This window comes from Mercenaria mercenaria, chromosome 6 (genome assembly GCF_021730395.1).
Source record: "Mercenaria mercenaria strain notata chromosome 6, MADL_Memer_1, whole genome shotgun sequence".
NCBI lineage: Eukaryota > Metazoa > Mollusca > Bivalvia > Venerida > Veneridae > Mercenaria > Mercenaria mercenaria.
In genome coordinates, this window is record NC_069366.1 from 68,869,925 (window position 1) to 68,942,013 (window position 72,089).

Genomic DNA, 72,089 nt, shown 5'->3' on the forward strand with positions numbered 1-72,089 from the left:
TATTTCTACATATTATATGATTTTTCTGACATTTTTGCGAGTAAAACAAGTCAATGAAAGTACAGAAAAAGATAAATGAATATGCTTAAAAATATTGAATTAATAGTCTTTTGAATAAACATCTCTGTTATGAATTATCTCCAATAAATTTTTTGTTAACATTTAGTTACGACCTTGTTGCACTAAGTTTTTGACAAAATTTCCACACATTTCAGCGCAACATGGTCGTAACTGGAAAACTTCCAAATAACTCCTCAGTGAACATTTTTTTTGACATTTTTTCCCATAGTATTGTAGTTATTATTGTTATTTGATAGAAATAATATAGATTGTATTGTTTTTCATTACATCATTTGAATACAAAAATATTTTTTGCTTCTCCTGTAAAGTTTTCAAAAAATGAGTTACGACCGTGTTGCACTAACCCATCGAATTGTTGTTGGACTTATATTTGTTCAATTCACATGTTATTATATCCTACAATGCATTCATTAAAAGCTACTTACAGTCCGTGTCTGATAACTTCGGAGTGACGTCACGTTTATTTATGTTTTCTGGACTTATAAAACTAATGATATAGGGTATATTTTATTGCAACATGTCTGTCAGTCCCGGTAGCTCAGTGGTAAGCACTGATGTTTGAAATGTCGAATTTTGCAGGCCGTAGGTTCGAATCCAGGGAAGTGTTTTGGTTATAACACACTAAATAGTTGTTGTTCTTTATTTTATATAAAACTGATCTAATTCCAATGACCCCAAAACACATCAGGACCCATTTTAACTGTCTGTAACCCACATTTTCTTGAAGAATATTGTCAGTAACTAACTAAAAATCAAAAGAAAAGTGGGGGGTCATGTTTGATGCAAGAAAAATAATTTCAGTCAAACACACAAACTGCAAAATCAGCTAAAAAATGAGACCCCAAATTATACTGGTGGTATATGATCTAAGTTTCCATGAAAAATTTTGTAATGTTGTTATTTCATTATGAAAATGCTACCTACATGTCAAGCATAGATCTGTCATTGATTTTAGCAAAAAAAAAAATGCATAGAAAATAAGGAAAATAGCTCCACAGAGCAAAAAAACTGAGCACTATTTGTATCCGCCATTATGCGACTACCATTTTTTTTCGCGCCATTTTTCTTTTTAGTGTCTGTATGCCTTTTTTCTAGTTTCTCTTTCAAGGTAACCCTATAGTCATTCAGTTTTTCCTGGAATATATTAATATATTTAGATAGAGATATTATTAAATTAATTCCTGTTTAAAGGTGACCAGCCATCAGCTCTGCGTAAACACATCGTATTATGAATGCATAGTCACGAAAACACTAGGAAATTTCGTGCAGGTTAAATTCCTCTCTGGTATATTGTCATTATTAGTGCAGTCAACATGTCCGAGGTGTCCACGTCTGTTGGAAAGAGAAATATTGTTCAGTATAAGAATGATGTTAAATGCATACTACAAAATGTTCTGAAGGTTATTTCAAGCATCATCATTTTTCCATATTTCAGTTCCTTATTGTATACCGTAGTGCTGTATTACTGCATTTTGAATCTGTTCAATTGTCTTTGAAAAAAATGTAATTAAAACATAAATAAAAACAAAGGTTTAAAACAAGTATAAATCACGGTGGGATTCGAACCAACGCAACAATGGAAATAAAAAAATCTTCGGCCGGTACTAATCTTCTACTTCAAGGTAAGCGTTCCAGTTAGTAGTATAATATAAAAGTATGTACTTAAATAATGATAATTATCGATTACCCTCCTGACTTGGACTCGTCCAAATAGTCACCCCGAAGTTATCAGACACAGACTGTAACAGCAGTTACTGGTAATTTAATTTATTGTTTTCATACGCTCTCATTCTCACGACGTCCGGTCATGCGGGGAAATACCTCCTGCTTGGTATCAAAAACGCAGAAATTTCACTTCCTTTTATGTGAAAACGCAGAAATTAAACATGCAGAAATTACTTTCACAATTTTTGGGACCAAAACGCAGAATTTTTTTACCGCAGAAATAACCCGCTATACGGTAAACCATTTGAATGGGATAAAAACTATTTTATATTTGATATTCACATATTTTTAACAACTTTTATTGGTTTTACTACACTTTGCAATTGAGTTTGCCCTTTACAGATATAATGTCTCATCAAAAAGCCAATAGTCAGTTACTGTACTCGCCTTATCTCGACTGAAATTCTGACTCCGCCCTTCAGTTAAACAGCCAAGATTTAGTGACGAAACGCACTGAGATACGTTATAGAGCCATTTATGTAATCATGCCGCGAGGTAAAAATTACAGCAATGATGTTAGTCAAATAATTGTGAATAAGATTAAAGATAATGTCAAAGTAATTTTGACGCGATCCTAGGAAATATTGAGATAATATTTTCATATGGGCAATATCCCCACTCACTTCAAAAACTCGAAAGACCAAAATAGTTGAAGCAATCTCCCATGAAATTTTTATCGCTGCCGACGCTTACATGCTATAGGTATAAATATATTCAAGAATTGCCCACAAATAAAACTTGTATCGAAAGGGCATTCAATTCTTCATTGATTTATGTAAAATTTATCAAATAATATCTCTAATTACGATTTTTTTCTGGGGATTTAAACCTATGTATGTACTGTACATGCACGATTAAAATTTACCGTGTGTACTCGCCAATCTGCGCAAGCGATAAAACCAATAACTTTACATGACTGTGTACTGTGATTTATCTTGCATTATTTTGGTACTTCAAAGTTTTGACATTTAGATTGCCTGTCACAAATATAAAACAAGCTGAACATCGAATTATTTTGACTAGCGCCAAGATTAACATGATCTTTCAATGGACCAATCGAATTCATTGTGGAAGATGGCCTCGGCTATTTTTGTCAACATACACCTGTCAAGTCCCAGTATAATATCGATTTGAATTATTCGGAAAGGGCAAACTCAATTGAAAAGCGTAGTATAATTATATCTATTCCTAGCTATTGCTGGATTTAGCTATATAGCTAATTTGTTACCTTTCTGGGACCTGTTTATCAGTATTGCATAAAAATTTTTACTGCATAGCTTGAAAGATAAAAGTTCAAGGATTCAGGAAATTCAAAATGAGGAATTGGCACAGGAGGGCTTTGTTATGTTTTATGATAGCTGAAACAAGTTATGAAAGTATAAGCAATAACTCAAATGGGTTATAAACTGTGATAACTTGAAACAGTTACACCCCTGACTTCTGGTGTGGCAAAATAAACTAGAGCTATCACTAAAGGTGATGAATGTACCCCCCGCATGCACTGACACAGTACATTGCAATTTGACGCACACAAGATTGCATAATTATGTAGACTGTATGTATACAGTATAGTAACAAAAAACAAAGTCCCATAACTATGCAGAATATTTATCTAAAAGAATGTAACATGCACCATGCACAACTAGGGTTTGTACTGATCACTTGTGTGAAGTTTCATTAAATTGTGTGCAAGGGTTTGGTAGATTAGGCACGCACAAGATTGCATATGCAGACTGTATGTACATAGTATGTTAGCAAGAAACAAAGTCCCATAACTCTGCAATATTTGTCGCTGAAAGAACCTAACATGCCCCATGCACAACTACTGTTGTTACTGATCACTTGTGTGAAGTTTCATTAAATTGTGTCAAGGGGATGAGGAGAGATGGTGCGCACAAGATTGTGTCTATGTATATAGTATAGTAACAAATAACAAAGTCCCATAACTCTGCAAATTTTTTTTTCTGAAAGAACCTAACATGCCCCATGCACAACTACTGTTGTTACTGATCACTTGTGTGAAGTTTCATTAAATTGTGTCAAGGGGATGAGGAGAGATGGTGCGCACAAGATTGTGTCTATGTATATAGTATAGTAACAAAAAAACAAAGTCCCATAACTCTGCAAATTTTTTTTCTAAAAGAACCTAACATGCCCCATGCACAACTACTGTTGGTACTGATCACTTGTGTGAAGTTTCATTAAATTGTGTGCAAGGGGATGAGGAAAGATTGTGCGCACAAGATTGTGTCTATGTATATAGTATAGTAACAAAAAAACAAAGTCCCATAACTCTGCAAATTTTTTTTTCTAAAAGAACCTAACATGCCCCATGCACAACTACTGTTGGTACTGATCACTTGTGTGAAGTTTCATTAAATTGTGTCAAGGGGATGAGGAGAGATGGTGCGCACAAGATTGTGTCTATGTATATAGTATAGTAACAAAAAAAACAAAGTCCCATAACTCTGCAAATTTTTTTTCTAAAAGAACCTAACATGCCCCATGCACGACTACTGTTGGTACTGATCACTTGTGTGAAGTTTCATTAAATTGTGTCAAGGGGATAAGGAGAGATGGTGCGCACAAGATTGCGTCTACGGACAGACGGACAGACAGACAGACAGACAGACAACCTGAAACCAGTATACCCCCCCTTACAACTTTGTTGTCGGGGGTACAACAAGAGCTGTCTCCGTAGGATGACACATGCCCCCAATGGCACTTTGAATGAATAGTTATGGCCGATGTTCGAGTTTTGGACCTTTGACCTTTGCGCGCGACACATCGTCTTACTGTGTCACACATTCATGCATAGTTATTTTAAAATCCATGCATGAATGACAAAGATATGGACCGGACATGCCCATCAATGCACTATCATGAAAAATGATCTTTAACGTCTAAGTGTGACCTTGACCTTTGAGCTACAGACCTGGGTCTTGCGTGTGACACGTCATCTTACTGTGGTACACATTCATGCCAAGTTATTTGAAAATCCATCCATCGATGACAAAGATATGGACCGGACACGCCCATCAATGCACTATCCTTTAACGTCTAAGTGTGACCTTGACCTTTGAGCTACGGACCTGGGTCTTGCGCACTGCACGTCGTCTTACTGTGGTACACATTCATGCCAAGTTATTTGAAAATCCATCCATCGATGTCAAAGATATGGACCGGACACGCCCATCAATGCACTATCCTTTAACGTCTAAGTGTGACCTTGACCTTTGAGCTACGGACCTGGGTCTTGCGCACTGCACGTCGTCTTACTGTGGTACACATTCATGCCAAGTTATTTGAAAATCCATCCATCGATGACAAAGATATGGACCGGACACGCCCATCAATGCACTATCCTTTAACGTCTAAGTGTGACCTTGACCTTTGAGCTACGGACCTGGGTCTTGCGCACTGCACGTCGTCTTACTGTGGTACACATTCATGCCAAGTTATTTGAAAATCCATCCATCGATGACAAAGATATGGACCGGACACGAAAATTGCGGACAGACGGACAGACTGACAGACCGACAGACGGTTCAAAAACTATATGCCTCCCTTCGGGGGCATAAAAATACTCTGGAGAGGAAAAAACATTTCAAAGTAGTCTGTTATGCTGTAGTTTCGATCCCCTTAACACTTCCTTCTGCACATGCGCATTAACACTGACATGTGTGAGGGTCAAAATTAGATCAAAGTATATTTTGGGCATTCCTCCAAAGATATAAATAGCTTAAAACACAAAGAAATATAAAATATGTAAATTATGCATACATAAAACCAACCATGTCATCGGTCTGGATCACTAAAAAACTTTCTTGTTAATTCGCACCCTCTGAATGCATATGTGTAGAAAGTCTTGTTTAATGTGAAAAATTAGTAATTACAGCACAGTTCACTTTATTCATTCCACCCTGAAGCCACTTGTATGTAGAATTGTAAAATAACGATGTACAAACTGGATAGTGTAACTTTTTAAAAACACGTCAACTGGATGATTAGTTTCTGGACGAAGAAATTAGTTTTAGGCACTGCGGCCTTATTTCGTTTGACCCTCTATAAGACACCAATTAGTTGGTTGAAAAATCAAAAATACTGGCATTATGCAACAAAATGTATTATTAAAGAAGACTCAAAGCAAAATCAAGAAATTTAGAGTCAAAAGAGCAGGTGTGCGGACAATTGCATGACCCAACAACCCGCGAAAATGTCGGCCGCTTGCCTCATTTTGCATTAAAAATGGCGGACCAGTAAGTATGAACTTAACGGTAAAATACGGGGTTTTTGGAAGGGAAGCAACTACCGGCAGAAAAAATTAATACACGCCTGCAAGAGTCTGGTTGCGTGGAAGAAAGTTTAGCGAAAATTAAATGGAAACTACAACGATTTAATGGCAAATAATCGGGAATTTAGATGAAATTAAGGTCAAATATATACTGTGGCAACCATTTGTTTGTTGTCGAATTGACAAGAAGTAGACATACTCTGCATCATGCTAATTTAATCCATATATTAGTGACTGACAAGAGCATAATATGAAATTGTTTGAACTACCGGCAGAAAAAATCAATACACGCCTGCAAGAGTCTGGTTGCGTGGAAGAAAGTTTAGCGAAAATTAAATGGAAACTACAACGATTTAATGGCAAATAATCGGGAATTTAGATGAAATTAAGGTCAAATATATACTGTGGCAACCATTTGTTTGTTGTCGAATTGACAAGAAGTAGACATACTCTGCATCATGCTAATTTAATCCATATATTAGTGACTGACAGAGCATAATATGAAATTGTTTGAAATGACTGCACAAGTTTCTAAGTTCCTATACACACATATTGAAAGCAAAGAATCTCATCAAGATAAATGTCACATATCAATAATCTTGCATGACACTTCATGAAAAAGTAAACTTTAGTTTAATTCTTCCATCACTTAATATTCATGTCAGAAGGTTCAGGTTCACGTGATAGATGTCACGCGACACTCAGAGCCCATGTATTCACTGGATAGAAAATCATTGTTTCTTCCATTTAATCATCACAGATGAAAGCACAAATTAAAACTTTGGGTACTCTAATCTCACAGTATACAGATGTAACATAATCTATTTTCTGCATAATTACAGGTCAGTCTCTCCACTGATTTCCACACTGCATATTGCAACACTTGTAAAATGTTGTCATGGGTTCATCTGCTGATCTAGTCTGAATTTGCATAAAGAACGCCCTGTTGTGTGCACACTTTGGACATGTCTCTTCAGTAGAATCAACATTTTCCCATGCAGCTGCACCGCCAAGAACATCATCCACTTCTTTTAATTTTGGATATTTTCTGTTCGTTATTTTTCTAGAAACGTTTTGAACATAAGGGCATGTCTGGCAGGCAAATCTATAGCACTGTGTCCCTTCTTCAACTACCAAAACATTCGCACAAGTAGGACAAAACAGCAACATTTTACTCAATCAAAACGTGCAAAATTAAAGGAATATTCTGAAATTTCATCACACTGTCAACCATATTATTTCCGGTTTGGGATTAGTCGTTAAATTTTATTCTTATCTTTAAGAGAAGTGATATTTTGTTTGTTATTTACTTTACAAAAAAATAAAATAAAATAAATAATTTTTCAAAAAAAATGTCTGATTCATGTGTCTTTTTCACAGAGATTTATCACCTCGATACAACAGGAAAGTCTCAAACTTATCCCTGATGTTTTCCAAACTGAAGAGCGACAGGAAATGATATTCTGCTTGTAAAAAATAATGTTGCTCGTCTATTAAAACTGATGTTTTGCCATGAATGTGCGTTTGATATTGTTCTTTCCTGTGACAATATGTTTGTGGTAAGAAGTTCTTGATTATTTGATCAAAGATTAGATCTATCCTAGAGTCATTAGTTTTGACGCCCTAAGCAGTCACTTGTATTTCATTAGTAATATCAAAGAGCTATAAAAATAAATAGATTGGCAACTTGAAAGGCATATAGAGCAAATCTCGCCAACCTCCCGTGACAAAAAAACGAGATCTCGTTTACCGGAAGTGGCGCTTTCTCCACGCGCCATTTTGTATGTGAAAGCATTTATTCATCGGTAAAATAATTATCACCGTATGTCCACGCTTCTTTTGATGGCAAAAAAAACCGTGTATTTCGTGTCTTAAGACCATTTCAAATTAAACTTATTTTGTTTTAGAAGCTAACATGTATTTTAAATGTATTTTTCAAGGTACAAATTGTAACTCCATCCTCGCCGATGTTTGTTTTTGTAAGATAACGCCGAATCACGCTCTGACACGAGCTCACGCGAGATTACAGCCAGTTGCCATTCTGTGTATTTTATACTTCTTTGGTAATATAGATAAATTAAACAAATAAATAGTGTTGTTATAAACTATGGCATGTCTCCCTTTATTTTATTCCTGTTTTGTGAATTTTGTGGGCAAAAAGGTGTCAATATTTGTATTACTGCTGACTGACCATCGAGGCATCCATATTTTTAAGGCTCATGAGAAATGACGCCTTTTGATTGGCTGGCTCTCTTAACCAAAACTTCACTTTTCTGGAGCCTATATGGCCAAAATCATATTTGGCTGGTATAATTCTATGTGAATGCAGTTGAGACCTGAAACTTAAAAGGAAAATAAACAAATTAATATTAATCTTTTTAAGTGACTTTTTTTACTTTTTCTTTGTAAAATGTGATCTTTTTTATTCACTTTACATATTGTTAATAGCAGTCATTCATTATCAAAACAGTGAGGACACAAAAATATATAACCCTTTCTAACAGCTCTAACTTTGGTACTTTCAGTGAAAACCTATTAGAAACATGACCTTCTTTACCCATACACATTTAACCCTTTGTCATGTGTTTGCAGAATATATTTTGAATATTTGTTTTCTCAGAAACTATATTCCAAGTGATTGCAAAGTATTTGCACCAGACTTTCGCAAACAGTCTGCAAAACATATCACAGTGAAGCAAAGGGTTTGCAAATAAACACTTAGATAAATTACAGACTGCAAAGGTTTTGCAAACAGACAGCAAAGCATCTGCAAACTAACACTTAGCTCATTTAGTTAGCAAAGGTATTGCAAATAAACACTTTGTACACAAAAGAAAGAGCAAAGCATTTGCAAATAGTTAACATAGATGAATTTGCTTTCCTGGTAGACTCTAGGTACAGGAAGTAATTAACCATTCTGTCTCCTGATTGGTCTATATTCAAATGACAGGAATTTTGAAAATATTGTGAGGAAATGTTTACACATCAAGTAGTAGAAATATTTTGGTGATGCAAACTTGTTTTAAACAGATCATTATATTCTAATTATTTTTTCTGGATATAAACTTTGTTGAATATGGATAATTACAATGCAATACCAAGTTATTAAGCAATAAGACTTCCAAGAACCAGAGGATATTGCAGCATGTGGAAAGGTAATTAATGTTAATGAATGATAGTTATTTAAAACACTTTTTACTGAAGCAGTTGTTGAAACTTACATTATTACATAATTTTAGTTATTGTTACTGAATGATCACTGCAATGATTGACATTTAATAGATATTTAAACTGCAAATGGTTTTGTGACTTTACTTACGTTTTTCAGATATTAAGTCCTTTCCTTTGAACCTCAGAAATTCATTTTTTGCTATTTGTTACGTATTTGCAAATACTTTGCATATTATTTGCATGTAAGTTGCAAATACTTTGCTATCACTTTGCGATTACTTTGCTATCACTTTGCGATTACTTTGCTATCACTTTGCAATGTGTTTGCCAAAGTTTCAGCTGTGAATTGTAAATTATTTGCGAAGTATTTGCATTCTGTGTGCGTAGTGTATATTTGCAAAAGCTTTGCAGAATAGTTGCACGTTTCGTTCCATTTCTACTCGTCTGTGGAATATATTCAGCAATCATTTGCTGCAACTGTTCTGCAAAGGTTATGGCAAATATTTGGCAAAGATAAAAAATATATTCTGCAAAGGCCCTGTTTTTGCATGGGTATTTACAACAAGATTTGACAAAAAGCAGCAAAACCATATTCAATTAAATTAATTTAATGTTTTCAAATGATACAAGGTGTATAGCCTACAGGAGAGTGAAAAATCTAAAATTTATTCAAAATTTCAGTCAAAGAACTGTCTTGTGACTTTGAAAAATAGCTAAGGGGAAGAGAAAACCAAGATCTGAATTCCTGACCAGTTGCTCCTGTAAGAATTAGGTCTTTAAAGGATTGGAGATTTTTGCATTATTAAAAAGACATAAAAATACACCAAAGTATGAAAAAATAATATAATCTTACTGTAAATCTGTTGAATGCATTAATGTTTTATTTGAGCAAGGTAAAGTATTGCCTGCTTCGCAAACGTGTGTAATTTGGCATCATAAAAGGTCACTTATACCTATTTGACAGCAAAATAAATAAGGGCGTCAAAACTCATGAGCGTCAAAACAGATGATCGAAGGATACAGGCAATATCAGGGAATCTTCCCCGCTATCTGTTTAGGCTGATCACTACCAAATAGAAGGTAAGCCTCCGCTGGTCTAGTCAAAGTAATTCAAACACAATTAGTACTAATCTGTTTTCCGTTCCTAATGCATTTTCTTAAAAGCAACGTGCTTACTTTACCCTACCGCGTTTCAGTATGTATCAGAACACAGCGTGTAATCGTTGATGGGGCATCATCCGAGCCGGCACCCGTTACTAGCGGCGTACCTCAGGGAAGTGTTCTCAGCCCCATTCTCTTTCTTGCTTTCATCAACGACTTACCCCTACATGTGTTATCCAAGTCACGACTCTTCACCGATAACTGTGTGGTATACCGCGAGATCAACACCGAAGCCGATTGTGAAATACTACAGCAAGACCTACATAACCTTGCGGACTGGGAGAAGCAATGGGGCATGTCATTCCACCCCGAAAAATGCAGTGTCCTACAAGTACACCGGAAGAGGTCCCCAGTCAAGTTTGACTACACTGGTAAGGGCCATACACTCAATTCTGGGGCATGCACCAAGTACCTGGGAGTACACTTGACACAGAACCTCGCCTGGAACACCCACATTGATAAGATCACCAAGAAGGGGAACAGTACCTTGGGTTTTCTTCATCGGAACCTCAGGATTAGCAATGAGGAAGACAAGACCACAGCTTACATCTTGCTTGTGCGTCCAAACCTAGAGTACTGTTCTACTGTAATACGTGTATGGAACCCCTACACTAAGGACCAGACTAAAAAGTTGGAGATGGTGCAGAGGTGGGAGCACGCTATGTCACTAATAGGCACCACAACACCAGTAGCGTCGCCACGATGCTGGACCACTTACAATGGGATACGCTGGAGTCCAGAAGAACTAATTTAGCCCAGCTTACCATGCTATACAGGATTGTCAACAACCTGGTAGACATCCCAGCTCAACAGCATCTTACTTCAGCTTCAAGCTGCACTAGATCTACAAACAGTAGAAAGTACAGGCAGCCATCATCATCTACATCATACTACAGGAACTCCTTCTTTCCCCGGACCATCACCATTATGTAACAGCCTACCGTCGGCGACCGCTGACGCCCCTGATTTGGTATCCTCCAAGCAGGGGCTATCATCACTAAAGTTCTATGTAGGACCGTCCCAGCTACAAGTACCTCCTGATGATTCCTGGAGCTGTGCCAGCCGCGGCCACCGTAACTAGAGAGGCTTGGGTTAAAGGGGTGAAAACGTAGCTGGGTAACACTTTTTTTACTTCTCTCTTTTACCTATCCCACTTTTTTATGACTATCCTTTCCATCTTTTCTCTTGACCAAACCACCTGTCGCGTGATGATCAAGTGTGACTGAGTCGACGTATGATGTAGATGTAGATGTAGATCACTTTGCATTCTATTGAAATCCAGGCATGTTCCTATCGCATGCTGGTAAAAATGGCATCGTAAGAATTTAATGTCCCGAAAAGAAAAGCTGAAAGAAGCGAAAAGTAGTAAATTCAGCGGGTTGTATTTAACTAACTGTAGTTTTCTTATATAAAAGTTAACACCCCATTTTCTTTTTGTTTTTCTGAAGTAGAGATCTAGTAGAGTTCTTTATGGGAATATAAGTCTCTGAAAACCTGATATGCTAGAAAATGTTGAAAACCCATTAAGAAGTAAGTGGATTTTATATGAAATAAAGAACAGCTGGATTTAGTGATGTTCAGCCTTTACGGAATGAACAAAAAGGAAGTGTCTATCGGCATGACTGTTGTGCCAATTATTTTTCTTATCCGCACGATGGTTGTGCCGATTAGTGTTCTTATCCGCACGACGGGTGTTTTGGTAGCATGTCTATTTTTTGTGAAGGTATATCTTAGTTAAAAATACTAGCTGTAACAGCATCATGTTCATTGTTTGAGATATCAAATAAATAGACTTTGATTGGATATTAAAACAACCATTATTAGTAAAATTAATTGAATAATTCATCCATTGAAAATAAATCAAAAGAATGCAAAGAATACATATTCTTGCATAATTAATAATAGTTAGCATAACTTCATGCCATTATTTTATTTTTCATATATATGAATGTTTTTAATTCAATAAATCGTGTGTAAGGTAAAGGTAACTTTCTTAAAAGGGAAATTTTATTTACCGTCGCTTTGTGAAACAGTTAACATCAGCTCTGTAGAGCTTTTAAGCGACCCTATTTTAAGAACAGTTAAAACCAATTATACCTTACCCCCAGCAATTTCACAGTGCAGAAACAGTGAACAACCCAAACGGAAATAGTGATGTGATTATACGACATACACAGTATCTGGGTTTACACGCCGCTGCTATTTTCATTTATTTTTACACTATAGTGGAGTTTAGGCGTCTTTATCTGTAAGTAGTCAATAGATTATACATTGAAGAGATAATTCGTCTTAGATTTCATCAGTACGTGTGTTAAGTACCGTCGTTATGTTGCCGTAATCAAAAGTAATCACCGATTTCTGTTGAAACTTCAGAAAGTGTCACACGAATAAACAAAGTTTTCCCTTCTAGTTGATAATGGACATGTATAAGATTCATATTAAAGAAGTCCTGCATTGTCAATAAATTGTTCTTAAACTCATGCGTTACAAGGTATTTATCATTTGCGTAGAAATATACCGATTTCTGTAGTCAATGTGTCATTTTCATATTGAACGATTTATTGAAAACTGTCCAGAATGATGTGAACGATTTGTTGCGATTTTATTGAAAATTTATAGCGATTAACTGGGAGTAATTATAGTAATTCTTGTTCATTTAACTGTTGAAACTGGCGAGATTTTGTAGACAGTACCAGTGGTATTGGACCTGAAAGAACTTAAAACACTTATCATGCAGTTTTAGCAAATACAAATGTACATACAATAACTAATTTGTGCAATATGTGTTTGGAACTTGGCAGCTGTTTGGTTTGAGTGACAATTATTCATGACTATGTTGGGTATAGTTTAGATATAGTTATTGTTTACTAAATATGTAAGAAAAAAATCTCAATTAGATTTTTCGGCCGTCTAGTTCACTTTATTTTGTTGTTCATTACAATCTTACCGTTAATAACAATTCTATCAACAGGCGACTGACTACCTTCTGAGTTTTGAAATGTTTAAACTGCGGAAACATTTCTGTGCTTTAAGTCCATTGCCTTCCACAATTTTTGTTATGAGACAGCATTTTGTGTGTTTGTCATCAGGCTATTTGTTTTGGGATGAGGGCTTTGTGGCTTTCTTTTTCTTCCCGTGTTAATCTTTTTAACACATGTTTTAGGTTGAGGGCTATAAATAAGTGGCATTCTTTCTCTTGCTAGGTTAATATTTTTGTCAGATGACGAAAACACGCAATGTAAACGCTGGCACTACCTCATTCTCGTGTAATATAGCCTTCATTATGAGTGGTATTACAACATATACATCATGTGTAGCATTTTAAAAATCTAAGAAATTTTAAAACACTTCCTCACCTTTTTTCCCTTTTCTCATGTTATTCTGACTAAGCAGCTTTTTTTCGAGTGTTGTTAATTTAGACTGCATATCTTGCCTATGCGGGGCCTCCGTGGCAGAGTGGTTAAGGTCGCTGACTTCAAATCACTTGCCCCTCATCGATGTGTGTTCGAGCCTCACTTGGGACGTTGGATTCTTTATGTGAGGAAGCCATCCAACTGGCTTACGGAGGGTTGGTGATTCTAACCAGGTACCCGCTCGTGATGAAATAATGCACAGAGGGGCACCTGGGGTCTTCCTCCACTATCAAAGCTGGAAAGTCGCCATATGACCTATCATGTGTCGGTGCGACGTTAAATCCAAAACAAAACTTGCCTAAGCCTCTCATTTTTCACATATTTTATTCCCAGTAATACATGTACAGATTAAGTACAAACATTGTAGTTTGAACAAGATAATTAGGAAAGGATAAGAATGAAACACACAATCTTACAGAATTCTTCTCCTTAATGTTTTTTTTTTTTTTTTTTTTTTGAAATCTTTTGTGAATAAAACGTTTTTATTTTCAATGTTGTCGTGTGTTTCGATTTTAATTTGTATGTTTTCGTAAGTTTTGAATAAAGTTGTGTTTAATTATGTTTTCAAAGTCTGATGTCGTTTCATTGCAATAATAACACTAATATTGCTTTATTGTACCTAAAACAGACAGAAATCAGAATTTAATCGTAATTTGTAATGATAATCTGCCATTCAATATGGACAAAATCGTATCAAAATATTTGCAGTAAGTAGTATAATCGGAAGCAAGACTTTTTGACCCCTTGACACCTTGACCCCTACCAAAATAAGATGACACCTTGACCCCTAGACACTTTGTCCCCTATTTTCATTTTTTTTTCATAGTGACACTTTGACCCCTTATTTATTTTTTATTTATTTGCTTGGTTTTTGTGAAAAATTTACATGTTATATATGTCTATGTGGCACAGTGCATATTTATAGTTAGTATGTAGCGTTTTTGTTGAATATTGACAGATAAATTATGATATAATGGTAAGTATAAATGCTGTATTAAAATATAGAATTACTTTGAATCAAAGAAATCATTGATTTCAATTTGTATGTAAAAGGGCAAATTTGCAATTAGTAAGAGGAAGTAACAGAGAATCAGGATGGTATCTCCTGTGACGAGTGTGAAAATAGACTCGTAGAACATGTCAGTCAGGTAAGAGTAAAAAGTTGGCTATATATAACTATATAACTATGGTTATACTAATATTTAACTTAAGTCAAATTGATATCGTATTTTGTAAATCAATTTGTGTACCTGGACTGCATTGTCTAATTAACGTTTTTTCATAATAAATTGAATCTGACTTATTTATTTGAGTAGTGTCGAAATTACACATATTAATTTTGGCTATGTTTGATATGATGTTGGAATGAATGCATTTATTTTCCACTGAGCTATAAATATTGTAAGATTTTTGGGAAAACTCAAGGACATATATTTTATGACACAAATTTTACATTATAACATGTTTTGTTGCATTAAAAGATGTCAATGATTTTATAAAATTTACTAAGTGTAATAGTACTGTAGTTATTGCAATCAGAACAGATGGAATATCAAGAATGTGTTTGTTGATTTATTAATGTAAATATACATTTGTTGAGGATAAAATTTCACTAATAAGATATGTAATAGTTATAGTATGTGTGAGAGTGTGTTACCAGGATATATCAGAGCTAGGGGTACATCGAGGGTATTTTTCTCTGCACATATCGTCGAGGCCGGTAGGCCGAGACAGATATGTGAAGAGAAAAATAACGAGATGTACCCCTAGCTCTGATATATCCTGGTAACACACGAGCACTACATATTATAACTGTTTTATCGCATAGTTTATCATTAAAATTTATATATTATTTTCATTTAAATTTGTTTATTATTATTTTTACTATTTTGATTCCCTTTCTGCGCCTCGCTGACTGAAACACTAAAACTTCTGTTTTAGAAAATGTGTTCCCCAGATAAAAGTACCCAACAAATTTCTGCATTGGTTTTAAATCTTTGCATTTCATTGGCCAGACATATTGTAAAACTTGTTGTTTTGTTTGTAAAAAAAATCTAAGAAAAAGAAACATTTGAGAAATCTCAGAATTTCATATATTTCATGTATTTCTGAATTTGGCAATAACTATCAAGGAGAAATATTCTAGTTTATTTATTCTTTTACTTTATAAATGTAGGTGTTTGTGACAATTCTTTCTCTGTGAACTGTAAATTGGAGCTAAAATCATCTTTTCTTTGAGAGGAAAAAATTATACTCCCTTGATAGGACCTCAATAGAGAAAAAGTGTTCCGATATATATCGGAACAGTTTTACTCTGCTGATATATATCGGAACACTTTTTTTCTTATGAAACTCCATAGAGATTTCCGTGTTGATATATATCGCAACAGTTTTGTAAGATATCAGCACAGTTTTGTAGTAATAGTGTGTGTTACTATGTATAACATGCTGCAAAGATCAAAGGAAAATTGCCGCACTATGCGATAAGAACAATTAAAGTCTATGAATGAATAACATTATATTAGCATTTCATTTTCTGTTTATCAATTTTTCAATGTATTTTCATAAAAATGATATTTCAATATTGAATTAATTTCAAATATAAAATTTTTCAAAAATAACAATTACAATTATTCTTCAAACACATTATCAAATTTATCTATCATTTAATTTATTGTTTAAAGGCATACTTGAACTCCATCAATAGGGTGATGATTGGATTACACAACAACAACAACATTTATTCAGCAATTAAGCATTTTTATAAATGCTTCTAGCCTAAACAGAGTTGACATGTAGAGAGACATATTTAACATTTAATATAATAATACAGATACTGAGAGAAGCTTTGCAAGATTATTATTATTACATCCAGAACATTCTAACATACAATAACTATGTTAGATGGAAAAATGGTGTTGCTTCTAAAATGAAACTAACTTTCAATATCTTGTCTTAGTTTATTCGCAAAATAAATAAATTTTGAGAGATTTAGTAATTCCTTTCTATTTTCCGTAGACATCAAATTATCAAATTTATTTAGAGTGATTGGATTACACACTTATTGAGGGGTGATAATTGGATTACACTACACTGTAAACTGACATGTGCCCCTAATTACTCTAATCTAGGTACAATACAATAAACATGTGTCCTTTAAGTGTTACCTAATGGGGTCTCACCTTCACAACATATAATTAGTAGGTATATTAATTGAAATATATGGTGTTAAAGGAAATCAGGCTAATATTTTATGAAAATATCTTAATATCAAAATATTTTATTTTTATCTTAGTTGAATTTTAATTAAAAGTTGGATAGTGAATTAATTTTACAGAAAATGTGAGCAAAACATCAAAGTGATTTAATTAATCATAATAATTCAATAATCTTACACACATTTATATACTGATGCAACTTCTTTGATGCAGCACAAGTGCACCCTATTTCCTTTCGTAAAAGTGGTACCTTAATCAAAAAATTTCAGTTTAAAATATGTTGATGAAATGAATAAACGGCTTAATTTATAAATATGGTATTTAATATGTCTTAATTAAGATAGAGATTTTCTTGAAAGTTTATAAAGCTCCAATTACCACTATGTTGATCATAACCTATAGCAATGATGTTTAATGATTTAAAGGTAGGCGACTATGTCACCAAATCTTGGCAAAATCTTTTAAACACTTTAAATGCATTTTTATGTTCACATACGAGGGTGAGATCAAAAGTAATGCAACCAGTGGTGTTAAATGATAACTAAAGGTTGGATTAAGAAAATCTTTATTTCAGACCTTCAAAGTAATCTCCTTTGACAGATACACAACGTCTCAATCTTTTAATCCAATCCTTAAAAGCTTCCTGATAGTCTTTTTCAGGTATATCACTAACTTAAAGGAGGTTAAATATGGCGGCCCCCAACTTTTGGCAGGATGTATATTTTCTGCCTGCAAGCTTTTTTTTGAGATGAGGGGAAAGGAAAAAGTCACAGGGGGCTAGATCCGGAGAATAGGGTGGGTGTTCTAGAACATAGAACAGCCTTGTGACTCGAGGCGTTGTCATGTAACAAATGGATGACTCGGATACACCAATGCAATGCAAGGCCTTCTGGCATTTTTGGTGAGCTATACTTGGTTACTAATTTTTCCATGTAGTTTGGAGAAATGTATCCAAGACTCATCACCGGTTACTACATTCATAAATGTCTTTTGATCCTGAAGAGTGAAAGAAAAAATGAATGAAGAGAAAAACATTTAGTTTTAGCGTTACTTGTATTTATTTATAAAAATGTACATTTATGAATAAAGAAGTATACTAATAAATGTGAAGTTTCAAACAGACAGTTATTTTATTATTTCAATTAGTAAATGAAGTTATTTATATCTAATTACTAACAAGTAATTTCATCTAATTAATTTCTTAGATAATTGCAAACGCGTGTGAAAAATCATTGTTAATAATACCAACGTGAATAAACCAACACCCATAGAACATATACTTTGTCACCTACTCATAGTCTAGAACTTGGAGAAGTCCATCAATATAGCTTTTATCAATTACTTACATGCACATTAAGAAATTAAACTGCAGAAAATATGCCCCTAGCCACAAAAAATCTAAGGGGTCAAAGTGTCAAATAAAAAAAAAGTAGGGGTCAAGGTGTCACTCAAGATAGGGGTCAAAGTGTCACTAAGGGGTCAAGGTGTCATCTTTGGTGAAAAATTTTAAGGGGTCAAGATATCAAGGGGACAAACCGTCTAACATTCGTACAATCTTGTGTGTAAAATCGTAATAAGTCGTTCACTATCATTTCAATAAGGCGTACAATACAATACAATACAAAGTACCGCAAACTTGTGTTTAAAATGAAATAACGGATGAATTAAGGTTGAAATCATTATCAATGAAAAAGAAAATACACTAAATTCTTGTAATGTGACATGCATTCAGAAAATTTGCTTTAATTTTGATAAAACTCATTCAATGTTGGTATGCATCACCTAAACATTCAACGTGTAATCAACTGATATCACCTTACCTACCGCTCATATAAGTCATTCTGGACTTATATTGACTGGGAAAGTCTTGAAACATGCCTTTCGAAACACATCTCAAGGAATAAACATACTTTTATTTGACAATTATCCAAATATCAATCGAAAAAGTTAGACCACGTTTATCATATTTCAACAAATGATTGAAATCACATCGCTATTTCCGTTTTGGTTGTTCAATCGATTCTACACTGTGAATTTGTAGGTGATTAAACATAATGCGAGTACCGTATTTTCCCGTATTAAGGCCCCCCCTCTAATTAACGCCCCCCACCCGTTTTGGAGGCAAAAAAAGTCAACAAGGACGAAAAAAAAAATCACCTACCTCATTTTTATAAGTCAACATAATAAGTAATTTACAGTATGTATCCAATGTATTAAGAAATAAACACATTTTTAAACAGTCCATGTACCGTAAATCCAAAACGTTTATACTAAGTACGGTACGTATCCAATCATGAAATAGAAAATTAAATGGTAAATCCATTTTTGATTTGTTTTTGCACCACCCGCGCACAAGCTTCCTGTCGACTTTAAACAAATTTGCGACAAAGTGTTAACCTTTTCTTCGGCAGTTTTAATAACTTTTGGCTGGCACATAAGCAGCGTGTCAAACCACTGGCATTGTGTATTGCTACCGGCTAAGGAAAATATTATCGGAGTACACAGCTGTTTGGGTATGATGACGTAATGTGTAATGTCGCGAGCGTGTCACGGAATACATGAGGTACCGTATTTAAATGCATAATTTTAAGACACACTGCATTAAATTGGATGCCAAATAATTACGTTTTGGGGGAATTAAACAACACAGAAACACTTTACAGTTGGTTTGAACGATGTTTTTAAGTTTTGTGAAAATTTTCATTTTTTATTTTTTTACCTCAAATGAACTCTTTGGAAAATGTAACGCCCCCGGGGGCGTATATTCGGGAAAATACGGTAGGTGCATGCTAAAATTGTACTTTATGGAGATCTGATAAGGCTTTTGAAAAATTGTTTCTGGTAACATGCTCAAAAAAAAAGAAGGTATGTAGATCTGAGATTGGATTTTTTTTTAAGTGAGACTTTTCGGAAATTATTTATTGGACAAAAAATGAATACAAATAAGGGGGTTATGTCTTTCGAGCATCAGTAACTTGATTTCTAACATCACTGACCGTGTTTAAAGCATAAAAAGTGCAGTTTTGCAACTTTTTGTTAAAAAGTTAAAAAAAAAAAACTCCAAGGAAAAAAGGGAAAACTTCAGAAAAGATTAATTGAATTTCACATATGTATACTGGTTTCGAAGCAGTTCCCGTCGGCTAGTAGTATCCGTCAACGCGTTATTTTACGTTTCATGACGTTCTTCACAATGAAGTCGAGATTGTTTCCATAACGCTACCCTGCAATCCAGAGCTCTGTCAAATTTCAGCAACAAAGGGTAAAAACTTTCCAAGAAAACTCAAATTGTTCATTCCATAATTGTTTTGTTTACATTCCGCACATGGGGGATTTCACGTGCAACTAATGCGCATGCGCAAAGAATAACTCCGTAATCCCCAATAAAGTTGAAAGTTCCTCCTTTTTGCAGTCGAAACCAGATGATTTACCAAAAATACATAATAAAGATAAAAATGAGTCATTTTTGTGCATCGGCAATAATATTTTTACAATTAAGAGCAAAAACCAATATGAAATATAGATGATTAGATTTTCTTATCCAAGGGGGGTAACTGGTCACATACTATGTGCTATACAAAGTGACGGTTGTATCCCTTATGTAGTATATGTGTATATAACATATATAAATTGTCTCTATGACGCCAACTGGCCGATTAGGTCATCGGCTTCACAATTTGCAAGCATGAGATCGCGAGTTCAAGTCTCAGGTTTTGCTTCTTTTTTTTTTACCTCCTATTTTCAACAACCCTAATTTAACACCTGAACCTTCAAACTTTTTAAAATTGTATTAATTAATTTCACCAGAAAGATTAGAAAACACGGATGGTGCTTTTTTAGTCGTTTTCACTGTAAAAATGTACATAAATATTAAAACAAAAATTGATGACGGAAACTGCTTCTGTAGTCAACCGATTCAGCTCTATTCACCCCTTTTGGAGCCCCTCTGTGTGTTATCGCGAGGGCTAGACACTATTGATATTTATGTTTTCGTAAAGCAGAAGAGCTAAGGTGTTCTCTTTGGGAGCATTTTACGGAACTGAAACGTTCAAGAAAAAAGATATTTTAAAAACCTTCATTTTATGACGGAAACTGCTTCGAAACCAGTACAGTATTTTTAGTTGTATTAGTAACAAAAATAATCGACATGACTTTCCAGTCATGTCAGCAGATCGTCATGTGAATAACGAAAATAATCGGCACGACCGCCTTGCGGATATGGAAAATTATCGGCACGACAGTCGTGAGGATAGCCTCAGCCGAACAAAAATAATAAAGGGAGGTAAAAAGTACGTTGATTTAGAAACCTTTCTGAATGTCATAATTCAATATCTATAAGTTTAAGACACTCTTAGGGGTGGTAGTTGGGGATTGAGGTAGATATAATATACTTCATTCCGTAGAGGGGAAGATAACCGGATATTGCCGATCTACACTTACTAGGAATTGATGACTGTCCTTTCGAGAGATTATCTAGCCTTATTTTGAAGTACGCCATTTACAGTTTTAGCATCTACAACATACTGTGGTAATTCATTCCATGGTTTGATAACACGACGAGTGAAGTGTCAGTGCTAGCGCCACACATGGCCTTCAATGTGCTGGTAGGTAATGAAGTAGGCACTTTCTATGATTGTTCAATACAGTGAAAAGAACGAAGCCCGACTTGTAAGACGTGCATGGGGATGCATAGCTGTCTATTTTTTGCATCAACATTTTTTAATGCCCCAGGCTCCAACCATACCCGTCCCTGTATCTGTTCTTATTTACATATATATACCAGTAAGTTTTATTCATTAAGAGGGAAGTAACTCCAGCAGGTTGTTTTTGCATTCAATTTGACATTTTTTAATGCCCCTTGCTCCGACCATACCTGTCCCTATTTCTGTTCTTATTTACATATATATACCAGTAAGTTTTATTCATTAAGAGGGAAGGAACTCCAGCAGGTTGTTTTTGCATTTAGTTTGACATTTTTTAATGCCCCTGGCTCCGACCATATCTTTCCCTATTTCTGTTCTTATTTACATATATATACCAGTAAGTTTTATTCATTAAGAGGGAAGTAACTCCAGCAGGTTGTTTTTGCATTCAATTTGACATTTTTTAATGCCCCTGGCTCCGACCATACCCGTCCCTATTTCTGTTCTTATTTACATATATATACCAGTAAGTTTTATTCATTAAGAGGGAAGTAACTCCAGCAGGTTGTTTTTGCATTCAATTTGACATTTTTTAATGCCCCTGGCTCCGACCATACCCGTCCCTATTTCTGTTCTTATTTACATATATATACCAGTAAGTTTTATTCATTAAGAGGGAAGTAACTCCAGCAGGTTGTTTTTTGCATTCAATTTGAGAGTTTTTATTGCCCCTGGCTTCGACCATACCTGTCCCTATTTCTGTTCTTATTTCCTAATATATACCAGTAAGTTTTATTCATTAAGAGGGAAGTAACTCCAGCAGGTTGTTTTTGCATTCAATTTGACATTTTTTAATGCCCCTGGCTCCGACCATACCCGTCCCTATTTCTGTTCTTGTTTACATATATATACCGGTAAGTTTTATTCATTAATATTCATTAAGAGGGAAGTAACACCAGCAGGTTGTTTTTGCATTCAATTTGACATTTTTTAATGCCCCTGGCTCCGACCATACCCGTCTCTATTTCTGTTCTTATTTACATATATATACCAGTAAGTTTTATTCATTAAGAGGGAAGTAACTCCAGCAGGTTGTTTTTGCATTCAATTTGACATTTTTTATGCCCCTGGCTCCGACCATATCCGTCCCTATTTCTGTTCTTATTTACATAAATATAAGTTTTATTTATTAAGAGGGAAGTAGCTCCAGCAGGTTGTTTCTGCATTGATTTTTAGCTTGACTTTTCGAAGAAAAAGTAGAGCTATTGTGCTCGCCCCATCGTCGGAGTCGCTGTTGGTTAAAGTTTTTGATAAAGTCAAATATCTCTGTTACTATCAAAGCTATTGACTTGAAACTAGAGTTATTTACTATCAAAGTCTACACCAGGAGAAACAATCCCCATAACTCTGCTTTGAATTTTGACAGAATTATGCCACATTTTAGCTCTATACGAAGTATAAGGAGAGCTATCCTACTCGCCCCGGCGTCGGCGTCTTTCCGCGTCCCCACCTTGGTTAAAGTTTTGGTGCACTTGCTCTTTTTTCAACTTACCTCTGTACTAACTTGATGGATTTGATTCAAACTTGAAATACTTATTCCTCATCATCATCCACATCATCTGACATAAGGGCCATAACTCTGGCACGAATATTTCATGAATTATCCCCCCTTTTCACTTAGATTTTCAGGTTAAAGTTTTGATGCACTTTCACTCTATCTCTGTTATTACTGAATGGATTTGATTCAAACTTAAAATAGTTGTTCAACATCATCACCCACATCATATGACACTAGGTGCATAACTCTGGCACCATTTTTTCATGAATTATTCCCCCTTTTTACTTAGAATTTCAGGTTAAAGTTTTGATGCACTTTCACTCTGTCTCTGTTATTACTGAATGGATTTGATTCAAACTTAAAATAGTTGTTCAGCATCATCACCCACATCATATGACACAAGGTGCATAACTCTGGCACCACTTTTTTCATGAATTATTCCCCCTTTTTACTTAGAATTTCAGGTTAAAGTTTTGGTGCACTTTCACTCTACCTCTGTTATTACTGAATGGATTTGATTCAAACTTAAAATAGTTGTTCAGCATCATCACCCACATCATATGACACAAGATGCATAAATCTGGCACAATTTTTCATGAATTATTCCCCTTTTTACTTAGAATTTTAGGTTAAAGTTTTATGCACTTTCACTCTATCTCTGTTATTACTGAATGGATCTGATTCAAACTTAAACAATTGTTCAACATCATTACCCTTATCATATGACACAAGGTGCATAACTCTGGCACCAATTTTTCATGAATTATTTCCCCTTTTTACATAGAATTTTATGTTATAAAAGTTTTGATGCACTTTCACTCTGTCTCTGTTATTACTGAATGGATTTGATTCAAACTTAAAATAGTTGTTCAACATCATCACCCACACCATATGATGCAAGGTGCATAAATCTAGCACCAGTTTTTCATTAATTATTCCCCCTTTTTACTTAGAATTTCAGGTTAAAGTTTTGATGCACTTTCACTCTGTCTCTGTTATTACTGAATGGATTTGATTCAAACTTAAAATAGTTGTTCAACATCATCACCCACACTGTATGACACAAGCTGCATAACTCTGGCACCAATATTTAATGAATTATGCCCCTTTTTGCTTAGGATATACTTATATAGTGTTTTTATATTTTATCTTTACCTCTCTTATTACTTTAAGTTGATATTTTTGACATAGACTCAGGCTATTGTGCAATATCTTCATCCACAATTGGAGTCATTAAACACTCCAGTGACAGCTCTAGTTTCCTCAGATGTACCCAGTTTCACTATCCAGCATCGAAATAGTAAAGCACGCTGTCTCCTGTGACAGCTGTTGTTAACTTAGAAATTTTGGTTAAAGTTTTTGATAAAGTCAAACATCTCTGTTACTATCAAAGCTATTGACTTGAAACTTAAAATAGTTATTTACAATCAAAGTCTACATCAGGAGAAACAATCCCCATAACTCTGTTTGAATTTTGACAGAATTATGCCCCTTTATAACTTGAATTTTTAAAAAAAGAATTGATAAAGTGAAATATCTCTGTTACTATCAAAGCTATTGACTTGAAACTTAAAATACTTATTTACCATCACAGTCTACACCAGGAGAAACAATCCCCATAACTCTGATTTGAATTTTGACAGAATTATGCCCCTTTTTAGCTTAGAATTTTTTTGTAAAAGTCAAATAGTTCTGTTGCTATTAAAGCTTTTGACTTGGAACTCTAAATAGTTATTTACTTTCAAAGTCTACACCAGGAGACACAATTCCCATAACTCTGATTATAATTTTGACAGAGTTATGTCCCTTTTTAACTTGGAATTTTTTTACTGGCAAAGTTCTAATTCAGAGACAAGCACTGAGAAAAGTCGAGCGCGCTGTCTTACGGACAGCTCTTGTTTTTATTGTCCTGGCTCTGAACATAGGACCTTCCAATAGGAGGAAACAAACATCCGTGACAGAAGAACCATCATACACAATAGATAAAATAAATAGAACTTGGACAGTAGATGCTGTTAGATACACCGCTTACCTTTTTTATAGGTATTTTGTACATGTAGAAATGCCTGAAGATGGTATGTATGTGGTTTGTGACAAGTGCAAAATATGGTACCATAAATGACAAAAAGACTATAATACTGTTTGGTGATGTCCCCTACTATTGAAAAAAGTTCACAAACTCTCAAAAGAAAAATACCAAAAGCACAGAAAGAAAACAATTGTATATTTAAAGAGCTATCTAAATGTCCATAAAAATGTCAGTTATGTATCCCGATTTTTTGGTTAATTTCTAACCAAATATATAAAGAAATAAGTCACCGGAAACATTCTGTAGATCACTGAATCCTCTCTGACTTGTTATATGGAACGTTCTGTAGTTTGCCAAATATGTTCCTATTTCTAAAAATCTAAATATATTTATATATAATTAATTAATTGATTAATATATATGATATTCAAGATTTTCACAAATTTTCGGTGATCCCTTTTTTCTCAGGGTTAATGGATTATAAATATTTTTGTTAACCACCACTTGCAATGTATTGAAAAACAGGAAGAAACAATCTTGAGCAAACTTTTGAAGTCATCACATGTTTTTGCTAGATAAATGAAAGTTCCCTCTCTGCAAATACCACTCAAGTATTCACATTGATTTCTGGACCTCTAGACACCCCTACCCCAAGCCACTCCCTAAAAAAAGTGCAATGTTCTGAGAAATTCAGGTTAAAATATGTGGAATTAACTTCAAAATCCTGTTTGCCAAATAATCCCATGTATTTACATATTCAGTGTCTGTAAATAAAAAATTGCTCTCTGTATCAAAATACTTTGGCAAATAAAAGTAAATAAGAGCCATAGTACTCACAAAATGTGTATAAAATGTTTGTAACATATTTATATGTATATATATATTAAATGAAGCTATAGCAAGACATCAATCTGACTAAAGTGCTTGATCTTCTAAACGAAGATCTGAGAACGACCCATTCACATTCGTCTTCTGTATATTTTGGATTTCCATTATTGCTATTTTTATGTTATCCAATCAGACGACTTGTTCGATTGTCAAAGAGTAAGAAAAATATGCAGTTGTTCCAGGACTCGAACCAGGGACCCCTCGCTTACGAAGCAAGTGGCCTACCGACTGAGCTAACCGGCTATCTGATACCTTACGACATAAGAATTGTAAATATCAAAAGTCAATGCTACAGGTAGATTTGCAAGATGTTGTAAGCTAGGCTCTGATTGGCTAGTGAAAGGGCCGTCAGAACGAGGCAATGAATAGGTCGTTTTCAGATCCTATGCGTAGCGTAATAGGAGATGTACTTTAGTCAGATTGAGCAAGACATTTAATTTTACTGAAAAACATCTACAACAAGTTTTTAAGTCACATTTTGGTTACTGGTATCTTGAAGTAAAATACTTGGTCCCTAATAATTGGAATATGAGGTACCATATTAAAGCTGTATACTGCAGAGAAACCAAAAGATACCTGTTTTCTTCTCTGTGTATTAAAGTTTATATGTAAGGAAAACTAAGAATATTTAAAATGTGTGGAGATCATGTGTAAGAATATCTCATTCTGACATATATTTCACAGCATTTTAAGGTCAGACCTGAGAGTTTAAAATAAATAGCACTGCTATAAATTCATGCCTCAGTCTGTGGTTGTTTCTAATTGTTCTTTTAGTTGTTGCTGACCATTTGTTCTATTAGTGGCTGCTGACCACTCGTTCAATTAGTGGTTGCTTACCACTTGCAGAATACCTATCAACTGATATTTATGAGCTTCACAAAAATCAATATATGACAGCATCTTTTTATTTCTTTTGTAAACTTGTTAATTTATGCAAAAAGAATTCATAACAATATTGATAATCATATTCTTCCTCTGCCATAAGTAAGTTCACTATTATTATAATATAAAAGAACAGTGAACAGCCTCTGAATAGAAAATTGTTGATGTATTGGGCAGGCCATTGTATTATGCTGTATATAATGTAATCTGCTTTCTCATGTATTACATTACATTCATAAGAATTAAACATCTGCTGAAGAAAATAAAGTAAAAAGGTGTATGTGATCAATAGAAACCTTTTTCTTTTTCATATTTGTAAACAAGTTCTTGGTTTTGATACTGTTTTTCTCTATTCATGTAAAAATTTGTTAATATTCCTATTAGAATTATAGTGCAGTCTACTTGAGTATTGACGGAATCAGTTTAGAATACAGCTCACCCTGTAATGTTTTACTGCTGACAACAAATACGTTGGCAAATATTAGAAAATTGTCCGAAATATCAGAACTCATGGAGGTTGGGGAAAATTAAATATTTGGCAAAGTATGTAATGCTTCATATTATCAGATAATGTCTTTTTATTAGCAATATATTAATCTATTCATGAATATATATATGAGTTTGTGCATGAAGAAGCATTAGATCTAGTCCCATTAAATTTTTTGAAAACTGATTTGGAATACCCAAGCTGATTGTACTTGAATTATGAACAAAACATGATTCATGATGTAAATGAAAAGTTAAAGAAATGATAACGTGTCAGTACAAATGACTTTATCAACGACGATGATGATGATAATGAGTGTCTCCCACCTACATAAAAGGCCTGTACTGGTTCTTCTCAGGAAAGACGGCTTTATGTGTATCAGTGCTATACACTGGGCACGTTAAAGAACCAGACTGTCTATTCGCAAAGAGCTAGGCTAAGTTAGTCGGACATGCCTGTATCTAAAAAGGTTTTCTCTCTAGCTGTTCTGGGGGCTTTATTTCACTCAGTCCATCTGGTCTGATCGCTCTTTGTCTGTACTAGTAGAGGATGAATTCTGCGCCCTTTGTAGCTGCATTTGCTATGATGTAAAGTTCATCATGAAAAAGGGGCTATATAAATCTGGTACATGTATGATAATAATGATAATAATGTTACTGATATTGTTATGGTTACAAGTTAATGATGATGATGCTATGTTATGTCATGTTGACACAAATCTGAAAAGTAGATTATTAAATGGTAAAAATTATGTTGATGTTAATGATAATGAAAATATTAGATTTCAGCCTTGTGCATGTAAATAAGAAAGATTTTCTTCATCAAAGAGCATATATTTGAAATTTACTTCTTTATCATTAAATTTGTACTTACCAGCTATCGGCAAGCCAATAAAAATGCTGTTAAAGTCAATCATGAATGTTTGATTTGTTACCTGTAGGTCTGTCACTGCTGGTGGATAATGAACGCATGACAACTTACTTGATTATGTCTCAACTGTAAAGAAAAATATTTATTTTTCAGTTAAATCATAGCTGAAATGTTTTTATTATTTATTTTTTGTGTTTGTTTCAGTGAAGTGGTCAGTGTAACAAGTGATTTGACAGGAGGGCATTACAGATTATTCGGGACTGAATCATCGGATGATATATTAGGATACCCGTATAAAGTTGATGGTATCAAACGTGTGAAAAGAAACTGTAAACATTACGCATATGGACACAAAGTGAGTAACACGTTCCCTGCCCACGGGAATGACAAAGGAGGAAAATCAGATATTCTGACACTTCCTATTGTAGATTCTCACCATACCAGATATAGCATTGGAAACAGAGATGTGTTGTTGCATATTGCACACGTGCATAATCCAGTGAAAACTGTTTCTGTGTACGAGCCTTTACATGAAGGGACCTGTAAATTCAGGAATAAAACATTAGCCAAGGTGAAAACTACTGCTGAACCAAAACATTGTCTTCTAGCAACCAATGCTGGATTGTTTAATACACATAACGGAGCTTGTTACGGTTTGTAAAATACTGTATTCATTGTATTATAGTGAATAGGATGAAATTCAATTAAAATAATGTCGCAAAACCTATATCAAACAAGCAAAACCATAACCTGCAAAAGCCTTGTTTGTGATACTGTATGACCTCTGTGAATGACCTCTTTTAATCAGCATAGCAAAATATATTTTGCCTACTTGATAAAAGTAATAGTAAATGAAGACTCCAGGGTAAAATTAATGCTGTTTACATGAACAAGTCATACATAAGTCTTCCCAGTGGTGTTTACTCTAGAAAGGTTGGACTGTATTTAAAACATCTAATTACAGGTAACATTGTAAGTGATGGTAGACTAGTGCAGGATACTGAGGGAATACAGAATGCTCACTTTGGTATCACAAAGTCAGGACAGATTTTTACAGGGTAAGCTGCCTCTTTACTTTGTTAAATGGTACATACTGTAAAATCAGTTTTTTGTGATGGACTTGTTTTGTCATGGATTTTGTGGTTTTATCAATACTCCAAATTTTATCACACTAAGAAATAAAATTTCTATTTATTTTACTCCCAGAATTTTAATGCAATATATTGTGTATGTCCCCACCAACAACAAAAAATTGCTGTTTTGGCAGCTACCATGAAATGTCATGCCATTGAAACTAAATGATTTTACAGCAGTTCAGTCATTTTACATTTCAATCTTCAGGTAGAATGATTGATTTTGGCAAAAGACTAATTTTCAAGTATTTTGGGGTTGTATTAATCCATAAATTTTAATCTCCAGGAACAATTAAAGTCCCCATTCATTTTATGTTTAAAATTTGAAATTAACAAACTTTGCATATCCCCATGAAATAGATTTTTTTTGGTCAAAAACCACACATTTTCATTCCCATGTGGCATTGCATTTTCTTTATAGTTTGAATTGTTCAATTCATTTAAACAGTTCAAAGGCCATATACCTATTAAACACAATTCTTTATATAACTTTGTTATACATGTATTAAAGTTATAATATAATATGATATGATACATGATACTTTGCCCCTCTGGGGTAGACATTAATTAACCTCTTTCAAGGAAGTGATTTTCCTCTTAAATGAACTTGCCTTGACCGTAAGTATTTTGTAGTAAAATGAAATTTAAATTTCTTGAAGTAAGTGGCCATGATAGACGTATTGAAAGTAAAGAAGTAATATACATTTTGTAATAGTTTACTTTTCACTTTGATGCAGTTGTTATTTAGAAAATTCTTAGCATAAAGATATATGATACAAGGTATATGACATTTTTGCAAATAGAAAAAAAACAAATTTTTTTTTTTGTTTTAATTAAGAAATAATGTATAGAAAAACCGTGTTTTAACGTTATTTGTACATGGAAAGAGGTTATACATCTATGGAATAATTTCATGAGGGCGTAGCCCGAGTGAATTATTCTTGCGATGTATAACTGATTTTGAGTGTATTAATTTAAGTAAAATACAATTTTGCTATACATGTACATTATTTCAGTTCTAATTTCCTCCATCCTTTTTACACACACATCTATTTCAGCTGGATTTTTACATGAAAAATGCCCATAATTCCACTTAAATAGATGCATTAAAAGATATAGTCAATATGAACTTGTAATGCCACTAAAAATTGGAAGTTTTTTTTTAATTATATTTGATATTTGATTGTGAAAGAGTTTATATATTTAGCTGAGTATGTATATTTTATAAAACAGGATGTTCTTTTTGAAATTTAAATCAGTATCAAATAATGAAATATTGAATTAAATGGGATCATAGCACATCTTTAAAAAAAAATCTTCTGGTCACACCAAACATGCCACTTTTCTGTAACTTTTAACTGATCAGATATAATTGAAACATTCTAAGAGAACTGGTATTTCACTCTCAATATATATATTTATTTTTTTTAAATTCATAATTTTACAAAACCAGGTTTTTAAGATTTGAACTTGTATACAAAAATAAAAGATAAAATTACTTTGTTTGGAATGCAAATTTAATAAAAAGTTATTTCAAAAGTATCTAAGGAATGAATCTCTGACTCATTTGCTTTGAACATATGGTATGCATGGTTCCATGTAAAATCATTAACTGAAGAAAATGAAAAATGTTCATTAATATATGGCAATTATTTCAACTTGTAATTTCTTTGCACATAATTTGAGCCGTGCCATGAGAAAACCAACATAGTGGGTATGTGACCAGCGGATGCGCAGGCTGGTCTGGATCCATGCTGGTCGCATACCCACTATGTTGGTTTTCTCATGGCACGGCTCATTTGTTGTTAATTTGTGATTATTCATTAAATCTGATGTGCAGTATGTAATACAGCAGTTTCTTCATCTTGTGCTGCTTGAAACAATGTGAAACAGGGCTGTTGTTACCTGGAGCTTTTGCTAAAATTCATGTTGTACAAAATTCAGTTATTTAAGTTGATTGTGGAACAAGTTTATCAACTTAATAATTATATTAAAACACTCTACACCTCATTCCTGATGGAATCCCTCACCATGACTCCATGAGGCTATGAAGAAATAAGCCATTTTCCTTTTAAATGCTAATGGAGCTTTTAGTATAATTTTCACCTCTTTGGTACGAGTCAGCCAGGGATTAAACCCACACTCTCCCACACTTGAAGCGGACATACATTTACAGAATCAACTGCTATTTTATGCTGAAGTTGATGGCAACTCACCAGACAGCCATTTATTTCAAAACTGCCTTTCTGAAATTGAGCATTCTGTTTATTAAAATCCTTACCAGTCTGTAACTTTGCCACTTTGACCTTGAGATTGTTTGTGTTCTAACTTGAGAATACCCTGGGCTGTCAAACTCAGTAGCATATTACAAATGTAGCTTTGGTCATTAGATAACTCCTATGGTTTTTGAGTCAAATTGCCAGGTCACATTGACCTTGAGAATGGTGTCAAAGCAATAAGAGAGTGCTTTGTCCATGACCATTTGACTTTACTTTAGGGTTGCTTGTTGTCAGTTGATGACCATTACTGGTTTTTTGGCTCTTTAGATCAAAGTTCAAGGTTAATGTGGCTTTAGAGTTGAAAAAGTGTTTCGGATCAGTAATCTCCAGAGTCAAACTTCATAATGATTTCTTATGGTCTGTAGGTAACCCATTTCCCATTATATATGCCCTATATAAAGTTTTGTCATTGGAAAGGTAGATTCAAATTTAGATAGTTTTAGTACTTAGAGATTTAAAGATAATCTTTTTATAATTACAGATATCTGTCTGAAATAGACCTGGTAAAAGATGACTTCTTACAGTTAGTGGGTGGGGCAATCTGGGTACTAAAGGACGGTAAAGTTCATGTTGATGAAAGTATTGCCAGTGAGTGTAGGGATACAGAAGAGACAGGCACTCTGCAGCGGTTTTCATCAGTTGTTTCAGCAAGGACTTTGGTAGGGCATGATGAACAAGGCAGGGTAATGATTATGCAGGTTGAAGGAAAGACAGGGAGAAATGGGTAGGTACTTTTAGTCTGTAGAAAAAGTAAACAAAGAAAAAAATCCTTTGCATTCTTTTTGAATTTTGAGATTTTTTTCTTCCTCAAAAGCTTCCAAAATCAAGTTTGTCATGTTGGTCAGAACTGAGGCTTTAAGATCTTTAAGATTATGTTCAAATCTGAAACTCTTATAAAAAAGTATAAAGGAGCAAAATGGCTATATGTCATAATAAATAAATGACATATTCTTTAATTAATGTAGTTTCATGTTTGATACACTGGAAGTTATTATGTAGCATCATGTATCAGATAACATAGGATAGAACTTGGACTTTGCATACAGAAAGGAAAACCATCCTACGTAAAAATGTCATCTTGTGTAGATTAAGCTTATTAAGGTGTAACATGTTCTGACAAGACTGTTGGTTTTTAGCTCACCTGTCACAAAGTGACAAGGTGAGCTTTTGTGATCGCGCGGTGTCCGTCGTCCGTCGTCCGTCCGTGCGTGCGTCACTCCGTAAACTTTTGCTTGTGACCACTCTAGAGGTCACATTTTTCATTGGATCTTTATGAAAGTTGGTCAGAATGTTCAACTTGATGATATCTAGGTCAAGTTCGAAACTGGGTCACGTGCCGTCAAAAACTAGGTCAGTAGGTCTAAAAATAGAAAAACCTTGTGACCTCTCTAGAGGCCCATATATTTCACAAGATCTTCATGAAAATTGGTCAGAACGTTCACCTTGATGATATCTAGGTCAAGTTCGAAACTGGGTCACGTGCCATCAAAAACTAGGTCAGTAGGTCAAATAATAGAAAAACCTTGTGACCTCCTCTAAAGGCCATATTTTTCATGGGATCTGTATGAAAGTTGGTCTGAATGTTCATCTTGATGATATCTAGGTCAAGTTCGAAACTGGGTCACGTGCGGTTAAAAACTAGGTCAGTAGGTCTAAAAATAGAAAAACCTTGTGACCTCTCTAGAGGCCATATATTTCATGAGATCTTCATGAAAATTGGTCAGAATGTTCACCTTGATGATATCTAGGTCAAGTTCGAAAGTGGGTCACGTGCCGTCAAAAACTAGGTCAGTAGGTCAAATAATAGAAAAACCTTGTGACCTCTCTAGAGGCCATATTTTTCATGGGATCTGTATGAAAGTTGGTCTGAATGTTCATCTTGATGATATCTAGGTCAAGTTAGAAAGTGGGTCACGTGCCATCAAAAACTAGGTCAGTAGGTCAAATAATAGAAAAACCTTGTGACCTCTCTAAAGGCCATATTTTTCATGGGATCTGTATGAAAGTTGGTCTGAATGTTCATCTTGATGATATCTAGGTCAAGTTCGAAACTGGGTCACGTGCGGTCAAAAACTAGGTCAGTAGGTCTAAAAATAGAAAAACCTTGTGACCTCTCTAGAGGCCATATATATCATGAGATCTTCATGAATATTGGTCAGAATGTTCACCTTGATGATATGTAGGTCAAGTTTGAAAGTGGGTCACGTGCCATCAAAAACTAGGTCAGTAGGTCAAATAATAGAAAAACCTTGTGACCTCTCTAAAGGCCATATTTTTCATTGGATCTGTATGAAAGTTGGTCTGAATGTTCATCTTGATGACATCTAGGTCAAGTTCGAAAGTGGGTCACGTGCGGTCAAAAACTAGGTCAGTAGGTCAAATAATATAAAAACCTTGTGACCTCTCTAAAGGCCATATTTTTCATGGGATCTATATGAAAGTTGGTCTGAATGTTCATCTTGATGATATCTAGGTCAAGTTCGAAACAGGGTCATGTGCGGTCAAAAACTAGGTCAGTAGGTCTAAAAATAGAAAAACCTTGTGACCTCTCTAGAGGCCATACTTATGAATGGATCTCCATAAAAATTGGTCAGAATGTTCATCTTGATGATATCTAAGTCAAGTTCGAAAGTGGGTCACGTGCCATCAAAAAGTAGGTCAGTAGGTCAAATAATGAAAAAACGTTGTGACCTCTCTAGAGGCCATATTTTTCATGGGATCTGTATGAAAGTTGGTCTGAATGTTTATCTTGATGATATATAGGTCAAGTTTGAAACATGGTCAACTGCGATCAAAAACTAGGTCAGTAGGTCTTGAAATAGAAAAACCTTGTGACCTCTCTAGAGGACATACCCTTGAATGGATCTTCATGAAAATTGGTCAGAATGTTCACCTTGATGATATCTAGGTCAAGTTTGAAACTGGGTCACGTGCCATAAAAAACTAGGTCAGTAGGTCAAATAATAAAAAAACCTTGTGACCTCTCTAGAGGCCATACCTTTCATGGGATCTGTATGAAAGTTGGTCTGAATGTTCATCTTGATGATATCTAGGTCAGGTTTGAAACTGGGTCAACTGCGGTCAAAAGTAGGTCAGTAGGTCTAAAATTAGAAAAATCTTTTGACCTCTCTAGAGGCCATATTTTTAGCTCACCTGTCACATAGTGACAAGGTGAGCTTTTGTGATCACGCAGCGTCCGTCGTCCGTCGTCCGTCCGTCCGTCCGTCCGTAAACTTTTGCTTGTGACCACTCTAGAGGTCACATTTTTTTTTGGGATCTTTATGAAAGTTGGTCAGAATGTTCATCTTGATGATATCTAGGTCAAGTTCGAAACTGGGTCACATGCCTTCAAAAACTAGGTCAGTAGGTCTAAAAATAGAAAAACCTTGTGACCTCTCTAGAGGCCATATATTTCATAAGATCTTCATGAAAATTGGTCAGAACGTTCACCTTGATCATATCTAGGTCAAGTTCGAAACTGGGTCACATGGGGTCAAAAACTAGGTCAGTAGGTCTAAAAATAGAAAAACCTTGTGACCTCTCTAGAGGCCATATTTTTCATGAGATCTTCATGAATATTGGTCAGAATGTTCACCTTGATGATATCTAGGTCAAGTTCGAAACTGGGTCACGTGGGGTCAAAAACTAGGTCATTAGGTCTAAAATAGAAAAACCTTGTGACCACTCTATAGGCCATATTTCTCAATGGATCTTCATGAAAATTGGTCAGAATGTTCATCTTGATGATATCTAGGTCAGGTTTGAAACTGGGTCACGTGGGATATAAAACTAGGTCAGTAGATCTAAAAATAGAAAAACCTTGTGACTTCTCTAGAGGCCATATTTTTCATGAGATCTTCATGAATGTTGGTCAGAATGTTCACCTTGATGATATCTAGGTCAAGTTTGAAACTGGGTCATGTGGGGTCAAAAACTAGGTCAGTAGGTCTAAAAATAGAAAAACCTTGTGACCTCTCTAGAGGCCATATTTCTCAATAGATCTTCATGAAAATTGATCAGAATGTTCACCTTGATGATATCTAGGTCAAGTTCGAAACTAGGTCACGTGCGGTCAAAAACTAGGTCAGTAGGTCTAAAAATAGAAAAACCTTGTGACGTCTCTAGAGGCCATATTTTTCAATGGATCTTCATGAAAATTGGTCAGAATGTTTACCTTGATGATATCTAGGTCATGTTTAAAACTGGGTCACGTGCGGTCAAAAACAAGGTCAGTAGGTCTAAAAATAGAAAAACCTTGTGACCTCTCTAGAGGCCATATTTTTCATGAGATCTTCATGAATATTGGTCAGAATGTTTACCTTGATGATATCTAGGTCATGTTTAAAACTGGGTCACGTGCGGTCAAAAACTAGGTCAGTAGGTCTAAAAATAGAAAAACCTTGTGACCTCTCTAGAGGCCATATTTTTCATGAGATCTTCATGAATATTGGTCAGAATGTTCACCTTGATGATATCTAGGTCAAGTTTGAAACTGGGTCACGTGGGGTCAAAACGTAGGTCAGTAGGTCTAAAAATAGAAAACCTTGTGACCTCTCTAGAGGCCATATTTCTCAATGGATCTTCATGAAAATTGGTGAGAATGTTCAACCTTGATGATATCTAGGGGAAGTTCGTAACTGGGTCATGTGCGGTCAAAAACTAGGTCAGTAGGTCGAAAAATAGAAAAATCTTGTGACCTCTCTAGAGGCCATATTTTTCATGAGATCTTCATGAAAATTGGTGAGAATGTTCACCTTGATGATATCTAGGTCAAGTTTATAAGTGGGTCACGTGCCTTCAAAAACGAGGTCATTAGGTCAAATAATAGAAAAGCCTTGTGACCTCTCTAGAGGCCATATTTTTGAATGGATCTTCATGAAAATTGGTCAGAATTTTTTATCTTGATGATATCTAGGTCACATGTGCTCAAAAACTAGGTCACTATGTCAAATAATAGAAATAACGACGTCATACTCAGTTCAGCACTGGGTCATGTGGGGATAGGTGAGCGATTCAGGACCATCATGGTCCTCTTGTTCAATGGATCTTCATGAAAATTGATCTGAATGTTCACCTTGATGATATCTAGGTCAGTTTCGAAACTAGGTCACGTGCGGTCAAAAACTAGGCCAGTAGGTATAAAAATAGAAAAACCTTGTGACCTCTCTAGAGGCCATATTTTTCATGAGATCTTCATGAAAATTAGTGATAATGTTCACCTTGATATCTAGGTAAAGTTCAAAACAGGGTCACGTACCTTTGAAAACTAGGTCAATAGGTCAAATAATAGAAAAACCTTGTGACCTCTCTAGAGACCATATTTTTCAATGGATCTTCATGAAAATTGGTCAGAATTTTTATCTTGATAATATCTAGGTCAGGTTCAAAACTGGGTCACATGAGCTCAAAAACTAGGTCACTATGTCAAATAATAGAAAAAACGACGTCATACTCAAAACTGGGTCATTTGGGAAGAGGTGAGCGATTCAGGACCATCATGGTCCTCTTGTTTAACTTACATAATCATGATCATTTTAACTGTCATTTAGTTTATGAACTGTGTGTAAAAAAGCCTCACGTGTATTACTCAAGATGATCTTTCTTTTTCTAAAAACAAATAAAATTTACTAAAAGTACATAAATGGAGACCAGAGTGGTGATAATTGTAGGCAAAAGCTACTGATATATTATTACAGATTTTTTATCAAATACATTTTAAATGTATTGCTGTTAACAATGATATGCAGTGGTTATCTTAGGTGTCTCATGTTTTAGCTGTGCTGATGCAGTTATTATTAGATTTTGATTTCAGGGTGAATCTGTACGAGGCAGCAGATATAATGAAGGAGTTTGGTGCTATCAACGCTATAAATCTAGATGGTGGGGGATCTTCCACACTTGTTATCAATAATACTCTAGTCAATGTGCCCTCAGATAGATGGTATGTACGGTAACCTCTTTAGTCATACACTTAGATTACATGCAAAAAAATGTAATTTAATTTCACCTTTATTTGTATCCGAAGTGCACCATAAATGTGATCAAGGTGCCCCATTAGTGCATCCAAAGTACATCTTTATTTCATCCAAAGTGCACAGTTATATAATTTATCCAAAGTGATCATATAGTGAGTTTTAAAGTGCACATTTCATGCATATAATGTGTACATACAATGAATCTAAAAAAAACATATAAAGTGCAACTTTAATGAATTAAGAGCATTATTTAATGCTTGGAAGGTGAATCTTTAATGAATCCAAAGTACACTTAAAATGCATTGAAATTACACCTTTCCTTGCACTTAGAAATCAAAGATGAGATGTTGATATAACAAGTTGCTTGCAATGCAGTCTTGTTTATAGTCATTTGTAAAATGTCTAGCTAAAGATAACTTGTTATTTAAACTCTGCTAAAAAAATTTTTTATTATCCCCCGCCAATGAAATCGGGAGGGGGGTATTAAAATGGCATTGTCCATCCGTGCAAGCGTGCGTCTGTCTGTTCACAGCCATTTCTCAATAACTAGCAGGTAGAATTCCATAAAACTTGAAATAAACATGAACCAACATACTGCACTGATGCCCGTCAAGTGTTTTTTGGATTGGTCAGTTTCCCTTAGAGTTATTTCCCAGATTTAATGAAAAATCCACGTCTGCAGCCATTTCTCAGTAACAATTTCATGAAACTTGAAATAAATATGAACCAACATACTTCGATGATGCCCGTCATTTTTTTTTTTTAATCGGTCAATTTTCCTTAGAGTTTAAATTGCCCTTTAATTGTTTAAAAATCCACAGATTTGTACATAACAAACCAACCAATTGGTAGAATTTCATTAAACTCCTTTCATTTTCTTCCATGAACATTTATTATAAACATGTGAAGTTGTGTACCCACACCTGGTCACCACTTTGCCTTGGTCACACCCACTCCCCCTCCCAACCCCCTCCCCCGCCCAAAATAATTTTAGCAGCATATTAGTTTTCAACTGTCCGTCCGTTCGTTAGTTCGTTCGTTAGTTTGTCACAACGTTAACTTTTTGCATGAAGGCACTTTACTCGCGGACCACTGCACCCAGGACCTTCAAACTTCACTTGCCGATAGTACTTACTGAGTACACGAACCCCATTGACTTTGGGGTCACCAGGTCAAAGGTCACCAGGTCAAATGTCAAGGCGCTGCGGGGGCATTTGTCACCATTAATGACAGCTCTTGTTTCATTCCATTTTTAAATTTTTTTTCAAACCTTCCATGAATATATATCAACATGCAAAGTTGTACTGTTCCCCCACCTCACTCCTCCACACCCAGTCATGCATCCCCCTGCCTTTTTTTTTTTTTTTTTTTTTTTAATTTTTAATTTTCCATCAATATTTATAATCAACATGTGAAGTTTTGTACCCTCACTCAGTCACCACTGCTGCCCCACCTACCCCCGCTTCCCCCCCCCCCGCCCAAAAAAAAAACCATTCATTTTCTGTTAAATTGATTTTGACTACCTAATGAATTACTTGCTTCTTAGTAGTAACATCCTTAACTTTTTGCCGGATATATTTTTTTTGCCATTCCTCACCACAAACCCTTTCGGCGGGGGGTACCACTTCATCGAATTTGCTTGTTTGTAAAGCAGCAGTATTGGTTTCAAATTTTGTTGCAATATATAATCAATAACAGCTATAGTTGGACACTAAGGTGACAGTTAATCACAGAGACTCTGCCATTTTTCAGTGGGAAGTACCATTGTGCCAGGAAAATATCAACAATTTTATGTGTTCATGAACCTCATTGTATCTCTAAAGACTGTAGTGGACATGGAATATGTGAGCTTGGAGAATGCCATTGCCATGGTTACTGGAAAGGGGTCAACTGTGATATACTAGAATGCCCAGGGAATTGTAACAAACGTGGAGTTTGTACTGAAGGTATTAGAGGTTTTCCCTTGTTCAAATTACCATAAGTTTTTAAAGATAGTCTAGAGCAAAGCTTTCATATAACTAACACAGTCTAGAGCAAACCGTTTCATATAACTGACACAGTCTAGAGCAGACGCCTTCATATAACTAACATTTTTCCTTAAAAAAAAAAGATTGACATATAAGTCATACTGCCAGATAATCTACTAAATAAACTGACATGCTAAAAGCATAGAGAACGTACGGGGTATCCAGTGTTTCTTAGGCTGTTTTGGGGGCTAAATTTTGCCCCGTTCCTCCCTCCTTCCCCCCCCCCCCCCCCCCCCCCCCCCCCCCCCCCCCCCTGCCCCCACCCCGATTTTATAAAACAAACACCCTCAGTAGGAAATTATGATGTGTTTTATACTTTATATGTCATTTACTGTTTGATTCATTTAGACTGTTTATCCATGAACATTTTATGGAAGCTTTATGTCAGAATAATGCTAACTAAGATACTGTTAAATCATTAATATTTGTGGAGGACTAACTTTTATGGTCGAGTGAATCCACAAAATTTATTCCCAAGGAACAAGTAAAACTTCCATTTATTTTATACTCAGCAGTTGAAATCAACAAAGTCATATCCCAATGCAAGTAGCCATTTCCATCCGAGCTATGGAATTTCTTGCCCACAAAATCAAACAATTTCACAGTTAAAAGTTTTGAATGGATCTGAAAAAAGGGTCAGAATTCCAAAATGGTTGAAATTTACAAAATTGAGAGAACCAAACTGAACGGAAATCTTTTTAACAATAAACTCTGCTTTAGATTAAGACTTTTAGACTTCATGTAACTCTTCAGAATGCTATATTATATCAGTACTACTGTCCTGTGTTTAAAAGAAATTGTGAGAAAAGGCCTTGTTTTTGAAAAGATGATTCAAACTATGATTATTTCAAAATGTCTTGCCTTGACTAGCTCGGGGAAGAAAAATATATTTCACGTTGTCTTTGGTTAAATAAGAAAGAGCACTCCTGAAACTATGAGAACTTGTATTTGATATAGATCTACATGTGCACTCATTTTACCCATTTTGTTTGCTTATTATTTACAGAAATAGATCTGAAAAATCATCAGTTTAAGTCTGAAATATTGCTCAGTCAGTCTTTGTCTTATCCAGCAAAAAAGCTTGAATGTTGTTTACTGGCCATTATGAAAACAAAACTTCTTGTTTGTTAATAGTATTCAGTTACGCTCCTTTTCTTTTAAAAAGATGCTCTAAACACATTTGTATTAATGATAACAGGGTATAACAGATAATGTTTTATTATTTAAACAGTTGGCTGTGTTTGCTTGCCTGGTTTCCATGGTAAAGATTGTTCATCATCGTGTAAGGTTGGTTGGTATGGTAACCAATGTGATCAGCGTTGTCAGTGTGAGAATAATGCATCATGTGATTCAGTCTCTGGTCGCTGTTCCTGTGAGCCAGGATACTCGGGACGGCTGTGCCAATATCGTAAGAAATCTAAATTTTCTTTTTTATTTTCGGTAACATTCTATGTTCAAACATTCCGTTTTAAGATAATGGACCTGTAATGCTAGTCGGCAGACTCTGTTTGCTTTCGTATTTCACTGTACAGGTTTAGAATACTTCAGTTGTTATTGTAGCTAATACAAGCACTAGGCTTTCTGTACTAAAGAGTGTGTGTGTTTGTGTGTGTGTGTGTTCGGGTTTATCAACAATTTTTCTGTCATATAAATGACGGTGTCTACTTGTAGCAGTGAGCACAATGCCCAACGTTTTAGTGCTGCCTCACTGGAATATCACGCTGTAGACACGTGGCATGATACCCCACCCAGTCACATTATAGTGACACTGGGCTGACCAGTCCTAATAATGCTGAGCGCCAAGCGAGGAAGCTACTAGTACCATTTTTTACGTCTTTGGTATGGCGCGGCCGGGGATCGAACCCATGACCTCCCGCACTGGAAGCGGACGCTCTACCACTAAAGAGTAATACCATAAACAATTGCAGAATAGCATCAAACAGAAATTTCTGAATGTCATTATAGGTCTTCTTCCTTGAGTTTTGTGTTCTGTATCATTTCTGTACAAGCAGTAATAGATTTCTATAAGTGATCCATTCTGATTGACAGATATTTGGTATGACATACATTGAATATAAAAAAAATAATTTTGTTCTGCTAGTAGAAGGCTGAAGGACACACATTTGTTGACTTAAGGGTTTTTGGTAAATAAAAACTTGCTTTTTCAAAATAGGGAGGCTGCCCGCTTAGCTCAATAGGGAGAGCACAGATCAACGGATCTCAAGGCCATTAGTTCGAGCCCTGGGTGAGGCGTATGTTCTCCATGACAATTTGATAAAAGACATTGTGTCTGAAATCATTCGTCCTCCACCTCTGATCCATGTGGGGAAGTTGGCAGTTACTTGCAGAGAATAGGTTTGTACTGGTACAGAATCCCAGAACACCGGTTAGGTTAACTGCCCACCATTACATAACTGGAAAACTGTAGAAAAATGGCGTTAAACCCAAAATAAACAAACAAACAAAATAGGGAGGGACTAGTCTTAACCTCTGTGAGTTGGAATTCTGCTCAAGGTGTAGATATTTTCATCTGCATAAAAGATATTGATACAGGAATTGAAATAATATATAGCAAAACCATTTTTTGATCTTTTTAAATACGCTGATTTGGTTGTACACGATGTAGAATAATTCACTCTGACTACATCAAAATGAAATTATTTTGCAGCCATATAATGTCTTCAGCATGTTTAAATATATTGAAGCATGATTCTGTTATATATTTTTTCTAAAATAAAACATGCAATACAAAAGATATATATATGAAGGGTAGGAGGATTGGATCATAAAGTGACCATTATATCAGCTCCCTATTTTTCTCAGAGGTTTAATGTCTGGATAGTACCATCCAGCATGTCACATCCAGCTTAATGAAATGTGTAATAACATTCAGTCATATCATAATTCTAATTGAAATTAATGACTGTTTTAGGTTGCAAATTAGGTTACTATGGTGACCAGTGTTCTAGTCAGTGTGAATGTGAGGACAGTTGTATGTGCAATCCTGTTACAGGGGGATGTAACTATACGTACACACAGGATGATTATCTACAAGGTAATGCCTAATTTATATTCTTATATATATAAGGGGTGGGAATACCAAACTGCTAGTTGTTCTTAACTTGTCAGAGTACAACTTTCTCATTGTGAGTTATTGTGATCAGTCTTTGTCTGTCATCTGTCTGTCTGTCTGTTGGCATCAACATTTTCTTCAAACAACATCTCTGAAACAATTGAATGAAAGCTGATGAAACTTAGCATAGATGTCATTTGGGTGGTACTCTTTTAAAGTTGTAAATCCAAGATCCCCTTCACTTGCATACATTGGCTCAAGAGCTATAAATAGAAATATTTTCAAACAAAATCTCCAAAACTGCTGATTTGAATTCAAATTTATATCAGAGAAATGTTTCTTTTGAGACTTTCTTCCGGCAAAGTTTGTATGCTTATATTTAATCAAAATGTGTTGCCACCAGAGGACAGGGTCACCTTTAACTGTATATATAGGGAAACTTTAAAAATCTTATATCAGAAACTGCTGGCCTGATTTTGAAATAATTTCACAACTTTAATTCTTGTGTAACTATTTACCAAAATTATTCAGTTATTTGGATTACATAGCAACCAGATGGAATGGTCAGTTTTCCCCTGTATGTTTCTAGTGGAAATGTAAGTGAGGAACTGCTTGCCCAATTTTAAAATAAGTGTACACAAATGTTCTTTTGGCGACTCTTGGTGAAGATTGCAAAAATTCTACCAATTTGTCAAAAAACATGACAGCCACAGCCAGAAATGAAAAATTTTGAACAACGTCCTAAGCTGCTGGTTCAAATTATTTCTTGTTTCGTCCTTCTTTCTGTAATTGTAATTTTGTAATATTCTATGTCATGTGTTTGACTATTGTATTGTCATATTAGAAAGTATTATTCTAATCCATTCTTATTTATTACCTCCCCTTATGGCTCTCACAGTATAAGCTCGGGTGCCACAGTTAAAGTAGTGCTGCTTTTTATACGCCCGTTTGAAAAACGGGACGTATTATGGGAACGCCCCTGGCGGGCAGATGGGCGGGCGGGCGGCAGCGTCCACAGACCTTGTCCGGAGCATATCTTCTACATGCATGGAGGGATTTTGATGAAACTTGGCACAGTTGTTCACCATCATGAGACGGAGTGTCATGCGCAAGAACCAGGTCCCTAGGTCTAAGGTCAAGGTCACACTTAGAGGTCAAAGGTCAAATTCAAGTATGACTTTGTCCGGAGCATATCTTCTTCATGCATAGAGGGATTTTGATGAAAGTTGGCACAATTGTTTATCATCATGAGACGGAGTGTCATGCGCAAGAACCAGGTCCCTAGGTCTAAGGTCAAGGTCACACTTAGAGGTCAAAGGATACAAGAATGAAAACTTTGTCCGGAGCATATCTTCTTCATGCATGGAGGGATTTTGATGAAAGTTGGCACAATTGTTCATCATCATGAGACGGAGTGTCATGCGCAAGAACCAGGTCCCTAGGTCTAAGGTCAAGGTCACACTTAGAGGTCAAAGGATACAAGAATGAAAACTTTGTCCGGAGCATTTCTTCTTCATGCATGGAGGGATTTTGATATAACTTGGCACAAATGTTCACCACCACAAGACGGAGTGTCATGCGCAAGAACCAGGTCCCTAGGTCTAAGGTCAAGGTCACACTTAGAGGCCAAAGGTCAGATACAAGAATGACTGTCCGAAGCATTTCTTCTTCATGCATAGAGGGATTTTGATGTAACTTGGCACAATTATACACCATCATGAGACGAAGTGTCATGCGCAGTTCCCTTCTTTAGAATTACTTCCCTTTGTTGTTACTAAAAATAGCTTATATTGTAACTTTTTCATTACTAGTCGTAGGGAAAAATCGAGACCACTTTTCTGTAGTACAACATGCATGCTACATCCAATTATGAGGTGTATTTTGACCAGTCTCTACCTGGTAAAGATTTTTGTGTGGACTTACAATTTTTTTTTTTTTTTTTTTTTTTTTTTTTTTTAAGATTACCTTCCCTTAGTTGTTAGTATAAATAACTTATATAGTAACTTTTTTATAATTGACAGTAGGGAAAAAACAAGACCACTTTTCTGTGGTACAACGTAGATGTTACTTTCAAATTTTAGGTGTATTTTAAGGTATCTCTACCTGGTAAGAGTTTTTTTGTGGACTTAGAAAAACAAAAGACTTACAATGATTACTAAACAACCACAAAATTAAAATTCCATTTGGAAATACAGGTGCTAGAGTAAAGAAATTTGCTGTGACGGGCGTATATTGTGACATTCTGGCACTCTTGTTTTCCCATGGAATCATGCATATTCTCTGTTTTGACAACTGCTTCATCTGTATATGAAATTTAAAGAACTGTTGCACTTAAAGAATATAAAGCAAATTATGTGAAAATAGAAAAAATACTATCAGACCTGTATATAAAAGCACATTCAGGTGAGAAAATGCTACTGGTCTTTATTTATAGTTAAGTACACTAAATATTTATATTTGAAATAACAGCATAGATCTTGATAGCCAGGTGAATTGTCTGTCGCCAAATGGATAAAGATGCTGACTTAATTGATTTGTCTCAATATTTTGCGTAGGTCGTCATGTTAGGAGCCATACAGCTGACTTGCAGAAGGTCAGAATCTGTACCCAAATACCTGCTCTAGCCTGTAATTATGACTAATGGGGCTCTTTAAGTTTCCATCATTTATAGGTGGCCTCTCTGGCTGAGTGGTTAAGGTCGCTAACTTCAAATCACCGATGTGGGTTCAAACCTCACTCGGGGCGTTGAATTCTTCATGTGAGGAAGCCATCCAGCTGGCATATGGAAGGTTTTTGGTTCTACCTAGGTGCCCGCTCGTAATGAAATAATGCATGGAGGGGCACCTGGGGTATTCCTCCACCATCAAAGCTGGAAATTCTCCATACGACCTATAATTGTGTTGGTGCTACGTTAAACCCAACAAAAACAAAATAAATACATTATTTATACTGGAAACTCACCATAGGACCTGAAGTGGGTCAGTTTGACTTGAAAGAAGTAAATAAAAGAGCAAGGTAGTCTCTGTTAACAGGTAGTCACTAGATTTTGATGATGTGTACTTCTTGCATGCACTTTTTGTCAGAATGAAGTTAAATACTTTCTTTTTTTATAGCTGGAGCATGTTTCACAAAGAAACTAGAACAAAAAAGAGGTGTAGAATTAGAAATGATCCAGCAACAAAAGTAAGACCTTAAATAATGATTTTATGTTTTACAAACATTTTATATTGGTATAATTAACCAGTCACCCACTGTCAATCAGGAAGTATTAAGACCAATAATAGGGTTATATTTTGTAAATATATGATTGCACGTGATTGCATTATTAGTGTTTTTGCTTGAAAATCTTGGACAAACAGCCATTGACAAACTATAAGGCAGAGTAATGTCTGCTTTGGCAACTGGTCAGTTGTTTGTCTGATTTTAGTAAACATTGTTAACACGATGTAACTGCAACCACAGACTTGTTCTTTGCAAGCAACTTCCCCACATGAGCCAAGATGAAAAACGTCTGCATAGTTGTTGTTTGTCAGTTTGTCAAGCAGACACATACTGCATTATATGGGCCTTTGTTGCCAATGGTTTAGGGTAGCTGACTTTGACTCACTTGTATTTAAAGCCTGGCTCAGGTGGTCACAAAGTAATTCAGATGGATTAAGGAAAGGTGGTGATTCTACCAAGGTGCCAGCAACGTGTGCATAAAACAATGCCCGTAGGAGCTCTTTTGGTCTTTCTCCAACATTGATGCTTGAAAGACACCATAAGACCTGAAGTATGTTGATGTGACTTAAAATCCAGAAAAAAAGATATTACCATGTAGTATGATAACCAGCTTCATTTCAAATTGATTACCTCTTTTTTTTTTTCAGAAGTGCAATAGTAACTGTGATAATTACATCTGTCATATCATTTATTAGTGTAACACTGAATGTGCTTCTGCTGTGTAAAGTACGCTCAAAACAGAAGGGCAAAGACAAAAAGAAATATAAACGTGCAAAATCTTCCAACGGTAATGTGTTTCTCTTCCACGGCAAGCAGTATTCCAGTTTTACGTCGTCAACGCCAAGCGATGAATGTGACGAGACTGCTCTCATCGAAAAGCCAAAAGATTTGCCGTCCTGACCCATTGAGACACTCCTGTATAAATAAAAGATAATTGCTATATATATAATATATGTATATATTTTTAGCTCACCTGTCACATAGTGACAAGGTGAGCATTTGTGATCACCCTTCGTCCGTCGTGTGTCCGTCCGTGCGTCCGTCAACAATTTCTTGTCTGCACGATAGTGGTTTCATTTATGATTTTATTTTAACCAAACTTGCACACAACTTGTATCACCATAAGATCACGGTTCCTTTCTTGAACTGTCCAGATCCCATTATGGGTTCCAGAGTTATGGCCCCTGAAAGGGCCAAAATTAGCTATTTTGACCTTGTCTGCACAATAGCAGCTTTATTTATGATTTGATTTTTACCAAACTGGCACACAACTTGTATCACCATAAGATCTTAGTTCCTTTCTTGAACTGGCCAGATTCTATTATGGGTTCCAGAGTTATGGCCCCTGAAAGGGCCAAAATTAGCTATTTTGACCTTGTCTGCACAATAGCAGCTTCATTTATGATTTTATTTTAACCAAACTTGCACACAACTTGTATCACCATAAGATCTTGGTTCCTTTCTTGAACTGGCGAGATTCCATTATGGGTTCCAGAGTTATGGCCCCTGAAAGGGCCAGAATTAGCTATTTTGACCTTGTCTGCACAATAGCAGCTTCATTTATGATTTGATTTTAACCAAACTTGCACACAACTTGTATCACCACAAGATCTTGCTTCCTTTCTTCAACTGGCCAGATTCCATCATGGGTTCCAGAGTTATGGCCCCTTGAAGGTCCAAAATTGGCTATTTTGGCTTTTGCAGCCATATAGAGACTTCATTTATGGTTTTATTTGATACAAACTTCCAAAATACCTTCAACAACAAGAAATCTTGGATTCCATGACATATCAGATCCAATCATAGGTTCCAGAGTTATTTTATATCTGATTACCTCCCCTGATTGTAATCAAAATGGATTTATATCAGTAAGTACTTACAGGACTTATTTGAAATTTCATTATTGTTATTAGTTGGACTGAGACAATCAGGGTAGATAACTATGGACTGATTTTATGTCAAATTACCTCCCTTTATTTCAAATTAAAATTGTTATATCTCCATAACTAATGAAGATACTGATCTGAAATTTCATTTATGTCAACAGATTTATTTGGCAGATCCTTCTTTTGTCCACTTACAATATATTTTTTTTTAATTACTTCCCTATTACGTTACTATAAATAGCTTATTTTTAGTAACTTTTTTATTATTGGCCGTAGGGAAAACACGAGACCAGTTTTCTGTGGTACAACATGGATGGTACCTCCAATTTTTAGGTGTATTTTAACATATCTATACCTTGTAAGATTTTTTTTTTCTTTTTGGTTAAATTTCTTCCATTTGTTGTTCCTGTCCTTTGGACTTAGATATTTTTTCTGAGGACCTTCTAGTCCTCAAGTGCAATGATAACAGGTGAGCGATATAGGGCCATCATGGCCCTCTTGTTATTGGTAATATATTTATTTTAATACTTTGTATTGTACTGTTCAACCTCTGATAACCACACCTCTATAGAGTAAATACCTCCACACTTCTGGCAGATGTTTCTTTCTGACTAGATGAGGTTCCAAGGTTATTAAGTTGTGATTGGAAACCAATCTCAGAATGTAGCCTTGCTATTGGTCAATATCAAGATAGAGTTCAGGATTAACCAATCAGGTACTTGCATTTTTGACCAGTCTCCAAACTCAACTTATAACCTTTGAGGGAGTTTTGTGGTGAAAAGCAGCCTGTCCAAAACAACAGTCTCTTTACTACAAAATTAATCGTTTTCCTAGCAGTGTTTCTTTAGTGGTACTTTACTCAAATTGTCTGTCTGTAAATGGTCTAATAATAATAATAATAATAATAATAATAATAATAACTTTATTTTAAGAAGGTGACATATTAAGAGTACATAGTATACATACAACTTATTTCCAATATGGCCTTCTACATAAATGTTAAAACACAGTATCTACAACAATAAGAGTATCAGTAGCACAATTTTAACGACAAACACACTTTAAAAACAAACTCTTTTTGAAATGATTTTACCAGTAGAATAAATCAGTGTAATTCATTTTGCATACATGTACATTCATCCATCAATATCATAAAGTTTAAAAGCTACCCTATATGACATAAAATGCATGATAATTGATAAAGATTTGAGAAAAAAAAAAGAATAAATAAATAAATAAAAAAAAAAATCTCAGTAACTTTGTTCTTGTAATAAATAATCCTTAATTTTTGGTTTAAACGTTAACAGGTTATCTTGAAGTTTGATGGAATGGAATTCCATAAATGTATGACTTTGTATGAGAATGTTTGTTTCATGTAGTTTGTTCAGGGCTTTAACAATGAAAGATCTTTACGAGTCGAGGAACGAAGATTATATCTATCGTTATGAGCAAAAGATAATAATTCAGACATATATTTTGGTACAAGGTTATGGTCACATTTAAAAACCAGTACAGCAATTTAGAGCAATTTAGTTATTGCATCTGTTTTCAAAAGTGAACAGATTCAGATTTTTAAACACGCTACCTGCGATACGATTTTTTGTTGTTACACGAATTGCCCTCTTTTGTATATTATATATTCTATCAGTATCTGATTTACAGGCAAGCCCCCATACAGTACTGCAATAGTCCATGGTTGATATAATATATGCATTATAATATAACATCTTCATTTCATCGGTCAAAAAGTACGAAATTCTTTTTAAAAGTGCAACCTTTAAGTTTATTCACAACATTGCAAACTTGTGCATGCCACGTTATATTATTATCTATACAGATTCCAAGAATATTTTGACTTGTTACATTTTCAATTATCATTCCAATGATAAACAGTTCAAGATTCCTTGCTTGTTTCTTTTTAGCTCGACTATTCGAAGAATAAGTAGAGCTATCCTACTCACCACGGCGTCAGCGTCGGCGTCACACCCTGGTTAAGTTTTTCGTACCAGTCCACATTTTGACAAAGTCTTTTGAGGTAAAGCTTTGAAACTTTCAACACTTGTTTACCATCACCATGTCCAGTTATAGGCAAGAGTACTTAACTCTGTCAAGCATTTTGACTGAATTATGGCCCCTTTTGACTTAGAAATCTTGGTTAAGTTTTTCGTACCAGTTCATATTTTGACAAAGTCTTCTGAGATAAAGCTTTGAAACTTTCAACACTTGTTTACCATCACCATGTTCAGTTGTAGGCAAGTGTACATAACTCCATCAAGCATTTTGGTTGAATTATGGCCCCTTTTTGACTTAGAAATCTTGGTTAAGTTTTCGTACCAGTCTACATTTTGACAGAGTCTTTTGAGATAAAACTTTGAAACTTTCAACACTTGTTTACCATCACAATGTCCAGTTGTAGGCAAGAGTATGTAACTCCCTCAAGGATTTTGGCTGAATTATGGCCACTTTTGACTTAGAAATCTTGGTTAAGTTTTTCGTACCAGTTTATATTTTGTGTGAAGTGTTTGACATATGGCTTTGAAACTTTTATAACTTGTTCAGTATAATAGTCTCTATCAATAGGCAAGAGTACATAACTCTCTCATCTTTTTTGGCTGAATTATGGCCCTTTTTGAACTTGGAAATTGGTTCTGTTTTGTATATGTCCATGTTTTGTCAAGACTATTTGACATATGGCTTTTAAACTTTAAATACTTGTTTATCATTATGATTTCCATCTGTAGGCAAGAGTACATCACTCTGACAACTATTTTGGCTGAATTATGGCCCATTTTGGACTTTGAAATTTGTTCAGTTTTTTAGCTCACATGTCACAAAGTGATAGTGTGAGCTTTCGTGATCGTGCAGCGTCCGTCGTCCGTCCGTGCGTCCGTCCGTGCGTAAACTTTTGCTTGTGACCTCTCTAGAGGTCACATTTTTCATGGGATCTTTATGAAAGTTGGTCAGAATGTTCATCTTGATGATATCTAGGTCAAGTTCGAAACTGGGTCACGTGCGGTCAAAAACTAGGTCAGTAGGTCTAAAAATAGAAAAACCTTGTGACCTCTCTAGAGGCCATATTTTTCACATGATCTTTATGAAAATTGGTCAGAATGTTCATCTTGATGATATCTAGGTCAAGTTCGAAACTGGGTCACGTGCCTTCAAAAACTAGGTCAGTAGGTCAAATAATAGAAAAACCTTGTGACCTCTCTAGAGGCCATAATTTTCATGGGATCTGTATGAAAGTTGGTCTGAATATTCATCTTGATGATATCTAGGTCAAGTTCGAAACTGGGTCAGCTGCGGGCAAAAACTAGGTCATTAGGTCTAAAATTAGAAAAACCTTGTGACCTCTGTAGAGGTCATACTTTTGAATGGATTTTCATGAAAATTGGTCAGAATGTTCACCTTGATGATATCTAGGTCAAGTTTGAAACTGGGTCACGTGCCATCAATAACTAGGTCAGTAGGTCAAATAATAAAAAAACCTTGTGACCTCTCTAGAAGCCATATTTTTCATGGGATCTTTATGAAAGTTGGTCAGAATGTTCATCTTGATGATATCTAGGTCAGATTCAAAACTGGGTCACATGCGGTCAAACACTAGGTCAGTAGGTCTAAAAATAGAAAAACCTTGTGACCTCTCTAGAGGCCATATTTTTCACATGATCTTCATGAAAATTGGTCAGAATGTTCATCTTGATGATATCTAGGCCAAGTTCGAAACTGGGTCACGTGCCTTCAAAAACTAGGTCAGAAGGTCAAATAATAGAAAAACCTTGTGACCTCTCTAGAGGCCATACTTTTGAATGGATCTTCATGAAAATTGGTCAGAATGTTCATCTTGATGATGTCTAGGTCAGGTTCGAAACTGGGTCACGTGCCATCAATAACTAGGTCAGTAGGTCAAATAATGAAAAAACATTGTGACCTCTCTAGAGGCCATATTTTTCATGGGATCTGTATGAAAGTTGGTCTGAATGTTCATCTTGATGATATCTAGATCAATTTCGAAACTGGGTCAGCTGCGGTCAAAAACTAGGTCATTAGGTCTAAAAATAGAAAAACCTTGTGACCTCTCTAGAGGCCATAATTTTGAGTGGATCTTCATGAAAATTGGTCAGAATGTTCATCTTGATGATATCTAGGTCAAGTTTGAAACTGGGTCACGTGCCATCAATAACTAGGTCAGTAGGTCAAATAATGAAAAAACCTTGTGACCTCTCTAGAGGCCATATTTTTCATGGGATCTGTATGAAAGTTGGTCTGAATGTTCATCTTGATGATATCTAGGTCAGATTCAAAACTGGGTCACATGAGCTCAAAAACTAGGTCACTATGTCAAATAATAGAAAAAAAACGACGTCATACTCAGTTCAAAACTGGGTCATGTTGGGACAGGTGAGCGATTCAGGACCATCATGGTCCTCTTGTCTTATAAGTCAGCTTTTTGACAAAACTATTTGAACTGTGGCTTTGAAACTTTTAACACTAGTTTATCAACATGATTTCCATCTGTAGGCAAGAGTACATCACTCTGTCAACTATTTTGACTGAATTATGGCCCTTGTTGGACTTGGAAATTAGTTAAATTTTTCATACAAGTCCATATTTTGCCTAACATATAACTTAACATATTTGGCATCATGGTCACACATTGCCATTTAGTGCAAGACTGATCGAAATCCACAAATACAGGAACATTTTTTTGTTTAATCCATTTTTTTGTTCTGTCTGAAAATCTATGGAAATATTTTGACCCCATTCTTCAATCAATTCTTCGAATAGTCGAGCGCGCTGTCATCTGACAGCTCTTGTTATAATTTGTACTTAGAAGCATACAATTTGTTCTTTCCGGATGTAGTGACATATTATTAATTTTGCACCATGTGATAATGATAAGATTACTTTGGAGCTCTTGTCTAAAACTGATATGGAGTATATGTTTGAATCTAATGTAAGTGATAGAATCTGCATTTGTTTATTTTCAAAAACTCCATCTGGTGGTTATATTTTTTTATGATTTTTGTTCTAACTGGGCTTTGAAATACATGACAGGCCATCCAGTATTTAATATAATGTAGTTAAGTGTTATATAAAAAATTCAATATCATTTTAATGTTTTCATATAAAGCCACATCAAAGATACAGACTGTAAGGTAATTTCTTTATTGTTTTATTATGCTCCCTGGAGAGGAAGCATATAGTTGCTTCTTCATCCATCCTTCCCGCTATTCTTGTCTGGAGTATTTCTCAGCAACCACAGGTTGAAATTTTAGGGAAACTTCAAAGGAAGCTCCACTGACAAGAGGAAATGTGTATATTATCTTCATGTTCCAGTCGGATGATTTTTCACCGAGTTATTGCCCTTTGCTTATTCAACATTCTAACATGACCAGCTAATAACCTACATACTTGTTGAGCAAAATCCTTCTCAGGGTATTCTGCAATAAATCGACCTTGAACGATGCTGTGTGTGCACCGTGTTTTGACTAGTTGTAATTTACGTTTGATGAAAATACGCGTCTGATTCTCGTCTAACCTTAATTGAAGTAAGTCGTGTTAGAATCGAAATAATATGTATCTAAATAAGGTTTATAGTAGAATAACCCTCTTTTGTCGTTCTTATGCGTAGAAATAATGTCATTAACTGACCATAGACAATTATCCTATGAAGTCTGACGTCTGTTGACCAAACTCTTTTTAGTTATCCATGATAAAAAGCGTGTAGTTTTCTTTTGTTCTTAAAGGTGGTTAATCAGATTTTGGTCAACTTTCAGATTTTTTTAAAACTTTACCAACTGATAATTTTTTTTTTTTTTTTTTTTTGGGGCCCCAAATGGGTAACCCCATTTATTTTCCCCGTCATAGGTATAACTAGGGTCGGAGAACCATCCCTAATTAGCCTTACACACAACATATACATATTATAATATTGTACTTATTTTAAACATCAATATTTTCATATAACAATACTATCAATACTATTACAAGTATGGTATAAAAGGTCATAAACGGGTACCCAAGAAACATTCTTTTTAGCAAAACCATATCAAAAAGGTGAAAAAAAGAAAAAGCGGTTATACATGTATGATATATAATGATGCTGAGCGAGCTTGCACAAACTAAGGATTAGTATTATGAAGTATAATTGTAATAATATCTAATTACAGTGTTAACATTTATCTGATGAATAATCTTACAATTGACCAGTTTTGTTTTTCTAAATCTGTAATGTTCAAATTCTTATAAATTTCCCATGCTAATGAAAGACTCTTCTTAACTCCAGTAACAGTTGGTATAATTCCTTTTATTTTGCACAAATATATATATCGTTTTATCTCTAGAAACAAAATATCATATTCAACATTTCTTGGTTTACAACTGAAGGATCCAAGTAAAAAACATTCTTGTTTCATACATTCCATATTTATATTAACATTTGCACATATGTTTTTTATTCCGCTAAGTAATTCTTGAACAATTTGACAATTCCAAAATAAATGTAATAAAGTTTCTTCTTCCATTCTGCAAAATGTACATAAATTATCGTTTCTCATATTCATTTTATACAACATAGAGTTTGTACCTAGAGTTCTATGTACTATTCTAGTTTGAAACCACTGAATATATGAATCTCTTGTATATTTGAAAGGTAAACTATATATATATATTCCTAATCTAAAAGACTTATATTAAACAAAGAGTTACATTTTAGTTGACTTGTTGGTTTTTCATTATTTTTTATAAATATACTATGAATAGTTTTATTGTTTTTCAGAATTACAGGCATTAAATAGCTACTGATACAAGGATGTACCACATTGTAATCAATAACAAAGTTGTTATTTATACTTAATATAAAACTTTTTACACTTCTTTTTAATATCTCATAATGTAAAAAGTTTATTTTACTTCCAGCAATTGTTTCCAAATACTGCAAACTAAGAAAAGACACAGAATCTGACATAATATCACTAATAAAGCGAATCCCTCTATCATAGAGTGGTTTTATAAATATACCATTTCCACCAGAGAGAATTTCATGATTATAGAATAGTGGCATATTTAACAATTGTTCAGCTGTATCAATTGGTGTTCACTCTATTAATTTAATAAAACATTTTAAAACATCAATCCAAAATTTATTTGTGAGTTTTCTTATAGTATATTCTGCATACAGTTTACCAGTATTAAATAATTTATCTATATCAAACAAGGTTCTAACTAATCGAAAGCAATTACTCTCACTTCCATTAACACATTTCTTGAACCATAATACTTTCAAGCTGTATGTATATGAAAATATGTCTATCATTTTCAGGCCTCCTTCTTTATAGTCTTTAATGATAACTGTTTTCTTGATTTTTACTCTACCTTCCCATACAAAATCATAAAAAATATTAATTTCCTGTAAGACTTGATCACTTGGGTTTGGTAACGATATCAGACAATGTGTCAACAAGGGAAGTAACAATGATTTAACAACTATAATTTTACCAATTGGAGTTAGTTTTCTTCTCTTCCAATATGATATACTTTCTACAATTTTACTGATTTTATCTTGAAAATTAAGATCTACTATTTTGTTTAAATCAGCATCAAATATAATACCCAGTAGTTTAAACCTAGTTGTACCCCACAAAAGTTTCCATTTTGTTTTTATTGACCTTGTGCTATATTTAAGAGAGCCTATCCAAATAACATTAGTCTTATCAAAATTAACTTTTAATCCTGAGTGAAGGGAAAAATCATGCAATAAGTCAAGTGCTGAGTTCAAAGATTTATCCAAACCATCTAATTATAATGAGGTGTCATCTGCAAATTGAGAAATCTTATATTCTGTTCCGTCAATAACTATACCTTTAATATTTGAACAATTTCTAATTTTTATAGCCAGTATTTCAGCACAGAGAATAAAAATATAAGATGAGATTGGGTCACCCTTTCGGCAACCACGGCCGCAGCTGAAAAAAATTGATAAAAATCCATTTAACTGTACTGATAATTGTGTATTATTTAAGAACATTGTGATCCATTTTGTAATCATTGGACCAAAATTAAAAAAGGAAAAAGTCTTCTGTATGAAATTGAAGGACAAAGTATCGAAGGCTTTTTCGAAGTCGATTAACATAACTACCGGGTAGACCTGGGATATTATTATCTTCAGTGTACTACATTACATCATACAAAAGTCTGGTATTTTCCCCAGTATAACGTCCTTTAACAAAGCCAGTTTGATCTCTAACAACTAGATTATCTAACGCAGATTTTATTCTGTTAGCAATGCTACCTGAAGCCAGTTTATAAACAATGTTAACAATGTAATCGGTCTCCAATTTTTCAGGAACTGTTTCAGTTTATTTTCTTTCGGAATACATGTTGCTTTTGCGTAACTGAAAAACTGCTGGTGTGAAAAGCATAATTTAATGCTCTCACTACAAATACAACTAACTTCTTCCAAAACACTTTAAAGAAATTTGTTGTAAAACCATCGGAGCCTGGTCTTTTATCATTTTTCATGTTTTTCAAAGTGTTAGAGACTTCTTCATATGACAATAAACCTTCTAATGCTGAGGACTGTTTTGGTGATAGCTTAGGAACATTAAATTTATCTAAATCTTCATCCATATTATAGTTGTCTAAGGTATTAACTTGAGAATACAGTGTTTTATAAAAGTTACTAGTTTCTTTCAAAATTTTCTCCTGGTTATATATATATGAACCATCTTCTGTTTCAATAAAGGGAATTACTTTACTTGTATAGTTATACTTTTCTAAATTACAAAAAAGTTGGAAGCTTTTTCACCATCTTCAATCCAAACAGAACGTGATCTAATCATGTATCCTCTTACCGTATTTTTTCATTTCTTAGTGTATTTAATCTATCTTGTAAAATTAAATATGTTCCTTTGTTTTCAGTTGTTAAATTGTTTTCCAATTTCTTTATTTCCTCTAACAATATTTGTTCTTGTTTATTTTTATTTTTAGTTCTAAAACTGGCATATGATATTGTTTTACCACGTATTTCCATTAAAAGTGTCTCTAGAAATAATTGGTCATTAGTTCTTATCATCTATGTCTGACAATTTTTCAAAATTATATATCGGTACACAGTATTATTTTTTCTATTTTATTATTTATACACTCTAAGTATTCTATATCATGCAACAATGAATTGTTAAACTTCCACAAACCTTTACCATGTTTGACACCCTCAAAACATAAAGAAGTATTTACAATAGAATGATCTGATCTGTAACTAATATAAATATCTGAACTTCTAACAAAATTCAACTTATTTTCAGTAATTAGAAAAAAATCTAATCTGGCTTGTTGTAAAGGATTAATACGCCTCCATGTAAATCTTCTACTCTCTCCATGTAATATTCTAAAAGGATCTACCAAATTTCCGTTTATTCAGTATGTGTTAACAATAATTTTCTAGCCTTTACATTATGATTTCTAGATTTGTAATTGCAATACTCTAGCTCGTGATTTAAAACTAAATTGTAGTCTCCACATACTACATAAAAATCATTTCCAATTTTATCCATAACATGAAAAACATAGTTATAAAAGTCTGGACTATCTATATTTGGCCCATATAGTGTAACTAAAGTAAATCTATTATTTTCAAATGAAATATCTAAAGCCAACAAATTACCATTGCTATCTTTTTCTATACTGTTTACTTTGATATTTTTCTAACTAATATACAAACACCCCTAGCATTTGATTTGCCATGACTATAGAAACATTCCCCTTCCCAAACTGCATATATATTTTTCTCCATTTCTTTAGTAAAATGCGTGTCTTGTAAACAACAGATATCTGCATTCTGACCCTTTAATAAGTTTAAAATATCACATCTTTTTTTAATGTCATTTAATCCACGGCAATTGTAAGATAGAACATTTAAATTATTCATTATTACCCATTAAATACTCAACAATCTCTAAGCAGCAAGTAATGAAGTAATAGACATACATGTACAAGTTCAACTCTGAATTTTTGTAAAATAGTTTATCTAAGTTATAAACAATATACCTGTATAACCTCAAAAGAAACAGGATAAAGCACATCATGTAACTAACTAAACAAACAAATAAAATTTAACATTGAAATACAATCAAAAGACAAGACTTTACTACAGAATACATCATTTTAAACCCTTTATCTAATATGCTCTTAAGTTGGACAAATACATTGTTTAAATTTAGTAGGTTAAGGGTTAAATATGTTGATAGGAAATATAATTATTACGTACCCTCCTTGACAATTTAAATAATCAAAAACGTTTGGAGATTTTTGCATTTGACCAACACATTTATCTTTCTCTAAGACTTTAAATATTAACTGCGAAAAAAAATGTCATCTTATTATTGAGGGATATTGTGTAACATTCAAAATTGTATATCTTAAAATCGTTCAGTCTGAGTATGCATCAATACATACATAATGACAGCATCAAACATTAGATACAATGTATAGGTCCTCAAAGACATTATAAATGCTGCATCAATATACACACCAACATCTGACACAGAATATATCTCAAAGATATTTCTACACAAATGCATCAATACATATACCACAACATCAGATACAGAATATAGACAAACATTTCAAAACAAATGAATCAATTTACATACACAATCAAGTATAGATGCTCTAAAGACATTTCTATACAAAAGCACCAATACACATACCAGCATCAGATATAGAACACATACCAAAGATATTTCCATATCAGTGCATCAATACACATTCCAACACGGTCACCAGATACAGAATATATATCAAAGACATTTCTACACAAATGCATCAAAACATATACCAACAACAGATCCAGAATATATCCCAAAGACATTTTTATACGAACACATTAATATATATATATATTGTACAAATGTATCTACACACACACCAACATCAGATACAGAATATTATCTCAAAGACACTCCCTAACAGATGCATCAATACATATATCAAAACATCAGACACAGAATATATCTTAAAGACATTTCTACACAAATGCATCAATACACATACTGAAATCAGGTACAGAACTATCTCTAAGACATTTCTAAACAGAAATTATTTACATGTAGTTCTAGCCTCAGTCTTCTTAATTTGCAGGTCAGCTTATCGTTGGCTTCTTTTCTTACGATATTCCTTGATCACTTCATTGATGTCATCATAAATGTCAAATCTCACTCTTTCTTCTCGAGTTGTGAGTCCATACACTGAACCATTGAAAAACCAGCCACTTTTGATCTGATCATGTAAATATAGTCTACTAATCAGATCTTTGTTCAACTTTGTCACATCATCTACCAGTTTATAACCACAGGCTTTCATTTCCTTTCTTTTTCGCATAATGTTAGATTTAGCATTGTTGTTTCTCAATTTAAGCAAAACAGGTTTAGTGTCACCCTTCTTCGATGTTAGTATTCTATGTATGGCAATAATATCGTCTGGCTTCAGGACAACATCTGCACGTGTTCTAAGGATATCAGTTACTACTGTCGCTAGCTTCTCTTCTGTTTCTCCTCTTTCCTCTGTGATGTTTATTAGTTTGACATTGTTTTTCCGTGAATACTGTTCATTATGTCTCCCCCAGGAGACATATTGTTTTTGCCCCGTCCGTCCGTCACACTTCATTTCCGAGCAATAACTGGAGTACCATTTGACCTAGAACCTTCAAACTTCATAGGGTTGTAGGGCTGCTGGAGTAGACGACCCCTATTGTTTTTGGGGTCACTCCATCAAAGGTCAAGGTCACAGGGGCCTGAACATTGAAAACCATTTCCGATCAATAACTAGAGAACCACTTGACCCAGAATGTTGAAACTTCATAGGATGATTGGTCATGAAGAGTAGATGACCCCTATTGATTTTGGGGTCACTCCGTCAAAGGTCAAGGTCACGGGCCTGAACATTGAAAACCATTTCCGATCAATAACTAGAGAACCACTTGACCCAGAATGTTGAAACTTCATAGGATGATTGGTCATGAAGAGTAGATGACCCCTATTGATTTGGGGTCACTCCGTCAAAGGTCAAGGTCACAGGGGCCTGAACATTAAAAACCATTTCCGATCAATAACTAGAGAACCACCTGACCCAGAATGTTGAAACTTGATAGGATGATTGGTCATAAAGAGTAGATGACCCTTATTGATTATGGGATCACTCTGTCAAAGGTCAAGGTCACAGGGGCCTGAACATTGAAAACCATTTCTGATCAATAACTAGAGAACCACTTGACCAAGAATGTTGAAACTTCATAGGATGATTGTACATGCAAAGTAGATGACCCCTATCGATTTTGGGGTCACTCCATTAAAGGTCAAGGTCACAGGGGCCTGAACATTGAAAATCATTTCCGGTCAGTAACTTGAGAACCACTTGACCCAGAATGTTGAAACTTAATAGGATGATTGGTTATAAAGAGTAGATGACCCCTAACGATTTTGGGGTCACTCTGTGAAAGGTCAAAGTCACAGGGGCCCGCACATTGAAAACCATTTCCGGTCAGTAACTTGAGAACCACTTGACCCAGAATGATGAAACTTCGTAGGATGATTGGTCATGCAGAGTAGATGACCCCTATCGATTTTAGGGTCACTCTGTTAAAGGTCAAGGTCACAGGGGCCTGAACATTGAAAACCATTTCCAATCAATAACTTGAGAACCTCTCGACCCAGAATGTTGAAACTTCATAGGATGATTGGTCATGAAGAGTAGATGACCCCTATTGATTTTGGGGTCACTCCGTCAAAGGTAAAGGTCACAGGGGCCTGAACATTAAAAACCATTTCCGATCAATAACTAGAGAACCACCTGACCCAGAATGTTGAAACTTGATAGGATGATTGGTCATAAGGAGTAGATGACCCTTATTGATTATGGGATCACTCCGTCAAAGGTCAAGGTCACAGGGGCCTGAACATTGAAAACCATTTCTGATCAATAACTAGAGAACCACTTGACCCAGAATGTTGAAACTTCATAGGATGATTGTACATGCAAAGTAGATGACCCCTATCGATTTTGGGGTCACTCCATTAAAGGTCAAGGTCACAGGGGCCTGAACATTGAAAACCATTTCTGGTCAGTAACTTGAGAACCACTTGACCCAGAATGTTGAAACTTAATAGGATGATTGGTCATAAAGAGTAGATGACCCCGAACGATTTTGGGGTCACTCTGTGAAAGGTCAAGGTCACAGGGGCCCGCACATTGAAAACCATTTCCGGTCAGTAACTTGAGAACCGCTTGACCCAGAATGATGAAACTTCGTAGGATGATTGGTCATGCAGAGTAGATGAACCCTAACGATTTTAGGGTCACTCTGTTAAAGGTCAAGGCCACAGGGGCCTGAACATGGAAAACCATTTCCAATCAATAACTTGAGAACCTCTCGACCCAGAATATTGAAACTTCATAGGATGATTGTTCATGCGGAGTAAATGACCCTTATTGTTTTTGGGGTCACTCCGTTAAAGATCAAGGTCACAGGGGCCTGAACATTGATAACCAGTTCCGATCAATTACTTGAGAACCACTTGACCCAGAATGTTGAAACTTCATAGGATGATTGAACATGCAGAGTAGATGACCCCTATTGATTTTGGGGTCAGTCTATTAAAGGTCAAGGTCACAGTGGCCTGTTCATGTAAAATCATTTTTTGGAAATAACTTCAGAACCACTTGACCTACAATGTTGAAACTTAATAGGATGATTGGACATGCAGAGTACATGACCCCTATTTATTTTGAGGTCACTTGATCAAAGGTTAGGGTCACAGGAGCCTGAACAGTGACTTGAGAACCACTAGGCCACGAGTGTTGAAATTTAGCGGGATGACTGGACATGCCAAGTAGATGATCCCTATTGCAGCCAACCATCAGTGTCTCTTTGACTTTCGCTCCTGACCCCTATTGACTTCTTGCCTATAGGACTTTGCATTGGGGGAGACATGCGCTTTTTTACAAAAGCATTTTCTAGTTGTAATTGGCTCTCTGATTGGCCTCATGACTGAGCTTGTAATTTTTTTCAATCAGCATTTCAAAGTCATTCAGTTTCAGCTTATTATTACTTTCAATGGCAGATATTTTGTCTTTCAGTTGCTCATTCTCAAATTCAAGCCCTTCTATTCTTTTATTCAATTTCTTTGTTTTTTCTTTTACTTCTTGTGAAATTCTCTTACACATACTGTCTTCTAGTTTTTGCATGACACTTGTCACTGTGTTTTTTATTAAGTCTTCAATTTCATTCTTTTTCATCATACTTTTGAGATCATCCCTCAACTCTTTCACATTCTGTGAAAGCCCTTCTAGTTCATGGTGTATACCACTTAGCTCCTCCATACTTGTATTGCTATTGTTACTAGTGTCTGGTTCAAACCGTTTAGCTGGAGGCTTTGTTGAAGGTTTCTGACCACTAAATGTTATCTTTTTTTGTTCACCTTTGGTACTTTTACTGTTGCTCATGATTGTATTTTAAATTTTCACATAAAAATCCTTCAGGCTAAGCAAATCTGAACTATTGCATTACTATTGATGTCCATTTGAAGGTGCAATTATCCAATTATCCAGTACCGTCTAGCTTTAGTCACTAATACCAAATTTATGCAGTTGGGGATTTCTCAAAACATCCAAAATAATCCTAAACTTAGTTTCCCTATGAAATTTCCAAACAAAGAAAAATCCTTTAGCTCCAGTTTTCTTCAAAACCACAATTGCATCTTGCACAGAAATTTCACTATAGATCCGCTAAATATTCATAATCAAATTTGAGTTAAAATTTTCATGTTCCTATCATTTTATCTTGTCTTTTGAGAGTATTTTTGAAGGACAGTGATCAGCCAAACATCACTGTCCAAAATCCCCTGAGGCCTCAACTGATAATTTACACTTATTTGTGTTTATCAAGTTCTTAATACACATCAGATTTTCACTAGAAGAATTTTTAAACTATGATTTTCCTATCCTGGTTGCCCAACCAAGATAGCGTTATTTTAGCATAAGTATAAATTTAATAAACATACATTGCTTAAGGAATGTTATGAATATAAGCGCTACTGTATTAGATTTGTAAAAGATTTGCATTGACAAGAACATATTTTGCCAGATTCATTAGAAATGCAAGTTTATAAAATTATCATTACCTCCCATTGTCTATCTTGGTTGCGCAACCCAGATAGATTTAAAATAAATCAATTCCAAAGCTACACTTTGTTTTCTTGCCTTTTGTTTCAGGTAGTTGTAATATTCCAATATATTTCAAATGCAAATGTAAAACTAGAAATTATATTGAAATTAAAAGAAATAATCCACTTTTTAAACACTTTTGTATTAAAGGGAGATAATTACAAAATTTCTTAAGAAGTAATAAATCATACATTTCCAATAGGTATCTAACTTTATGTAATGGGTCTTTTTGTTCCTTAAATAAATCTCTAACAGAATATATAAATACTGAAAAATGTCAAAAAATGTTCCTCAAATGTGATTGACCACCTTTAATAGGAAAGGGACGGACAGACAGACGGACGAACGGTCCGCCTAGTAGATGCAGGCACGTTATGGTGCGGGAGTGGAGTAGGTTGGAGGCTTATAAAACTTTTAATATACTGCATTTCTCAAAATGTAAAAAAAATAACTGGTCAATTTGATGGCATAGCTCGATGAAGGAATTCTGTTCTCAAAGAAACATTTTTAGCTCGACTATTCGAAGAATAAGAAGAGCTATCCTACTCACCACGGCGTTGGCGTCGGCGTCACACCTTGGGTTAAGTTTTTCGTACCAGTCCACATTTTGACAAAGTCTTTTGAGATAAAGCTTTGAAACTTTCAACACTTGTTTACCATCATCATGGCCAGTTATAGGCAAGAGCACATAACTCCATCAAGGATTTTGGTTGAATTATGGCCCCTTTTGACTTAGAAATCATGGTTAAGTTTTTCGTACCAGTTCATATTTTGACAAAGTCTTTTGAGATAAAGCTTTGAAACTTTCAACACTTGTTTACCATCACCATGTCCAGTTATAGGCAAGAGCACATAACTCCATCAAGGATTTTGGCTGAATTATGGCCCTTTTTGACTTAGAAATCTGGGTTAATATTTCGTACCAGTTCATATTTTGACAAAGTCTTTTGAGATAAAGATTTGAAACTTTCAACATCTGTTTACCATCACCATGTCCAGTTATAGGCAAGAGCACATAACTCCATCAAGGATTTTGACTGAATTATGGCCCCTTTTAACTTAGAAATCATGGTTAAGTTTTTCGTACCAGTTCATATTTTGACAAAGTCTTTTGAGATAAAGCTTTGAAACTTTCAACACTTGGTTACCATCACCATGTCCAGTTATAGGCAAGAGTACATAACTCCATCAAGGATTTTGGCTGAATTATGGCCCTTTTTGACTTAGAAATCTGGGTTAATATTTCGTACCAGTCCATATTTTGACAAAGTCTTTTGAGATAAAGCTTTGAAACTTTCAACATCTGTTTACCATCACCATGTCCAGTTATAGGCAAGAGTACATAACTCCATCAAGGATTTTGGCTGAATTATGGCCCTTTTTGACTGAGAAATCTTGGTTAAGTTTTTCGTACCAGTTCATATTTTTTATAAAGTGTTTGACATATGGCTTTGAAACTTTTATCACTTGTTTAGTATAATAGTCTCTATCTGTAGGAAAGAGAACATAACTCTGTCATCTATTTTGGCTGAATTATGGCCCATTTTGGACTTTGAAATTGGTTCTGTTTCCATACAAGTCCATGTTTTGTCAAAACTATTTGACATATGGCTTTTAAACTTTGAACACTTGTTTATCATTATGATTTCCATCTGTAGGCAAGAGTACATAACTATTTTGACTGAATTATGGCCCTTTTTGGACTTTGAAATTGGCTCATATATTGCCATTTAGTGCAAGACTTATCGAAATCAAAGTAATACAGGAACATTGTTAATCTAATCTATTTATTTCTTTTGTCTGAATATTCGTGGAAATATTTTGACACCATTCTTCAATCAATTCTTCGAATAGTCGAGCGCGCTGTCATCAGACAGCTCTTGTTCACAAAAATGGCCCCTTTTTACATGACGGGGCTCAATTCTATAAAACTGTTAAAAATATTAAATTAACTTTAGAATATAATAAATAAAAGCAAATAAAATAACTTACCTGTGTATTAATCCTTGTGTATAGGAAATCCATTTTTTTCCTCCATTTCCAAAAATTTTGTTGTCACTATTTTAACACGCGTGTATTTATATACACAAATATATGTCATATGTCTAATTGTGTGTAATATATTTTAAATGGAATGTTTACAAAATATTTACACTATGAGTCTGAGTTTATTTAGTAACTTAACTTTCAACTTTTGTTTCAAACACAAACATCCTCAACCAGCTATCATCCATGGGGTCTCATTAGCAATTTCAAGTTGCAGTCCTGGGACTCCCAAAGCTGAAAAAGTTGCAGTCCCAACTACTGACTAGACTGTTTCGTCAAAACACGGCCTCTATTGTACTGTCAAATTAAGTGTAGGCGGACAGACATTTTGTAAATACAATTCTTCACACAAATATTGTTAAGGTGTGGTTAAAAGGTAAAGATAAAATAGGTCACATGTAGTCAAATTTTAATGTAGGAAAAAAATCACCCCTGGACAACCCCCCCCCCCCCCCACATCCCTGCTGTTTCTGATCTTCCTGGACAAAATCCCCCAGTGAAGTTATCAAGTTGGACAAAAAACCCCTTTTTGAAAATATCAAGTTGTCCAATAATCGCTCCTGATATTTTTTTCTTTACCTTTTTATTTCAGAATGTAAACGTATATAAACATACAGTGAAAAGAAAATATATAAACAATTACTACTTTTATTTTAATACTCATTAAGAGCACAACGTGTCTAAAATACAAGAATTCACAGTATGTCTATGATCAACATATTAATAAATGCTTCCTCAAATAATGCAGAAAAATATATTCACGTTACTAAGACCGGCATCAACAGCATCTTAAAATTACTCGGACATTCATAATTAAGCCTAATTATCATTTTTTAAAAAAAAAGATTCTAAAAAGTTCTTTAAAATTGGTAATTAATACGTGAGAAAACAATCGGAGTTACTTCAAACACTACGTAATCGCGCCATGTACCCGGATAATCTTAACTCTGTTCAGCGACCCTAACTCAGTGCCAACCCCGCGGATGTAAAGCCGATACAACTTTGTTTTCTGTGTAATTACGATGTATAAAGGAATGTTTCTGTTGTTATATCTATCTCCATCGATCAAGTGTGTATTTATTTCAAAATGTATCATGTTAAATATATCAACCCTTGTGTTTTCAGGTGGAAAAACGACGAACAAGGCAACTTTTTCAATGAAAACTTTTACAAAAAATCTTTAAAAATACTTCTATGCTTTTGATGCCTCGACTATTTTGTTGTTTGAAAGCAAAGATATACTACTTTATTGGCCCTTTTACACTATGTTGTTAACCCACTACATGTTGACACAATACATGTTCAAATGTACTGACAGCGAGAAAAGGGATAAAAACATAACTTTGATTTGATAAAAACCGAACTCAGTTTACATGAGGAATGGATAAAAACTTAACTTACAAGAAATTGCGTGACGGATAAACACCTAACTGACTAGTATTCTATAGAAATGAATGAGTTGACATGTACATGGTCTGATTATTGTAAACATTACTTTATAAGTTTGTCTTCAAACTTTATCATTAATTTTACAAGATGTTATATGTATGCCCACTACAGTCAAATATTTTTTCATAATTTTAATATTATGCAAATAGCAATGTTTGGAAAAATCTGGTAAAACCCTAAAAAATAACTCAGTGTAAAAGTCAAAATTATTATATTTATATAAGAAATTATTTAATACCACCGATGTTCGAAGTTCTGTAGTCCCAAACCCTCTCTCTCTCTCTCTCACACACACACACACACGCACACACACACACACAGAGAGAGAGAGAGAGAGAGAGAGAGAGAGAGAGAGAGAGAGAGAGTTTCAGAAGAGTTGTGTTTGTTTCAAATCTTGTATATCGTATAGTGTAAGATATTTTTATAGAGGTGTTAATGGAATATTTTTGATATTGTTTAAATGGGATTAGATTTATGATTAATTATTAAATATAATATTTTTCAGACGGTAAATAGGGAAGAAAAGTATGTGCGTGTGGTGTGGTGGGGTGGGGGGAGTGACGCATGGACTGACAGGACAGGGGTGTGGGTATCCTTACATTTTTCACTTGTCCAAGGACACTTAAAAATCCACTTGTCCATAGTCAAATTTCACTTGCTCTGATTTGTAATATTTAACCTTCATGAACGCGCAAATAGACTGGAGATCGAGTTCTTTATTTAGGACAATGAAAAGAAAAGCATATCACAGTAATTGTGGTAAAAAAATAAGCTGTTGAAATATTCGCCTTTTAACGTCTATTAAAGTCTGAAATCGCGTAAGCAGTGTTCGGGATCTTTTGAGGTCATGTCCGAAACACTGCCCACGCAATGGTGCAAAGCCAGATGAATTCAGAGAAAGACTCTTAAAACGTTCCGACTTGTTTTAGTCATTCTTACGATCTCTGTGTGCTTTTGATTTTAATTTGGTTGACTACCGGGTCAAATATTTCCTTCGACAGTGACTTATTGTCTCAGCAGTTGGAATTCTACTTACAAACTTGTCATAATATTTTTTTAAAGTTGTTTACGTTTCTGATGTCTTTAAATGTCCTTTTAGTTCTCTGTGTGTAACCCTTGTTTTCCTTTTTTAGTTTTAGTTACAGAATGCTATGCTAATGAAGCAAATATTTTTCTTCAGCTACTTTAAGTAGTTCTTATGTTCCCTTTAGCATGTATATGATTTCTTCTTTTATATTTTTTTTAAATGCATGTTGTAAAATGTGACTCTTCTTATTTTTGTGTAGTGTCAGCTAATTCTTTTATGTTGCTTTAAATGTGCTAAATCTGTATGTAGTAAATTACTTTTTTAGCTCATCTGATTTTTTGAAAAAAAATGATGAGTTATTGTCATCACTTGAGCGGTTGTCGGCGTCGGCGTCGGCGTCGGCGTCTGCGTCGGCGTTGCCTGGTTAAGTTTTATGTTTAGGTCAGCTTTTCTCCTAAACTATCAAAGCTATTGCTTTGAAACTTGGAATACTTGTTCACCATCATAAGCTGACCCTGTATAGCAAGAAACATAACTCCATCTTGCTTTTTGCAAGATTTATGGCCCCTTTTGTACTTAGAAAATATCAGATTTCTTGGTTAAGTTTTATGTTTAGGTCAACTTTTCTCCTAAACTATCAAAGCTATTGCTTTGAAACAAACTTGGAATACTTGTTCACCATCATAAGCAGACCCTGTACATGAAGAAACATAACTCCATCTTGCTTTTTGCAAGATTTATGGCCCCTTTTGGACTTAGAAAATCAGTTTTCTTGGTTAAGTTTTATGTTTAGGTCAGCTTTTATCCTAAACTATCAAAGCTATTGCTTTAAAACTTGCAACACTTGTTCACCATCATAAGTTGACCCTGTACAGCAAGAAACATAACTCCATCCTGCTTTTTGCAAGATTTATGGCCCCTTTTGGACTTAGAAAATATCAGATTTCTTGGTTAAGTTTTATGTTTAGGTCAACTTTTTCTCTTAAACTATCAAAGCTTTTGCTTTGAAACTTGCAACACTTGTTGACCATCATAAGCTGACCCTGTACAGCATGCAACATAACTCCATCCTGCTTTTTGCAATAATTATTGCCCTTTTTGGACTTAGAAAATAATTTTCTTGGTTGAGTATTATGTTTAAGTCAACTTTTCTCATAAACTATCAAAGCTATTGCTTTAAAACTTGCAACAGTTTTTCACCATCATAAGTGGACACTGAACATCAAGAAACATAACTCTAACCTGCTTTTTGCAAGAATGATGGCCCTTTTTAGACTTAGAAAATCATGGGTAGGACAATATTTCTATTACACAAAAAAAAATCAGATGAGCGTCAGCACCCGCAAGGCGGTGCTCTTGTCCTTTTATTTGCTAGTACCTATGTGCTATTTTGTTTTAATGCGCTGTAACATGTATGTGATAATTTGTGATTTGTTTCTTATCTACTTAGAGCCAGATGCTTTATTTGCTTTAATGTGCTTTAACAGTCATATTTGCATTTTATTACAGCTGTTTTACTTATGTTGAGCTTATTTGCATGTGTTTGTTGGAAAATAGCTTTAAGCTAGTGTTATATGTTTATACTTTTCCGACGTTAAATAAATCTGCTTGTATCTAAATCTTTTCTGATATTTTATCATAGTCACCGAGTTACAGTGTGCGCGAGACCTGGTCAAAGAACCCATTATCTTTATCACCTCCATACACTTGAAGCAACACACAATCTAAATGATATTTTATGTTTTCTCATTTTATACCTGAAAAAGTATGCTTGTCCGCGGACACACAGAATGAAAAATGCACTTGTCCGCTGGCAAAAAATCACGAGTTGGACATAGGAACCCCACATTCCTGCAGGGGTGGGTAGATCAAAGAACTTTGAGCATCAACAGTCCATAAAAAAGCACAGACGAACAGCCGTTTTCGTTTGGTTAGGTGTTTATCCATTCTAAGTTTGTATTTATCCAGCACTGTTTCCTATACCAGTTAGGAATTATCTGCAAATTTAAACCCACCTCATAATCAATACAATTTTTAAGCTATAAAAATCGATTTCTAACTTTGAAACTGTTAAACATTGTCAAAGAGATATTTATGGAACAATTACATTTAATAAGTAAGGTCTTACTGCAATTTCTGGTACTTTAAAACAGTTAGAAACATAAAACATGTTAATTTTGAAGACTTTTTTGAGTACATTTTAATGAATTCCAGCCACATAACGTGACATTTCGATTGAAATATTTAGTACACAAAACATGTTATCAATACAGGATATTATGACTATCAAAAGTTTTACGCTAACATTACATACTCATAAAAACACGAAAAAAGACCAGGAAATTAACTACATACATGGTCTTTCTGTCAGCCATGTTGGCACTGAGTTAGGGTCGCTGAACAGAGTGAGGATTATCCGCGTACATGGCGTGGTAATCCGTCTTTAGCAATTAGAAATTTTCACCTATGCAATCACACCGGCAATTACATGTAATCGAGTTGATGTGTCTCGCGGTGAAGTGGAAAGGGCAACGCTGATTGGCTGTACGCGGCTATCGATGACAAGCGAGTAACTCCGCCCACATAATAAAGTGACATATTTTGCTCTCGAGTCAAACCTTGTGTATTCGCAATTTATGTAATCAACTAATTTTCACTGCGTCTCACTGCAGAAACGTGCGTCCAGGGACTCCCAAGCTGCAATAAACACGCGTATACTGGGACCAATTATGCCTACAGGCACGCCGATTTCGGCATTTCCGAGAACCCTGACTGTTTCTGTGTGTGAATGTTTGGCAATGGGGGCTTAAGGTAGTTCTGCACGTTTGGATCGAAATTTTTTCTACAATGTAGAATTTGATTAAACTCTGATTTTTCGAAACTTCAGAATATACCTAGAAAATTCGGCAAATAAAAAAGATAGTGTCGTGTGCTTGATTTTTTGCTAGACTAATTTGAAAAATTTGGACCTCACGCAATTTTCATAATGGGAGTCTATGGGAAAATCATAACTTTCATAACATTTTCGAGAAAAGAATTTTTTCTACAATGTAGATTTTGATGAACCTTCTCACAGTTTTAAATAAACGCATGGTCTATAATTTGATGAAATAAAATGTATAGGTCCCTGTGCTTATTTTTGAGATATTTGACCAAGATTAAAGTGAACCGGACATTTCACACTAATTTTAAGACATTTTTTTAAAAATTTTAAACGTGATATATGTGTCGTAGGGCGCCCCACAGGGTCTCGCTGGTTCAGTGGGGGGAATTGGGGTTTTAGCTCGGGTAGTGCCCCTGTGGGTTCCTTTTCTGCATTTAAACGACAAGCTGCCCAGTGACAGGGGGGTCAGCCCAAGACTGTAGGGCTTACTCAGTTATGTTGATTGATAACAGTTCTTAAAGTTTCTATAAGTTTATTCCGTGCTCTATTCAGCAATAACAATAACAATGATATAACATTAATTCACAATTTTCACTTGTACTATTCTTAAAGTCCTCCCAGTTGTTTTAACTATTTGTATTCCTGTGTTTTACTATTTTCCTATATAATTCTATGTATTCCAATGTTCCATGTATTTGAGTGTGGCAGACTGTTATACAAGTCTTAAATTATGCTACTGTGGCTAAGTTATGCCACTCAAACAATACAAGTCTTTCTTTCCTAAAGTCTAAAAATCAAGTCCCCTCAAAATAAAAAATCTAACCTTTTATTTAAGTTTCTACCAAAAAAAGTAACCAATCTGATAGTTATGGGTTGTACCCTAAAAAGTATTATCCAATGAAATTCTAGATTAAAAACAATGCTTATCTGACAGATAAGTAAATCTTGAGAATTTCTTAAAATGCCTAAAGTTGTCAGTGAAAGTTGACACATATTATCAAACAATAAAAGTGCTAAAATACTTAAGATTGTCCAGAAGCCAAATTGATTAAAGTCCTTTTAAGATGAAATATTTGTCTACATTTTATCAAAACAGAATCAGCTTTAATATAGTGAAAATTTAACAACAAAAAGATAAATTCCTGCCCACAGGAAAAGTAGGATTTCCTGCATTTACACTTTTGATAACAAATTGAAATAATTCTTTACTGTAACAACAATTTAATGTAAAGAAATCAGAATAGCATTTTAAAGAACTAATATAGATACTGATATTGTAATTCATACATAAACAAGCATTTCTATAATAATTATAATTTGAAGATCTGATGTTTGAAATAAAACCTAAAATAATTTAAAAGAATTTGACCTTAAAATTTACATTATCACATATTCCCCTCTGCTTAAATATGTTTGTCCTCAAACATTTAAAGATAATAAGTTGTTTTA

General features: G+C 34.7%; 1 protein-coding gene across 1 annotated transcript; it reads left to right on the forward strand.

Annotated features, from left to right (window-relative positions):
* Window positions 1-7,427: 7,427 nt before the first annotated feature.
* Window positions 7,428-54,729, forward strand: LOC123548672 (N-acetylglucosamine-1-phosphodiester alpha-N-acetylglucosaminidase-like). Its single transcript, XM_045336145.2, has 10 exons — window positions 7,428-7,659; window positions 28,622-29,070; window positions 29,382-29,475; window positions 32,311-32,553; window positions 37,642-37,770; window positions 39,557-39,750; window positions 41,063-41,239; window positions 42,764-42,886; window positions 46,018-46,087; window positions 46,774-54,729. Exons 1-10 carry the CDS (start codon window positions 7,613-7,615, stop codon window positions 47,024-47,026), a joined length of 1,779 nt encoding a protein of 592 aa, XP_045192080.2. The 5' UTR covers window positions 7,428-7,612; the 3' UTR covers window positions 47,027-54,729.
* The last annotated feature ends 17,360 nt before the right edge of the window (window positions 54,730-72,089 follow it).

What these genes read in the sequence shown, in the direction of transcription:
- LOC123548672 (XM_045336145.2), top strand. Translation starts at nt 7,613, where the DNA reads ATGAATGTGCGTTTGATATTGTTCTTTCCTGTGACAATATGTTTGTG. An exon ending in TCAGGACAGATTTTTACAGG is followed by an intron (nt 29,476 to 32,310) that starts GTAAGCTGCCTC and finishes TTATAATTACAG; the next exon opens with ATATCTGTCTGAAATAGACC. An exon ending in ACAGGATGATTATCTACAAG is followed by an intron (nt 42,887 to 46,017) that starts GTAATGCCTAAT and finishes CTTTTTTTATAG; the next exon opens with CTGGAGCATGTTTCACAAAG.